General features: G+C 38.1%; 1 long non-coding RNA gene across 1 annotated transcript; it reads right to left on the bottom strand.

The window, feature by feature from the left end:
• Nucleotides 1–20,399: 20,399 nt before the first annotated feature.
• On the bottom strand, nucleotides 20,400–60,929 carry LOC126645146 (uncharacterized). The gene is made up of 2 exons (XR_007630080.1): nucleotides 60,758–60,929; nucleotides 20,400–21,593 (listed from the first exon to the last, which is right to left on the bottom strand). It is a non-coding gene; the product is annotated as an uncharacterized LOC126645146 (long non-coding RNA).
• Nucleotides 60,930–72,089: the final 11,160 nt, after the last annotated feature.

The following is a 72,089-nucleotide window of genomic DNA, read 5'->3' as shown; positions in this document are numbered from 1 at the left end:
GTTGTCTTCATGCCTATGGAGACCATCTATCTTCTTTGGAGGGAAGTGAGTTTTTCAAAATTCTAGTCATAGTTTTTGTAACATTCATGATTTAGCCTCACTTTCCAGGGCTAAAACTTTTTTTATTTTAAGCTTTTTTTTTTTTCCCTATTGCAATTTGTCCAGCTCTGCTTGTACAGCAGCAATTTCATGGATGAAAGCCTTCCACTGGGGGTAACAGAATATATGTAACAATTTATATTGAGTTTCCATCATGTTGTACCAGTTGCCATATAGGAATGAATTTAGGTTTGCAACACCCTTGTGAGGTAGAGACGTAATGATTTTCCTTTATTATAGATTGGAAAACAAAGACTTTATGCAACAAATCCTCATTCAATCACAGAACCAAGAGCAGAACTCAGCTTTCCCCATGCTGGACTTGTGTTGGCTATTGCAAGACTATTTTCCTGTCTTAAAGATGGTGTTAATTTTCAGATTAAAAGAACAACATTGTTAATACCAGAGAGCTCACAAAAAAGTAGGGCTGAATGTACTTGGACATCCTTTTAAATCAGTTTCTTAACCTAATATATGTATTTTAGAGAGAGCAATGGTACTGAAAATTTTGAGTGGAAATTTTGAAATATTTGCCACTGGAGTCTATGACTTGTTTGTTGGTTTTTGATTTGCTGGTTTGTTTGTCTTTTCAAAGTAGCAATTATTTCTGAAGTTTTCCCTTCTGTTCTCATTTTTTCCCCGGAAAGAAAGGCCTGGTGACCCTGAGCTAGAGTTAAGAACATTTTGAGCTGCCCACATCTCACAGAACTGAAGAATGACAAGTTGTTAGTAATGGTAGCATGATTACCTCTTTTTTGGCAGTAAACAGTCTAGTTGTACCTCTAAGGAGCATAAAACTCAAGCCAATTTTAATGGAATTTTAATAAAATGTTTGAAAATTAATTGCAGTCATTGAGATCCTAAAGTTCCAAAGTCATTATATTTTGTCACTTAATAGACCCCTTTATGATTACTTCTTGAAAATTCCCCCTGTAAACATTTTCTAGGAAGTGTTATTAGATATAAGTGAACAGTGAGAAGTATTTCTGTTAATTTCAAAATTCCTTGGGTTTAGTTCTCTTATACAGTTGTTGCTTTAAAAGTTAATTACATCCTGACTAAAAATCTGTAGTTGAAAAAAATATGATTTAGTAATAGGTTTACACAAGCAGTTAGATAAAAGTGTTCTGAAATGCTGCACATATATTGACTATATTTAAACAGTCAGCATTCAAACAAATCCTTGATATTCAAATACTGTATGCAGAATACTGCAAAACCATATTGAATTTGATTTGATCTCTGCATATAAGTCTGGGCTGAACTTCCATATGAAAATATGTTTTTATAATAAACAGGGAAATAGAGACAAAAGTGAGAACAAGAGTTTGCATTTATCCACCAAGGAATTCCTGGTCCTTGTAGCTCTAAGTTCAGTGCTCTGTCTATAAGCAATTTCACCATAGTGACCATCATGATGAGAAAAGCAGTGGAAAACACAAAGCAGAAAATAAGAGGCAGAGGAAAATTAGTCAGATGCACACTGTTTCACTTTTTTTGATTAAGTAAACTAAGAACAGCAGCTTTCTTTTATTAGTACAGCAGAAAAAGATGGTGAAATGAACACTGTAGAATGTTTGAAATACAGATGATTAATTAAATACACCTGTTTTGATTGGGTTTTTATGGAATGGATCTGTGGGCCAACCTGCCATGGTCAAACTGTCATTCAGACAGGACTAGAGTTCTGGGTCGTGGTAGTTAAATATTGTCCTCAGAATATCACAATACTAGGTATGGAACCTTGCAACATATAGAACTGATGCAGGTATGGATATACATACCCAGCCATAGTCTGAAACACAGATGAAATAGTATCCATTTTACATGCATTTTATGCAGAAAATAAAACCACCCAAAATGTAGTAGCAGTTCTACAAGATATGAAGAGTTCCTGTTATGCTAGGAGTTAAATTAATTTAATGGAATCAAATAACATCTCTTATCAAAATTGCCCTGGAAAAATGTCCTGCACAATAAGACTTCTCACTACAGTATATCACTATAGTATGGATGTAGTTGCTGGGCCTGTTGAGAAATTAATGAGAAAACAGGTCACTGAGCTAAGTACTTACTATAAGCACATACTCTTTAACAAGGTGGTGTTTCACAAAATCTCATCTTTTATTTTCATACAACACTACTATGAACAATACCTTCTAAGAACATAATTAAGTTTCCAAAACCAATCTCTCCAAAGAAACAAAGTGTCAGAAATCTACTTCTGCAGCCTTAGAATGACCTTGTCTACACTGCCTCTATTAACAGTCTTCATGGCCATCCTTTGATCTACATGATCAAATAGATGCTTTAGTCTACATCAGAACTTTCCCTTGCCCAGTGCACAGAAGAGTTAATGCTTGATTCTTATCTCAGTATTTTCTTTTGGGGTTGGGTTTTTTGTTTATTTTTAGTGCCTGATCCAATTCCTGACTCAGGTTTTTAATTTCTTTTTGTCTGGGTTATGGTGCTCCCCAATATGCTATGTGCAGTCACTGAGGCCACTTTGCATCACTGTAAGTTGTTGATGGGGGTGGTCAGAGCTGGCTCAGGCTCCCTTTGACTGTAGATCAAATTACCTGGCTCAGTGCTGTCTCACAACATCCTCTCTTTAGGGATCAGTGGAAATTCTTCAAAGGCAATGCTAAGCACTCTAATTTCCTGTCAACAGTGGTATCATCTCCCTTTTTCTGCCTCTCTGCTATCAGCAATGGTTTGTGTCAGTAGATATCATATCTCCTTCAGCAAGGTGGGAAAAGGCATCCCTAAAGTTGCAGGAAGAAGCGGAACCCATGCCACCAGCTTCCAGAACAGCAGTGCTAACTGTCCCAATGCCCTTCCCCTTTCCCAGGAGAGATACTGCATCATGCTCACTCTCCCATGCTCTCCAAACAGTATATTCCTCCTCCTCTGCTTGAGGTCCATCTTTCACTGCCTCTGTATGTACAGGTCTTCATTCAAAACCACAGGGATGGCTGCAAGTATTTACGTGCTTCACTGCTAGAGTAGCAGCTCATTTTAAAAAAGGATGCACACAGTTCAAAATGCAAAGAGTATGTATGGTGAAAAATGGATATTACCATTCCTTACTTTGGAAACTGTATGGTATTCCCCTTTAATGAATTGGCAGTTAGAATTGTGGAGCCTTAAATCTTGGCCCTGAAAAACAGAATCACAGAATCACAGAATATGCTACGTTGGGAGAGACCTACAAGGATTATCAAGTCCAACTCCTGGCCCTGCACAAGACTAAGAGATTTAAGTTTATCTAAACTTTAGTGTAATTCCAGAGTTTAAAAAAAAAATAAGAAAAATGTTTCTGAATCTCTCTTTATAAAGTATATATGTATATCAGGCGATAGATTAGAATTGACATTCTCACCGGGTAAGAATTTGTCACCCAGAAATGCGTATGGGTAAGTGATGTGAAATACACTCTACTAGAGGAATTGAAGACTTATCATTCTTTTCATTTGGGGCTAATCTTTCAGACTGAAAAAATAGTTTTCGAATACAAAAATGGCTAAGTTTTCAGATTTAGGGTTATTTATAAAAAAGACTTTTTAAATTCTGTAGTTTTGCAGTGTTCTGAAGACAGCTGGCAGCACCATAAATTTTGAGGAGATGTCTGAGACACTTCAAAATACATTGCTGTGTGTTTGTTTAATACACTGACTGCTGCATAAAAATATCTCCATGTATATTTATTTTTTTCCTTACTTCATTGCTTTTCACAGTAAGTCTTGTTTTTTGGAGCTAACACCATGTGGTGTGTAAAACATTAATGTATTTCACTGTCTACCTCTCATGTCATATAATCATCCCTATTACATTTATACAATGTTGGACTTCTGTGCAAGATATACATAACATAAAGCTAAAACCATCATTCTAGTCAAATGAATAGCTGTTCTTGCAATAGTCTTTTAGCACTATCAAGTGGCAGTAGATAATCTGCTGCCACTGTACCTTATCTTCAGTAGGAGGAATTATGGATCACAATTTGTCCTTTAGTGTTTACATGCACTTAAAATGTTCATCTACCAGACACATAGCACGGCTTATTTCAGAATGCACATTTCTGAATGGGCTTTTGACTCACAACACATTTGATTGCAAATAAAACGAAATAGGAACCTTTAGCCATTACTCATGTGGGGATAAGTTGTAAATGCATATACACATGCTGGGTAAATGGCATTCATTTCCTAGGAGAGAATGTGACTTGTGGATTTTTGAAATTTTTAGATTCTTAGTTTGGAAAGCACCAATTCATCATCTAGTCAGACACTTGCTCTGTTGCTAGCCCTGCAATTTAATTCAGTTACCCCAGTGCTGAGATCAGTAAGTTGGATTTATGCTGCATTACAAAAAGAGTTTCTGAAACTGCATCCACACTGGACCCACTCAAAAGAGAAGCCATTCTTTCATATGGGCAGTTTAATTCAGTGATTCATCATCTCCATTGCTAAAAACATATGCTTTTCTAAATTCTTAGCTATGTTACTTCATTGTATTCCTCCCTTTCCACCCTAGTGCAAGTGTAATTATTTATGTTTTCTTGTGCTATAGATACACTTGATGACTTTCAATAACAATTGATAACTTCAATATATAGATGGCTAAATTCTAATCTTACTCTAACCAATAAGACTTATGAATGTAAACTTAATACATACTCCTATTTAGTGCATGTATCAATAAGAACTTTGATTAAAAATTACCTTTTTAGATATTGACAAAGATATTTACCCTTATTGTATTTGTCACTACTGGAATGATTTCAGTATTAAAACACTGTGCCTTCTCAGCCATACGAAAACGGATCAGATAGTCCCCAAAAATATCCTGGATTTCCAGAAGAAAAAAACCTTTTGAATTCTAAACTCTAAACTTTCTTCCTTTCTGAGCATCAAAATCTGAGAATATTATGCATGCATCCTGAACTGTAATTGAAGCACTGTTATCAACCACCAGTCTAAGCATTTCTTCTAATCTTTTCTCTTTCACAAAGCTCAGATCCTGAGATGTGCAAGACCGTTTGCAGTGATTCATCCTCTGTCATGGGGGCTTGTGATTCAGCCAGACCTTGGTACTTTAGACAATAAGTACATTTCACTTCTCTTTGGGAAAAGTAAGAAAAAATAACAAAAACCCCACAACCCCAAACAAATAGAGAAGCAGATATAGAAGTTACTTGCTGACTTTAATTTATGCCATGCATTTGGGAAAAATGTGTTCTTCTGAGCTACCCCTGCAGCTATGCAGTCAACAGGGAGTTTTCTTGCTATAATATGTGGGGTTGTACACTTTTCCTGCACCTTCAGATATCCAAATGCAAAATCCAGCATTCAGAGACACGATGTGGATTTTTGACATTCCCAGGGCACTCAGGGTCTGGAAGCTGATAAATGGATTATAATGAGATATAAATATAGTATTTTTAACCCTGGCAGAGTTGAACTAGTGCCAAAAACATTTTTCATTTCATATAAGAGAAAACATTTTACATCCTGATCCACAAAAAGGATAAAACTTTGCAAATATAAGCAGCATTTCTTAGGAATTATTAAACAGTTTTTATTTTCACTTTCACTGGACAATGGGAAAATTAAAAAACACAGTCAGCTTGAGGAAGTTTTTAATGTGTTCTGAAATTTCAGATTGTTAGGTCAAGCAAAATAGGGATAGCTTTTACTGTTTCGGAATACGAACACCCTGTTGGGACATACATAACAATAATGAAATTGCCTTTATAAAATACAGGAATGGGTTGCAGCTCCTTGTGGCCTGTGTCGTCTCTCTTTGTGAACTGAAAGACGTTATACAATGGCTCTTCAAAACCATCATTTTATAGAGGAGGTCATGTACTTCAAACAAAGAGCTGTCATATGGAAGACCTTTCAACACAAAATACTATCATCTTTACAAAATATTATAGTACATTTTAGCTTTGTGCATTACACTACTGGATTACTCATGTACTGCTTGCCTTAACTGTCACAGCAGGATTATTTGGAGGGGTGGCGATGAAACTAAAGCATTTTAATTTGGGTTTTTATCCTCTGGAAGCACATGAGGGCTAAAAAGTTCTCAACTGGACTTCCTAACTGTAACAATACTCACAATTATCATTGCAATTTTGGGGTGGTACCCTATAAAGAATAACAAGAAAGACAGCTGTGAACTGGAAAGCTGCTAAAATATCTCGACAGGCATATATTATGCTATACCATTCAGTGATAACACGAACATCCTTTCTGGCCATACTTATGAGGTCTGAAAGCACACCACCATGAAAACTGGTCTCACTAGATAGAGAGGCAGAGTTATGTTGGGTGTTTGGACAGAGGTGTTCAAAAAAAGCCATTCAGTCTTTTCACCACTGTGATGAGGAAACTTTCCTGGGAAGGAAAAGCTGTAGTAGCTATTTCTGTGCAAAAACTGGAACCAGTTATCTTGTTAACAGATAAGAAAACTATTAGTGAATTCATTCAAAGTTTAACAGATAATCTTTCCATCAGTCCAGCTTCTATAGAAAACAAAGTGTTTCAGACTGAGACATATTTTACAGTCTTCCATTCACGCAACATTTTTAGCGAGCTTATTCTTATGTACACATAAATAGTCTGAGATGCAGTGAGAAAATGATAATTAAAAAATATAAACCAAAGTCTAAGCTGTTTTGCATAACATAAGGGTTCCATAAAAAAAAGTCACAATTAGCATTCAATACCATCAGTGTATAAGAAATAGATGGAGATTTATATTAAGCAGTGAGATTAACTAGTGCAAACTGAGCCATGTGTCAAACCCAAAGCCCATTAGACTTTCTGGATTCTGTATAACCACGTCTGACTCATCATTGAATTTGGGTCATTATGCAGAGTATTTTATGGCACAGAATTTCTCCAGTCCTAAACCCTGAATGTGCAATATATCTAACTTCTAATGACACTAATAACTGAAAATATCATTATTACCCTTATTGTTATTTCACTAGTTCTTGTTCCCGGATGGCTCCATTTTTAGGTTCTGACTCCATTGTGTTAATTTTGCTGTATGAATAGAGACAAGAAGACTTTTCTGTAGAGAAGTGCCTTCAACTTAATTTATAATGTTACAATAAAGTGACTGTTGCAAATACCAGAGAGAAGGGAGAGATAGCAAAAAATTACCTTGCATTTATACTGGCTGGTAGCTGTGCTGCTTCATGCTTCTCCACAAGCTGAATGTGTTTCTAAACTGTTTGTCCACAAATTTCAGTGGCCTTCTACTTATCTATTGTCAACCATGATTGATTTACTGTAAGACATATGGAGTAAGACACAAATACTGATCAGAATCTGATATATCCATGTTTCATTTTGATTTCTCCTTTTGTACACAACAGTGCTTTTCTGATATGAAGTGTTACTTATTATTTTCTGTCTGAAATATATATATGGAATGAAAACAAACTCAAAACAAGGATACTTTAGAGGAATGACTCCTAAGAAAAATCCTGAAATATTAGCTGGCATGTTTATGGTACAGTTGATCACAAACAGGGCAATCAAGAAAATTCAGTTCCAGGATCATCTGTATTTAATTTTTTTAGTTTTCCAGGTGGCAGATCTCTCTGTCTTTCTTTCTCTGTACAAATAAAATGTTGTGAACTAAAACATAAAAAAAAAGACACTGTCTAAATGAAGAATTCATCTGACTATATTTACCAAGCACTAAAATCTATTGGTATCATGCAGAAAATAAATTAATGAATCTATCCCATGATGTTTTGGGGGTTTTTATATTATTGCTAATGATTGTATTTTAATAGCACCCACAGGGCAACTGGTATTTCCCAAGTATAAGGGGACAAATATCATATCAGGAAGAGTGACAGATAAAACTGGGACAAAAAATTTGATACTCTGGTAGGATATTAAGCATGAAGGCTGGAAGAGATCATCTAACTTCTTAGGAGCTCCTTGTCATTTCCCTGGTTTTAACACCCTTTCTTATAAATAAATAAATAAACTCCACTGTAATCAAATGTTATCTCTTCAATTCATGCGTTAATCTCATCTGCAAAGTAAATTTTTCAATTAGAAAAAATACTGCGGAGGACCCACAGACTGAAAAAATCCATGATTTTACAGTCAAGATAAGTGTGAAAAGGAATATTACCTTGTGAAGATGTACTATGGTTCATCCAGACAGGAATATTAGGAAAGCAAGGCTTAGTAAAAACTGGGACAACCACCTGATACACAGCAGGCAACTGGTAAAGGGGGAAACGTAAACATCCAGGTAACTGCTTGGAAAAATGTCATTAAGCAGTCATGTCAGGCTTCCAAGCTGAAGCAAACCTTCTGGGGCTGTTACTGTTCAGAACTTAAATTAATGACCTTGTACAGTGGAGTAGAGAACACAGCTTTTAAAACTTGTAAATCATTCCATATTGGGAAGGGTTGCAAATACTTTGAAGGACAGGACTAAAAGTCAAAACAATTTTGACCAATTGAAGGAGTGGTCTGGAAAAGTAGATGTAATTTAATGAAGATAAATGTAAAGTTTTCTACTATTTAGAAAGAATCATCTTTACAGACAAAGAATGGGAAGCATCTGGCTAGAATCTGAGAGGGAAGCTGATGACAGAGTGAGCACATATAAAATGATTTTGTGGGAAAAAAAAAAAACACACACACACAAAAAAAACCCTAAAAACACAACAAGGCAAAATAGAACCAGCCTATGAATATCACACTAATATGTACATATATCTGCATTTTAAGGTTTGGAATAACCCTCTCATTTTGATCTGATACAAATGCACTGGGAGAAGTTTGTAACACAAGATCCAGCTGGAGAAAAACAGCAAGACAAAGAATGATCAGATGACTAAAGGACATGATTTCTGAAGAAAGTCTAAAGGAGCTGAGTTATCCAGTTTAGAGTAAAAAAGTCATGACAATGGATTTTTTAATACATGGAAGATTAGTTTCCAAGATTATGATGATAAACTGTCTTGTCATATTCACTTTAGCTAGAACAAGAATCAATAGGCTTAATTTGCAAAATTATTAGGGGTTAGGAAATTAATTACAGCAGGCAGAATAGTTAAATAGTAAAACACTCTGTAGAGAAGTTTGTGGGGGATTTTTGTTTGGTTTGGTTGATTGGTTTTGTTTGTGGGTTTGAGGTTTAAATCTGTTTGTTTGCTTGTTTGTTTTCCTCCTTGAAAAATGGCTAGAATAGGTCAGGTGACTTTCTAAGGTCTAGAAACTGGTAGATTGTTCTAGTCTTTCTGTAGGGTAGATAATCTCTTGACCTCTTTTCCAACTCTATTTTCTATTATTCTACCTTCAGTGCATCTACTCATAATTCCTATACTTCTATGTCATACATGACTGTTTGAAAAATGTATTGATAAAAGACTATTTTCCAAACAGAGGAAATATAGGAAATAGAATAGAGGCTGTCTTCCAGGTTGTGAAGTGAACACTTCCCAGTCTGACCAGAGGTGCAAAACCAGATTCCACTCTGATAGTAACTGGAGATCAAGGAAAAGTGAGGAAAAGAGAGGAAAACTGATCAGAAAAGTATGAAAAATGTACAGATGGATTCCATGCATTTAGGAAGGAAACCTGATAAAATCGGGAGTCTTAAATCTCCTTTTATTAAAAAATTACTATTTTCCTATGAATAGAGAGGAGGCATGCAAGCTACAATATGTATCTCTCCTTAGACTAATAGATAATAAAATATGTGTGGTAGTAGGAGGGTGTACATGTGTGTTTGTTTGTTCAGACATAAGATTAAGGAGCAACAAGACATCTCTCTATGGGGGAAGACATGATTACCAATTTGTGTCTTCTTACATGAACAGTTTGCAGGAAATCTACTGAACAAAAAGTTTAATTCTTGTCCTCACCTGACTAATCCATTCCCATCTTTACTCACAAGTTACAGGAGAAGCTTTTCCTATTTAGACTGCCACTTTTTCTCACTGAAAAATTAAAATCCACCAAAAACCAGACTGAAATGATTTTGTGCAAAGTCTGAGATCCAAGATTAGAGTGTTTGGGATTTTTTTTAAAGTCGGAGAGAGACAGAAACAGGAAGGACAATGGGCATGATACTGGTAATTTGAACGTGGTATTTCTGTGACAGATCACTTGATTTAAGTTCTTGCTTTCTGTTCTTTCACAGCGAGCAGCTCTGCCCATGGCACACTCTGATGCTGGTCATTCTTACTCTGTTCTGTTCAGGGGACAGTGGAACAACCATCCCCTTTATCTACACAATGGACCATTGACTAGTGAAAGGCCTTGAGCCTGGTTTACCAAGTGACACTCAGTATCTCACTTCCCAAACTTTCAGAATATCACACTATTAAGAAAAAACAACTCAAACTACCAACAAAAAAGCCACCAAAAAACCCAAACAAAAATCCACTGAAAAGTAAAAAAATAAATGAGATAAAGTTTATGAGACCTTGCCCTTTAGCACTCTGGTCACTGTCTTCATTTATGTTACTGATTGGGAGAAACGGGAATGCCTGAGATTTTTATACTTACTGTTTCATTTCTTTCTGATTAAAGATTTTCACAAGAAAACTATTGGTAGCTCAGTTATGTAATAAATACCTATGTATTATATATCTGTATTTTAAATTCAAAATAAACCCTATGTTTTTCTTTGTTTTTCTTTTTTCTTTTTTAATTTGTGTTAATCCTGTTCTCACAGTTCATGTTTATCTGGGCTCTCTATTTTCGACCTTTCTTTGAATTTTAGTTTAATTCTTTATCTTAAGTTTAACCTCTCTTTCTGTCAAAGCCCCAAATGATCAGAGGTCCATTCCTGTTCTTATTTAAGTACATGGCAGTAGTTATATTAACTTCAGTGATGCAGGATAAAATCTCTTATGGCTCCAGAGGACCAGAGTTACATTTTGATCCATTTCATACTAATAATACATTAATTTTCTTTAGAAAATTTAGAGATAAACCAATGTATATGGATAGCAGTAAGATGTAATTTGAAATTATGTTCTTATATGACACAGCTGAGTGCAATAACAGAGTAAAAAACAAGTTCATTTGCTTCATTGTAGCTGTGAGACTGAAAGGATGTAGAAAAGTGGTGACTATATGATACAAATGCTACATGCATATTCCCACTTCATTCCATTAACTGACCTGAAAAAAAAAAAATCACAGTTTTTCATTCCATCCATAAACTGGGAAAAAGAAATTTAAAGGACTGGAGAAAAAGGCAGATAATCTAAACCATTCATCATGGGACTGACTGTCCATTATTTTATTTTTTCCCTAGCTTTTCAAAAATACAAAGCATTCTACTGTATTTTTAAAACTGTAGTCTGAACAGCTACATTTAGCAGTGAAAGTATATAAGGATATTTGAAAGCACAAACCAGAGGCAGATTTAAACAGATTTGATAGGTATGACTCACTGAGACCCTGCATTCAAAAGGACCTGCTGGGATTGCCATTATGTTATTTACTGAGAAATAGCAGGGATACAGCTCTGTGCATGGTCAATATGCACCTCAGACATGAAAGTCTGGAAGGTAATTGTCCATGATGAAGCTAGTCACCCTGGACTCTTACAAGCATTAGATCCTAATTTCTCTAATAAACATCTAATGCTATGACATATGAAAAAGCACAGAGGAGCTTCTGGCACTATTTATATTCCTTGACTATAAAGTAACTATTAGGTGCCTAAGTGAGATGTGGTAATACTGAGAGCTCAGGTAATTAGCTTTATCTCTCATCTCTTTCCCTGCTTACCCCAGGCCAAAGCAAGGAAGTTGTGTATAGCTATGCCACCTCTACTCTTCTTCTGCCCTTCCTTCCTCTGCAATTCTTCCTCTGGTACCTCTGCATCTGGACACACTAGTCAGGTATCACACATTTTTATATCCATCATAAGACATGTATTTCGGTGCCAGCCTCCTGCTCTTTCACTTTGGAAATTGCCTCCCATGCATTCACAGCATAGTATTTTGGTGTCTTTTCTGCTTTGTGACCAGCAATGTCAGTAGCAACCACAGAGGGCTGCAGAGCAGTATAGAGGCTGCAAAACTTCCAAGACATTAGGAGTCCACTTTTGAGAGGGACTGGTGCTTGGAAATATTTCTCCTAATAGTCACATTAGCACTGAGTGGGCTCTGAGTTGCAATTGCCGTGCCTTATGGCAGATGCATAGACACTGACATGTCTGGTCTTACATGCTTTGAGAGAGGGTTCTATTTAGACGTGTTCAGGACTTTCTGCAACTGCTGCTGAATTGTCTTTTTTAAACACAAGAATGAATTTTGGTGGTCACATTACATACTAAAAGCATACAGACATATCACATTGTAGAGAAAAGTCACTTTTCAGGAACATACTTTAAAATGGTTGATTTACTAGATAATTAGGACAGGACAGAGGCAAGGTATCTCCTGACTACAAAAAAGCCCACAACAACCAAGCCCCTAGATTTCCTTCAGACAGTATATTTGTCACTGTCACAGCTTGTCTATATGCTGAACAATACCAATAAATCTATTTCAGACTTGTGTTTCTGACACAGTAGATCACATTTGTCCCTTTTCTCTGAAGCTTTTTTACTCTGTTTCTTGGGCAGGAACCACATGGCAGATAATATTAATCTGGCCTTTCTCTTGTCCTGGTAGGTAAAGTTTTTTTTTCTCCTTTTGGTATCACTCCTTATATATACAACTACAAGAACTGACGAACAGTAAAACAATTTGTTTGCTTCCCGCTCTTGTGTCAGGCAACACAAAAAAAAGACATCTTACGGTAAGATTTTTTTAAAGGCAAATATTTTATCCAATGTTTGTCAAACAGTGAGTGACACTGCTGTTCATATCATCCTCTTCTATAATGAAACCAAAAAATAAGTAAAGAAGACTCTTCTGAAGTGCAGAAATCAAGTGGTGCTGTCTCAATGCCATACAATAAGTCATGTTCATCCCACGCCTTTCCAACAGGTCTTCTAGAGCCACCCACCTCTCCTTAAAAGCTTAATCTCTTTAGAATACCATGTTCCTCCCATTTCAAAGACTAGTTTTAAAGTACTTTTTATTTTAAAAATGTCATATTTTGCTTCAACAAAACAGAATAACTTCTCCATTTCCTCTCCCTCCCTTCAAAACAAAACAACTTGAATTTTTATTAGTATTACTTAAACTGCATCTTTGTTTTTTAAAGTGCTGAATTGTTTTTTCTCTAATAACTTTATCAGACTTTTAATCTAAGAGTACATACAACAGTTTGCATAGAGTTAATAAGTTATGAACGGATCACTCAATAAATCTTCAATCAGCTGTTTAAAATCCCAGCAGGCTGTTAGGTTACTTACATCTCTAACTTATAATCTTGAAGCAGTGGGCATGTATAGCGATATAGCAAGTATTTGTTCATACTTGTAATTACTTTTAATTACTTATTAACCCTTCATAATTGCAAAGGACTACATGAGGTTTTTTATACCACTCTCAACCTATTGAGTTTCTGGACTAATAAAGTGAGTTGAGTACCTCCTGGCTCCAAGGAACCCATATTTTTGGCAATGCCTTGCAGCAACAGTAGGAATTTTGCCACAAATCTTTTCTTCTGAGAGCTTTGTGTATGATGACTGGGACACAGAAGGGCTCAGAGGAGGTGAAGGGAATCAAAGCAGCTCACAGCTTTGGTTTCTTGTACTTTACTGACAGCCTATTGGCATTTCTAAAATATTCCCCCAGCATAACTTCCTTTCCCACTTCCCACCTCTCACTTGATTCAGAGAGACTAAAAATAAAAGAGAAAGTTACTCAGAGGCTGAGTCCTTCTTCTACAATATTTGTGAATATCAGATTAAAAACGAAGTGGTTGAAAGGATGTTAAACTCCTCAGAGCACAATGTTAGTGCAGCCCCTGGAAAGGCTTCCTGGAATGGGCCATTACACACAGACCTCCTCTTATGCTTTACCAGATCAGTGATGTTGGTAGGATATTTTAAGCAGAATGAACAAATCTTTCCAATTTAAGAAAAATCAAGATGAGAAACAAATACAAAGGAAAATCTCCTCTCCAGCTGGGGCTAGTAAGGTAGGCCCCCCTGTACTTTCCTCAGACTCAGCTGTGGATAATAAATTACTTGCACAATGTGATACAACACTTTTGCTAACTTTTTCTTCTCCATTTATGAATGCAAACACACATGTACTGAATTGCTCTGTAACAGATAGGCTGATGTGGTACAGATCTGCCCAAGATAAACTTAGACAATTTTTAAATTGTGAATATTCATTCTTTTTCCTTCCCATCCAATAATCCAACTCTCCACTCTTCTATGTAAACAATGTCTTGGAAGTGCTTGGAGTGCATCAGAGTCCTTATTATGAAATGGATGCTTGATTGGGAAAGACTGAATGGCTAAATGAGAAGCTGGAACAGAAGAGGAAGAACAAGAGTTGCTTGAAGAGGTTGAGCCGCTTGCCTGCAGTAATAATAAGAATAGAGGGGGAAATGGGGATGAAGGGCTATTGATGCTGGACTACCTGTTACATGGAACTGACCAGGGAGATCAAATACTCCAGCAGCTTGGAAAGATCCCATCTCAAAGGTAAAGCTGTTTTTTCAAAATAAAAGTTAGTCCATCACTATAGAGTTGAAAAGAGGTGGAGAAAAGTCTTACTCGCTGAAAGATCCTTTCCATAATCTATATACATGGAGATGCAAAAGATATGTATGTGTTTTTCTTTTAAGAAGAGACTTTTTTTGTTTCAGTTTTTCCCCATAAGACAAAACTTTTTCTTTTTTTTTTTTTTTTTTAAGATAGCTGCCTTAATTTTGAAGGTATAAATTAAGAAGGGGAGCCTTGGCTGCCATATTACTCTCCTGCAACATACCCAAGTAACACACTCCGTAATGAAGCATACAAAGATTAGAACAACTGGAGGACAAAATTGGCCAGTCTTAGAAGTCCAACAGTCCAACACAACAAAATCTGCCACTATAGGAGCTCCATCATGTATGAATATCTGTGCTCATCTCCATAGCCAGGAGCTAAGAGCAATCCTCTCCTGAACTCAGGGAATTAGAAAGCACATGGTGTTCTGCAGCCGACTCTACTCATGGCCAAACAGCAGTCAGCTGGTGGATGAAACCTGACTCTCCTAACTGAGCTTAATCTACTCATGTTATACTGATGAAACACTGACCTCCTAAAGGTGCTGCTGTAAACGAAGCTTGACTCCACGTCTTTGTTTTAATTTCCACTATGCTTTCTGTATATATTTATAACAAATGTGGATTATAAATAACATAATCACATTGATAAATTAATTCAGATGCTCACAATGAGATTGTTAAACTTTTGCAATTAATTTGTTAAAATTATCATAAAATATTGTCATGTTTAAATAGTCTTGAGTACAGAATAGTCAGGGATGTAGCAAGTTCCCAAATTGACATAAACTGAGAAACAGATTAGTATATCAATGGAATACATGAATTCTAATATGAGTTAAATTTAAATGTAAACAAGCTGAAAGCTATTAATAAGGCACTAGACACACTAGGAAGGAAAACTACGCCAAAGAAATCTTGATCAAGTAGCAGTCTATTAGATTAGTAGTCCAGCATTTTGTAACTTAACACAAAAGAATAAATAAAATAAAACTGCTACTTTCTGGAGTTGAGAATACAATAGATGAGCTAATGTCATGATAGAAAGGTCATGACAACTTCATTCCCATATATTTTGGGGTATAACATTTGATTTCAGAGTTTGACAGCCAAAGCTCCAGTATCCTCAGTTCATGTCTCACATTCATCTCTAATGTCACCTAGCTGACATCTGACACAACTTTGATTTCATAATCTTTATGTCACTTCCATCTGCAAGTCTATCAGCAATGATACCCCAAAGACTACCAGAATTCTCAGTGATTCCTCTGCCAAAACTCTTGTTCACATTCCAACTGCGTTTCAGCTTTATTGCTATGGTTCCTAATCTACCTAATCATAGCTCCTCAGATGAAAACCTCATCATTTACCCCATCCCTTTACATAAATGACTGTTTCTCCTCCAACTTCATTAATTTCATCTATGCTTCTGGATTAATTTTCATGTTTCATGTGAGATATCAAATCTCTGAAGCTTAATCTGCTCCAGCAGAACCATCTGTTAAAATCCCATCGCTAGCCAGCTCCCTCCTTACTGCTGCCTTAGGGTTGTCTGGGGGATTTGCTGCAGATGCTTTGCATGACAGGCAGCCTTCCGTGTTCCTTCAGGCTTGAACCATGAACCAGGCTTGCTACAGGTTCTTGCCCTTACCTTGACTCCCTTATTCCCCTTTCCTGTCACTAGAAAAAAAAAAAAAAAGTTAGTTTGTTCTCATGTCAATGTGGGCATGTGGGCATATACAGGACTTTTGTCAGTGGTGGTTGAAAAAGGTGCTACTCAAACCAGATGTAGTTGTTTGAAGAGATGTGTTTGAAGGCAAGAGGAAGAGGACAATTCCCAGTTTGCGTAACGCAGAAAATAATATTTAACTGAGGTGATTTCCTCCCACCTTTAAAATAAAAATTTTGTCTTCAGAACTTTCTTTGCCTGGATAAAGCATCATTTGTGTATGTTAGTACTCATCATCTCTCTACAGCAAACAGTTTTTGCATGATGTGGTGTTTTCATATGACCTAGGGGCAGCAAGCAGATTTAAGGATCATACATGTAGGGATATTTTATAGTCATTTGGACATTATTTATCAGCTGAGAGCAGCAAATTTTTTAATGTACTTTTCAAAAACGTTCATTCTTGCTGTAAGTACAGGAGAGAATTGGAGGACTCTGTCTAGTCTCTACTTACACTTGTCACGGACAAAATGAAGAACTTAGACATTCTGTACACAAAAAAGTCCTTGACCCTGTGTATGCACCATTCACCAATAGCTAAAATATCCCTGTGTTGTAAAGTAACACTGTTTTGGACACAAATCTCAAACATAGTCCCATACAAGCTACTTTGAAGAAAACTAACTCCCTCCCAGCCATAACCAGTACCCTGATACCAACAGCATTAAGTCTTATGATACTTCTGAAAAAGCCTTCTGAGAAGGCAGCAAACCTCACCTGTGCATGTGCCAGAAGATGACAGGATGAGAAAAAAAACAGGTCCTTTGTCCTGTGATCAGTTACTGCACCAACAACCCTGGAGGGACACCTCTGTACCCTGTTCTGACTTCAAGGTAGGCATAGGTTTTGAGGGATGTAGAACTGGGGTAGTGACAGAGTTTTTATGGTAAGGTCAAAATCCAAGGCTCCTACTTATTTGATTTGGATTTCAAATTTTATACATTACTACTGGTGTGAGTGGATGCAGTGAGGATTATTTTCTGGGCAGAGAAATACTTCATAACTCAACCTCTTCTGAGAAGAGTCGTCTTCCAACTCTATTTGATCTGGTTTGATTTGATCTGATTTCATTTTGTTTCATTATATAAAATATCTGAACATCTGGAAACATGCACTTTAGTTACCAAGTAAAACTCGGTTTCCTCATTCTAACAGGATTGCACTGAGTGATACAGTTTATATGACCACAATAGCAATTTTAGTGTCAGATTGCAGAAGGCTGAGGCAAAACTAAAAGCAGAGAAAAACAGTGCTTAAAAAACAATGATCTGGTTGTAAATCCTTAGGACAATAACATTGGACAACTGAATTGATGACCTGGAATATAAATTCAAATTAAAGAAACATTACACTATAAGAATATTGGAGGCACAGCAACAAAAGAAAAATATGATGCATCATAAAAATGAGGAGACTGAGTAATTCTGAACTCTTTCTAGATGTGCAGCAGTGTGTTGTAATCGTGAGAAACCTAATCAGGTAATGACTTTCCAGTGCTTCCAAAATGTGTGTCTGTTGGACTGAGGCATGATGTTTCTAAACTGCCACATAAATTTGAGTCTAATTGTCAGGGTTCAATACTTTTATTGGGATTGCAGTTTTTTCTCTGTCAATGTCAGAAATGTATGAGAGCATTTATGAACATTAAAAGAGGAATGAAAAATATATGACCTTAGAAGGGGCATTGCTCTATCCTGCCAACCTGGGATTCTATGATGGCAGACTAATGGATGCTGAATTCTTCTGTGTCACATACAAATGTCATTGCATTTCTGGGAAATATAAAGTGTAGGAAGCCAAATGGAAGGACTCTGCTATATACTACATAGTGAACTCTATCCCAGCATTTGCTCAGCTGTGTCATATTGCCATCACTCCAATTTTATTATATCCCCAGCAAAGGACATTGTGTTCTGGCCCACTGGATTCTTGCCCAGTCCAATAGTTTTATACATCTTGCTAGTGCTCTCCTGACTGGCAACTTTTACCGTGTGTTGTTCAACACAATACTTTGAACTTTCTCCTGGTGTTAGTCCCTTCTGTATTTTTTCCTTAACTTTTACCTTTGCTATTTTTCATTACCATGGGAGATGAGCCTCCAAACATCACAGGCATATCTGGATCATAACCATAGTAATTGTAATTGTTGGACAGAAAAAAAAAAAAAAATGGATTTTTCAAAAGGTATTATACTGGGTTCTTTGATTTAAAGATTTACATCTGTTAATGTTGGACACCTACTTGGTTTTCACTTTGAATTAATGCACAGCAACAAAAATCTTTTGTAAGATGAAAAACTCAATAATTCATATTATGGGAAATACTGTCAATATAGATGATTTGCCAACTCATCTATATTTCTCTTTATTTGTTGTGATACTGGGCTTAGATAAGGAATTTTTTTTATAGAGTTGCTGTGATATTCTGGAAATTTTAAAAGCACTGTTTAAAATTTAAAGAGAGTTAGTTATGTTCTGCTGCTGTTTTCTTGCACCCTAAAAATGCAAGTTTCCATCAGAGAATAAACTGTCTCATCATTATTCTAATACATGAAACAGACTATGTGAAAAACCATAGAGAAATTAGTACTGTTTTCTGCATGTTTTTGGTATATATGATTCATTGGGAGAATAAGGTACTGCATTCCTTAGAAGAACAAGGAAATAATGTCATTAGTGCAAAAAAAAAGTTGTTGTTGATATTGTTACAGCTGCAATAATTGTAGCAGTCAGTGATGCAGGTGTGCAATAAAAAACAACTGAAATGACCAAGCTTGCTTTTCATGTTAAGGCTTATATAATGTAAAAGCTGTATAGGAAACAGTGAAAGCCAAAGTGAGGCAGAATACACACATAAAAAACAAGCTTCCTGTATTAAAACTGTTCCTGGATACAGACTTCTGCACAAATCAGGTCCAGTTGGTAGGTTCCCAACACTTACTCTGTTAAATGGCTTTGCTCTGAAGTTCCTGAAATGAATACTAACGATTTTTTTTCACAGTGACAATTTGCAAATACCAGAATGCTGCTGCTACTGCAGTTTGGAGAGATGTTGCTGAGGCAGTCCTCAGCAAGGCTGAACAGCTGGAGTTTGACTCTAAGTGTTCTTTAAAAGGATCTTCTTTCATAATTCTAGGCAATACTGGAGTCACCATGTGCACTAACAGCGTAAAATCAGTGTTCCAGTACCACTTAAATATGAGAAATAATGATATAAACGATGTCAAAAAAAACCCCTAAGAGACCTAAATATGAACTGTTGTAGTGAGTTTCTACATCTTGATTTTAAATTCTAATGCATTTAATTTTCCTCATCACTAATCGAGTGCTGCTTTTAAACTTAATGAAGAAAAAAGAGCAAAACCTTTTTCTTCTGCTTGTTTGTTTGCTTTGGGTTTTGTCTTGGGTTTGGGGTTTGTTTTTTTTCCTTTTTCTATAGTTGTTGCTGTTTTAAAAATAAAAGGGCAATGTGATTTTCCTGCATTGCCTGGCAGTGTGATGCTTAGGAAGCTCTTGCCTAGGTCTTTATTCTGGTCTTATTTAAAGGGAATACATACTTTTCTGCTAGGGAGTAATCTGTGGTGGTTCCATGAAAGAAGCAATTGAAAGAGGCTTGGGAGAGGGGAAAGTGGAAGAAGGAGGAAACTGAGACATCCTTCTTTTTATTTTTTTTTTCAGGGCTGCAGAAGGCAAGCACTGAAGTAGCAAGAGACTTCCTCTTCTCCTGCGTTGAATCTCAAAGAAATCTGCCAGGGTGAATTCTAGACATGCAGGACTTTAGTGCAGATAGCATTGACTATTACAGATTATGTGAGACATGGACACAAATGCTGGCTCATTTCCACCTGTCCCAATTCTACAAAGTTTCAATGAGTGTAGGAGTAAATATTTGCAATTCATAGTTTATTTCCTCACACTCCAGGGAATGATTCACCTGGATGCTCTTAATTTAGTATTATCTGTCCATTTTCTAAAATTGTCCTGTTTTCTCACATACAGGACACTAAAAAAAAAAAAATCACAGAATCATAGAATATGCTCAGTTGGAAGGGACCTACAAGAATCATTGAGTCCAACTCCTAGCACTGCACAGAATCATGCTCAAGAGTCATAACACGTGCCTGAGAGCATTGCCCAAACTCTTCTTGAACTCTGTCCAGCTTGGTGTTGTGACCACTTCCCTGGGAAACCCCTTCCAGTGCTCAGCCACCCTCTGGGTGAAGAACATTTTTCTAATATCCAACCCAAACCTCCCCTAACATAACTTCAGGCCATTCCCTTGGGTCCTGTCACTGGTCACCACAGAGAAGAAACTGGTGTCTGCCCCTCCTCTTCCTTGCACGAGGAAGTTGTAGATGGTGAAGAGGTCTCCCCTCAGTCTTACTGTAAGTCAGAAGGGTCTTGTGCAAAGCTCAGAGGATAATGTTCTGGCATTAAAATAATCTCATTTAGGAGCTGGACACCCCCATGTGCTGAGCTGTGCCTGACTGAAGTTCTGAAGTAATAGAGAAATTCTCCAGTATTCCTAATCCAGTTTCTTGACACAAAGAGAAGACCAGACTTGCTCTCCTTATACATGGCTCTGAAAGCTTCCAAAGGAGTTCACATCAAGAAGTCACAGCGTCTCAGCTTATGATGTCAAATCTTCCCTCCCTCTTTAGCGTTATGATCTTTGTAGACTTTGATTCTCCACTTAATACACCTTAAATCCTTTCTGAAGTGTAAAGTGAAAGTTCTGAATTCTTCTTGCCCTCCTCCCTCTTTCATGCTCACAAACAGAACTGTTTCCGTCAGGCCAAGGTATTCTCCTCATTCATCAGTAATCCCTCTTCTTCTGTGTGCTTCAAACCTGAGCAGGCCAGTAGCCCCAACTACTGATCAGCCCCAGAGCCATGTCCTCAGGCTTACCGTCAACAGCAAGCTTCAGTCCATCCCCAACAGGAGCTAATGTGCTGTTTGGGTGGAGCTGGGATGGCAGGGTGGAATCAGAGCTGTTATAAGGCTAGGTGCAGACTGAGCAGCATTCAGACCATTGTCCACTTGCTTCTGACCCAGACCAGGAAGAAACTCAGACTTCTGAAAGAAACAACAATGGGAAAATGATCAGAAACTAGTACAGGTACTGATGCAGCAGAACTGCTGTCAACAGCAAGAAAAATAAAATGAAAGAAAAGAGATGAATTGGCCACAGGATGCTCAAACTGACTGAGCCTTGCAAGGACCAGAGCTAGTGACTTTAAAGTTAATTGTAGTAAATCCACCCTACCATGCTTGTTTTGTGGGTCTCATCGTTAAAAGTACTGTGGCTTGGTTTTAGTCAAATGCAGTGCACTGAATGCAGAAGGGCTTGTGGACGCAAAATACATGTCTGGTTTTGAAGCTTGTTTCTAATGTGCAATACCTCCTTAAAATATGATTTTTCACCAGAGCATAAAAGACCTACTTTTCTCACACTTGCCGAATATTCCCAAATAATGTGGATTGATCAACAGTTAGAAAAAGCATTTAATCTATATCTAAATTTGAACTTAAATACACTGAGCATATTAAGTTTAGATACATTGTTTAAACACTAAAGACAAAAGCATAGAGTATGATTTAGTTACCTCCACAGCTGAGAAAAGTATCTGAGTTCGTATTTTGGGGTTTACTTCTGTGATTTTGCAAGAAGAAAACCCTTAAAGAAATAAAAGGTTTTCAGGATTATTTTTTTTTTTATCTCTTTCAAGAGGAGCCTTATTATCCAGGCTGAGTTTTGGTATCTGTGTGCAGCTATATTGATAGCAAATAATCAAACTATTAACATTTTGTTTATGATTATTAAGATCACTTAATTTTAATCTTCATCCTTTCCAGCAAATTAAGGCTAACACAGAAATTTGCAGTTCCAGCAAGTTTTGTCTGGAGATGTCAATAGACTCACAAATTGTGACATGTAAATAGATTCACGAATTCGTGTGATGGGTGAGCAACTCACTCATTGGTTAGGCACGAAGGGTTATAGCAAATTGGGTTATGTCTTGCTTGTGACCAGTCACTAGTGCAGTTATACAGGGCTCCATCTCAGGCCCAGCGCTCTTCAACATCTTTATAAACAACTTGGACACAGGACTGGAAGGTATACTAAGGAAGTCTGCCAGTGATACTAAATTGGGAGGAGCTGTTGACTCCCTCAAAGGCAGGGAGGGCCTGCAGAGAGATCTTGACAAATTAGAGGACTGAGCAGTGACCAAGCACACGAATTTTAACAAAGACAAGTACCAGATTCTGCACTCGAGACAGGACAACCCTGGATGTCTGAACAGACTGGGGAATGAGAGGCTGGAGATCAGCCCCCTGGAAAAGGATCTGGGGGTCCTGGTTGATGGCAAGTTGAATGTTGGTCAGCAGTGCCCTGGCAGCCAGGAGGGCCAACCACGTCCTGGGGGTCTCAGGCAAAGCATTGCCAGCAAGTTGAGGGAAGTGACAGTCCTGCTCTGCACTGGGGTGACCTCACCTTTAATATTATGTGCAGTTTCAGGTACCAAAATAAAAAAAAATACATAAAGTTATTAGAGAGCCTCCAAAGGAGGACTAAAAAGACAGTGAAGGAAAGACAGTGAAGAGTCTGGAAGGGAAGCTGTATGAAGAGCACCTGAGGTCATTTGGTCTATTCAGCCTGGAGAAGAGGAGACTGAGGGGAGACTTCACTGCAGTTACAATTTCCTTGGGAGGGGAAGAGGAGGGGCATGCACTGATCTCTTCTTTGTGGTGACAAGTGACAGGACCCAAGTAAAAGGCCTGAAGTTGTGTCAGGTGAGGATTAGGTTAGATATTGGGAAAAGGTTCTTCACCCAGAGGGTGGTTGAGCACTGGAACAGGTTTCTCAGGTAAGTGGTCACAGCACCAAGCCTGATGGAGTTCAGAAAGTGTTTGGACAATGCTCTCAGGCACATGTTGTGATTCTTGGGGCTGTCCTGCGCAGGGCCAGAAGCTGGACTCAATGATCCTAGTGAGTCCCTTCCAAATCAGGATATTCTATGATTCAATGATTCTGTGACTCTGGATTTAGGGTGTTAAAGACAGACACTCTTTAAAAAAGAAACTTAGACTCCTCCAGTTATCATGACTGGTATGGCTATTTAGCTGAAGAAAGAGGTGATATCTGCTGTTATTCAAACCCCTTCTTCTCTAGGACTTCTGAGCCCTATATTATCAGTTGAGAAACATAATTGCAAAGCCTTATCCTAGAAATAATGTTGCCTAAAAATAGTTATTAATTTCTTGTGTGGTATAGAAGGAAGTGTGTGTATTGCAGCTGAGCCCTGATACAATGGCAAATTGAAAAACAGCATATGTCATCCCTTCCTGTACTTTCCTTTGAAAAGCATTTCTGGTGCATTGGCTGAAAGAAGACCAGCATCCCTTAACACTTCCCCTGATTCTCTACCTCCAGAATAAACAGCTTCTGAAGGAAATTATCCTCACAGGCATCCAAGTTCTGTATCCAGCCTGAACTGTTGAGATGTATGTGTTTAGGGAGAACAAGGGCAGGATATTGATCTGAGCATATCAAGTGCCATTTACTCTTAATCCACCTACTGGTTACTTGATCTAACTATAATTTATAATGTATACTCTTATCATACACTGATCTCAGATGTGTGCTTTCCTGGACAAAACACAAACAGGAGATTCAAACTGTTGTCACTAGCACTAAGTGGATTTTGTGGCTATGGTAATATGAATGGAAAGTCAGTGCATTGCGTCTTACTCATATTTCCTCCAGCAAACAGAATCCCTCAGAATTCAGTCGCTTCAGTGAACATAATTTTTTAGATTTTTGAACATGCAGATCTTCTGTTTTGAGTTTTCCCCATAAGCAATATGATACAATTCAAATGTATTAAGCAAAATTTTCTTTGCTTAGCCCAAGCCTTTGTATTTATTATCTGCTCCTTTAACCATCCTGTATGTCTCTTTCTGTAGTTAAATTTGTGTCTCTTTATAAATGATTCTTTAAGAAAAATACATCTGTTCCTCCAGGGTCTTTACCTGCAACGACCAATGACCTGATGACTTTCTGCATCTACTTCCTACATTTGGCATTATTTTGCAACTGAACTTCCAAAAATGGGAAGACCTCACCAAAGGAGTTTCATTTATTCTTACAGATTCTGCCAGTGGAGGTCTTTGCCAGCCCTTATCCCCCTGTTTTCCTTCTCTCCTGTGTCTTTTTAGCTGAAACTTGCATCAAATCGAATATTGAAAAGGTGCAGTGCTTGAAAGGACTTGGGGAGATGCCTGAAACTACAGAAATAGAACAGAAATATATGTGAGAACCACCCACTCCTGCAGACGCAGAAAGCATTCTGCTACTTTCTCTGCAATAACAAGGGAATGGGTGTACCCATCACTTATCAGAAGGTGTCAGTGTTGCCCCTGGCCTTCCCTGTGCAGCAAGGCTGAACAAATGAAAGCCCATGGGTTATTCGTAAAGTTTTCTTTTGCCCTATTAAAATGTATTTAAGCACCTGCACATATGGCTGCAACATTTCAGAAAATATTTCTAGATACCAGTTGGTCTCTGGAAGACGTTTAGTATTGCTGGTAGAACAAAGTGGGGGTGTCAGTGGTGTGGGTGAGAAGGCTAGATGTAACAGGGTTGAATATGCTTTTTATACTGCTAACTTTTGAGCTTGCCAGAGCATAAAAATATTTTAAGTTTAGTTCAGCAATCTTTTATTTGTCAAATAGTAATTGTGCGCATATGCAATTTTTAAATTCCCAGATGCTGAGAGTAAGTCATGGCTTCCCAAAAACAAATTGTCAAAGTGTGCCAAAATGCATTTGAACCCAAAATTTCTGCTCCTTTTGTTCTCATCCAAATCCTTCGACATTGTCACTTGCAGCTAAGGGAAAGGGAAGGAAAGAGATAAATTAGACTGTTCCAAAATCCACAAAGTATACAAAATGCAGAGCAATCCAATCCAGACAACTCCCAGGTGCAACGGAGGTGATATGTAAAGGTCTGGGAGCTCAGAAACACCTCACTGAAGCCTCCCAGCCGTAAAGCAGTTCTGCTATCTGTTGTATTCATACTTTTGTTCTTGCCAGAAACATTAAATTTATGTCTATTGTACTTTGTCAAGTTTACAGCCCTCCCCCCAGCCCAAATACCGTTACTTTTTTCTTTTTTAAAATTATGTTAACAGGGCAAAAGGCATAAAGTTTTTGGATGGTTCAGCCTTAAACTAGTAAAATTTTCAATGTTGGCAGGGATTTTTAATGATTAGATTACACAAATAAATATATTCTCTTGTGCTGAATAATGCTTTTGCACTGAATTAAATGTTTCAGGAAACAAATAAAGGAGGAGGAACTTGTTATATAGACATTTTGAGTTTGGATAACTTCTTCTTTTCCAATACTTGATCAGATTATTTCTAAAACCTGTGAGAATATTCAGTTAATAGCATTTTAAACATTGGGATATTCTTATCGTGGTTTGCATGTTTCCAATTAAAAGCCTTATTCTGTTGCCACTGGAGTAATTGGCAAATTTTCCATCATCTTCAGTGACTGTAAAGTGAAGCCTAAATGTTTCTACTCTGCTAGATTAATACAACCATTTTAACATTTTTGACCTCCTCAGGTAAATAACTACCAAATAAAACTGTGCTGAACCCAACTAGCAAAAACCCCACAAAGTTTAGGCAAATAGTAGTAGATTTTTATTCTCTATCTCTTGAAGCAACTATCATCTGGTGCTTCAAGGACTTAATTAATTGTATTTAGCTGACAGCATTATGCAGCTCATGGACTGAGGCAAAGAACTTTTTCCTTAATTCTTTCAATAATTAGCTTATTCCTTGAAGCAAAAGTTATGATAATATTTAAGTCTAGTTCATGCAACAAAAGTCATGTTTATCTATAATACCATTTAGTACATCTAAAATTAGAGGTTAGAACCCTGGATTCTGGCCTCCTTTAACAGAGAATCTCAGATGACAATTTCAAAGAAAGACTGGTGTCTTTTCTTGATTTTGTTCCAGTCCTGCAAAGGAAACTGCTCTCTCTATTCACTAATAAGACCTTATGCTTAAGTAAGCAGGATGTTAGTAGAGATGGTCATCCTCCCATACCTGGCAGGCAGTTGCCTAAGAGAAGGGAAGAACATTTGGAATACTTTTTTGTCTGTATACTATTCTGCTCAGCTGGAGGAACTTTTATCAAGGGCTCTTTGCAGGAGGTACACTTCAGAGATACCAGGAGAAAAAGAGGAAACTGACTATTTTCATATCATCCCTACATAATCTTGGGTATCCAACAGAAAGCCATCCCTAGGCTGCCTGTATGCTGTCATAGGGTGCATTGGCCATACCTTGCTAGTGACTGCAACTCTTCTGACCAGAATACACTCCAAGCAAAGCAGTTAATGGGGTTTCAGTGACTGTGGTAAAAATGGGCTTTGCTCTCTGTTTCATGGTATCATCTTACCACTATTGTCATTAGGGGGTCTTGGAGGGAAGGCATTAAAGGGACAGAGATATGAGTAAAAGGTTCAGTGTCTCTGGTCCAGGGTCAGCTTTTGATCTGGTACAGCTGAGTATATGTATGCCACTTGCTCTGTGGGTTTTAATACCCCCTCTCACCCCATGGTTCAGCTCAGGTCTAATATGTCCCACCTTCCTAAATTTGGCTTAGGCTGCTGAAGAAATTGTGAAGTGCAGAAGAGAGGTGAAACAGTCTGTAGTGCAGAGGCACGAGATAAGTAAAACTGAAGACACTGGATTGTTGAGACAGGGGTCTTAAAGATTTGAGAGGAAAAACATGATTAAAAAAGCAGAAAATATTACAAAGGGTTGGACTGTGGCAAGTCAACCACACTGAGGATCAACTCAAGACACAGCAAGGGTCAACCCTTGGCCTTGTGAGACCTTTGCCTTGACTCCAGAGTCCTCATGGTAGAGCTCATAAACAATATAACCATAAATAATTGCTTTGTACTTTTAAGTAGTATATACCCTGCTTATCAAGTCTGTTTGTGCAATGCTCAAGGTGCCCAAACAAAGGGCTCAAAGTAGGGATGGTTATAAAGAAAACCATTCTGTTGCAGATACCTGCATGCCACATACTCCATTTTTTCCTCCTAGCATCAGCAGCAGTCAGCTCAGCTTTCCAGGGGGCTGCTGTGGGCAAATCAGAGCACAGGACCATGTGTTGCTATCATCAGCTGTCTGCTGCCCTTGACAGTGTCTGGCTCTCACTATACTTTGCATGAGCTTTGCCTTCAAGCTATCTAGTTTGCATGCTGCTGGCAATGCAGAAGCTGGCTATCACAGGCTAGCAGGGTTCCTTTACATCTGTCACCAGAGCTGTCCACTAGACAATACCAGCATAATTGCATTGCAGAAAATGATGCTCAAGTGCAAATTAACGCATAGCCCCTGTTTCAGGCTTTTTTTTTGTTAGATGAGATTAAATTGATAACACTTGGTGTTAAAGTACAAGGATACCTGGGCAAGAAAATGGGAGTAATAAAGGTCTGTACTGTTCTAGTAACTTGGTGAGGTACATCTCACCTCAGGAAGCTGAGCTGCAAGCTAAAGAAAGCAGGAGCTCCTCTTATTGCTACCTAGATCCTAAACCTGCAGCCCTATTCTTGTTGTGTTATATTGCCTTCCTGTCTCAAATATTTAAGGTACATATTAGGATAACTAAATATGGCAATATTTAGTTATTGGGCAATAGACTTAAAATACTTCAGTTATTTATTTTAGTAGGGTTGCTATCTTATTGTGAACCTAATCATCACATGCAACTGTAAAGAGTGTATTTTTCACTTAACATCTGTGTGAAGGACTGCTTCCCACACTACATGCATGTTAACTGACTAGTTCCACTATATTGGGAACTCTATTACATATTTTCCTCCCTCAGCAGCTGATGGTTCAGGGAATATTAGTTTACTAACTTATAACAGATATTTGCTAATTATTGAAAATCAAGCTGTGCTTCTCCTATGCTAAATGTCTAATAACTTACACTGTCCATTTTGGTGATCTCTTTGCTATTTTCCTGCCAAAATGCTGACACAGATCTCTATAGAAAGGGAGAATTGCTTGCTTCTGCTTAAAGAGCACATAAATCAATTGAGAGTAAACCAAATTTCACACATTCCTCTTATTTGAACTCTACTGGACTACAAAGGTAGAGGACGAGTAGGACAATGCCATTGTCTAGAAATTCAGGTGCCTGCTGTGTTTGGAATTGACTATGTCTCTGCAAATTTAATCAATTTACCTCAGAGGAGATACCATTAGAAAGGATGAATACAGCAACACGTTTGTGCAAGAAAACATTTCCCTTCTACTCACAGATTTGAGCTTTATATCAAAAAAGACCCCAACAAAAATATTGAAGTGTAAAACCAAACCAACACCACGAAAATCCAAGCTAGGAACAGCAGTGAAAACTAAACATCTGAAGAAAGGTAGAATGCAGCTGATTTTGGGTGTTTTTTGGGTTTTGTTTTGGGTTTTTGGGGGGTTTTTGTGTGGTTTTGTTTTGGGTTTTTGTTTGGGTTTTGGGTTTTTGTTTTGTTTTTGTTTGGGGAATTTGTTTATTTGTTTTTGTTTGGTTTTTTTCCTTGGGACGGAAAAATACTTGAAAGAAAACAAATCAGGCCATAGTTTCTTCCCTTGAGTTCCCACACTCTCACTGCTGAGCAGATCTTTAATCGCGCTTTATTGAACTTGTGGTCAGGCTAATCAGGAACAAAAGAGTCCTGAGTGAGACTTTGCCCTTTGAAAACTAGTCTACAAATTGTTTTAGTGCAGCTTTCTAATATAGCAGGGAAGGGGAAATGCAAAGGAGAACTATTTGAAGATAATTTGGTGTTAATATGCATTGACTACGAGCACAAATACTTAAGGGAGGAAATGTTCTCTTTTCTGAAATAGCACTTCTACTTCATCAGCAATGAGAAGCCAAAAGAAAAGGTAAGAGAGAAGATGGGGAAGAATGGAAAATGGAAAAGAAAGAGAACTTCTGGTAATGTTGCTGATACTCTGTGGTTCCCAAAGTTCTGAGGTGTCTAACTAATGATGTAAGTCATGGTGATACTGAAGCCTTCAGGGAGGCCCATTTGAAGTCAAGTAACATTCTGGATATCAAGCAAACCAAAGAGGGATGATGTCAGAATTCGAGAGAGTATATACTAAAGAGCAGTATAGTTGTACAAAGAAGAGCCAGCAGAAATGACACAAAATAGAGAACAAGTGAAGAGAGGATAATGGGAAGTAGAACTTAGAAAATTCTATCGGATAAGTTTTCACGACCCCTGCCACTCAAGTTCTTGCCTCAGTAGTTTCAAAAGTTGAAATTTTAAACTGTAAAAAAATAAAACATTTTAGCTATTAATAATTACTTTTTTAAAAAAAAAGTTAAAATGGAATGGAAAGTTTCGCTCAGACTTTTTAATGACATTTCTACCTTTCTGAATCAGTACAGGTTTCAGTTGGTTTCTTTTTGTCTCCTTGGCACAAGTATTTAGAAATTCTAATGATCTTCTGTCATCTTTCTCCTATGGGAGGGTATAGTACCCTGCTCCTGCTACCGGGCTGTAATGGTAGGAGATTGGCAGCACTGAAGCTTACATACCATTTTTCAGTTCAATAATTTTCTCGAATCCAGTGCTACAGAAATCCAGAGTGGTGCTATAAATGGAGATACAGAGGAACATTTCTGACTGGGTGTTCTGTACAGTGGCCATCTCCTCCACAGTGATTACAGTCGCCATCCCAGAGCTCTTGTTCTGGAAAACAATTCTTACTGTCTGACAAAGGGAGGATTAAGGCACTTCGGTAGGCTGTTTAGACAGCTGTAGGTTTCAGACATACTTACGAGTATATTTTACCTTGCAGTTGTATAATCTAAGTAATTACATTCATTACACATTGATATAAAATCTTTTTAATCTCCTTTTTAGGTACATGGTAAAGCATAATTTCTACTTCGTTATTTTTTCAAAGAACACCCCTTCTCTCCATGGGTTCATGGACAAACATCCTTGTTAGAGCTAGGTTCATTAGAATTTTAATTGTTTTCTAATTGTGTGATATTTCCTCTCATTTTTTCCCTAACTGATGAGTTTCACATTTCCTCTTGACCTGATCTTAAATCCACTATAATTATTTATATAATGGTACACTGTACTGAAGTATCTACAAAGCATACTACAAGAGAACGTGTGTATGTGTATGTGTGTGTGAGATACTCAAAGAGTATCCTTGGTTGTAAGATTTCTTTGTGGAGAACTATTTGAAGCACTATTGAAAATATGTATTTTTGTTCTGGGTAAAATTTTACAGTTGTGAAATAGGCTGCATGTCTTCACATGTACACTCATTCAGCACATCTGCAGGGGAGAATAATCACTTTGCATGCCCAATCACACCACTTCCATCTGCCAGAGAGCATGTATACTCAGTCATTTGAACAACCAACTTTGCCTCTCAAAGGTAGTAAAATATAGCATATTAATTCAAGCTTATGATGTTGTCACATACAGGGCTTTTAAAAAACAAGGGCCGGCATTTTAACCTGTTATTTTTCATTTACCATTCACTGGAAGCTTTTTGTCCTTGGAAAAGACTGTGCACATTTGAAATATATCTTATTTCATAGAATCATAGGATATCCTGAGTTAGAAGGGACCCAGAAGGATCATTGAGTCCAGCTCCTGGCCCCTCACACCCCAACAATCCCACCATGTGCCTGAGAGCATTGTTCAAATGCTCCTTGAGCTCTGGCAGGTTTGGGGCCTTGACCATTTCCCTGAAGAGCCTGTTACAGAAGAGCCTGCACACCAAATCATCTTCAGCCCAGACACATGACAATAATTGCTTTGTCTCTCAGATAATCAGGATTCAGAAATGAAAACATAACACATGCCACAGTGCGGTGACATGACTTATTCATTGTAAAAGCAAAAAAACCTCTGTAATTGTTTATTCTGATTACAACTGCACAAAAGGACACTGACTACATGTGCTGCACTTGCAGTGTTATCTATTTGGATTACTAGAACATATTTACACTGTTAGAAGCCACACTTAAGTCAGGTTCTAAGTTAAAAAATATTGTTTGGTACAGTTAAGCTCTCACCAAGGGGAACTTACCTAAAAGCTGCCAGTAAGGGAGTGTAAATTGAGTCTCCATCATACACATTCAAGAGGTCCCAATTGCACTCTGTGGCAAAGTGACTGAATCAAAGCCTGAGGACTGTGTTTGTCCTTCCTTCAATGAGCCTAATATTAAACATAAATATCCCTATACTTCCCTTGTCGTTTCTTAGGTTTTCTGTTGTTTTGTCCCTGTGAATGCAAAAATACATGCTTCTTTTCCATTAGACTATGTGGCCTGTGTTATTTTAAACTGAAACTACGCAAATCTGTATTTTGCTGCATGAGTGGGTCCCTGATTCCTGCTGCTGTTTATGAAACATATTGCTGCTGGAATTCAGTAATTCTCCTGAAACTAAAATTTCCTTGTCAGGTGAACACTTCTTCCCCAGGATAAGACTTGAAAAGTAGTCTGCTTTTGCAGAGTCTTTAAGGATTTGAATTAATCGTTTTGAAACTCAGCATTGTGTCAATCCCAGATGAATACTGCTCCTGCGGGGAAAAAAAAAAATCCCCATGAATTGTGTGCTACTCTGGAAAGCTGTCAACTCCCATTCAACATCAACCAGGACTCGGGTGACCTTTGATTAGCCTCATGTCACCCTCCAGCTAAATGAGTTAGTAGCTATTAAAGCTGAAACACACAACCTACCTTGCATTACAAAAGAGTATTTAGTATTTATTTAGCTATGGACAGCTTCTAAAACTAGTGTACAAAGGCATTCAACCTGTAATGATTTCCCTACTTATAAAAAGCTTCTTCTTTCTTCTGATTACTTCTGTCAGTGGTAAAAAACCAGCATTTATTTTAATTATAACATTTAAAATAAAGACTCAATTGACCCTACTGCATCTTACAAACTACCTTTCGTTCAGTAATTAAGGCAATGCTTAAAACACTATTAATTTCAGCACACATTGAGGGCATTAGATTCAGTTTGCGTGTATACTGTTTTCTCAGTTTTCAATATGGATTTCTACCTTACATCCTGGTAAGAATTTATACACGTGCAGGTAAACCCAGAGGATGAAACCACAGCTAAGGTACTGATGAGAAGTTTTTTCTGAAGTTGGAACGCTGAATACACTGCTCTGCATCACTGAATGATCATGGAGCTGGTGAAAGAGCACATGCAGGCCTGTGCCCTGCCTTACACATCAAATGCCTGACACATGTGCAAGTGGCTCACTAGGCTGACTTTACAGTTCTAACTTTCTGTCTCTTATCTCCCTTCCCCCCAAGCCTGTGGGAAAGAATGCATTTAAGTTTTTAACAACATTCTGTTATCTTTCTTGAGAGAATTCAATTTCTTTTGACAGAAAACAACCCAAAGGAAACATAGAGTATAAAGATTCCCACACTGATCTTTTCCAGGCTTCCCCAGCTGCAAAAATCTCTTGAGTAAAAAAAACTTATTCTCTTTTCTCCTCGACAATCTTCTGGTTTTAGCCCCTTCCTGCCTACAGTCCTCCATAATGGCTTCTTCCTTTTAACCTGCAAAGGCCCTACAATGAGAAGCAATGTGCAAAGCACTAAGTGGAGGGTACAGAGCAAATATGTAGACCAAGTAATGGAGGAAGGCCAATGTTCTGCTATTCCTAGCTTAGGATAAATCACTGAAAGTACTTTCCTACTGAGAAAAATAACGTGCAGATACAAATGTGTGTAACAACAAAGGTAATGCTGGAATTAAGTTATGGGCATTAGAGTATTGTTACACCCCTGTCCAGAAGCTCCAAGCTTTACCAGGTGTACACTTTAATTTCAAACTTTAAGAGATTTCGCCCACACGAACCCTTGCAAAGCCATTTGTTCTTTGATACCTTGAGCTCACGTCCTGAGAAAAAGCTACACACTTATCTTTAAGAGATTTCATTTGGTGAGAAAATAGGGGTTTTGATAAAAGGGGTTTACAGAAGCAACATATAACCAAGGAAAATATTTTACAAAAGCATTGTACTTGATAGCAAGCTACTAGGCAAACACCAACCCACAACTTGTGGGTGAAATATTACAAGTGAAATATTACAATTTAAGTGAAATACAGAAAACAGGTGTTTAAGTTACCCACAAGAGGAAGAAAAGAGTAAAGGAAGATAGATTAAGGGAAGAAATAATAAAGAGAGGAGATAAAAATATAATTACCACCAAGTGGTCACAGGTTGGCAGTTTCCAGGTGGGCAGGCCAGGGAAACAGGAAGCCTGCGTGCCTCTTTTATCTACTGTGACCATGCCCCGCTGGCAAGACCTCTGGCTCTCTGACCACTCAAGTGTCTTCCTAGCCCAAGTCAGGGTTTAAGTTTAAACAGAAGTTACTCCAAACAATTGAGAAATCAAACTTGCGTACAGTAAAGTCCCATGTGAGAGAATTACTGAGTTATTAGGCTCAGTCCCTATTCTGACAATATTTTGAGAAAAAGAGTTTGAATGGATGACTAACTTTGACAGTGGGTTCATAATTTGAACTTAAGCAGGGCTAAAAATTGGACAGAATTACAAAACTTAGTCTTTGATTCTGAAGTACGAGTTCTATCAGCAATATTGAAGGCAGCTTCTCTTAGGTGCTGCATGGACTTAAGCTGCTGGGTCATGCATGGTAATTATAGTGGTACAAACAGGAATTCAATGGTCCCAGGAGAGGCAGAGGTGGCTTAATTTAGATTTCCCAGGTGATTCCTTTTAGCAAGGCACATCACTTGTTCACCTCCTGAGAAAGAAGGAGGGGCCATCACTCATGTAAGATTCTGACTTGCAATTGTCTATCACTTTTGTCACAGTTTTTGTGTATGTGTTGATGGAACCTCTTTAAAAAGTCATCTTTGAAAGTGCAAGTGAGAATATATTCATTTAAAGAAAAATTCTTGGGATTTTCAGGTATTATATAATATCCTTACGAAAAAGATGTGGCATCTGCTAAGTGTATGACACTGGATAATAAATAGTGGACTTCAATGTGAAAATATAAGGGAGGAAAAGAAGAAAAATCTGGAAAAGGAAATGTATGTTTCAAGGGTAGGCAATGGCACTGACATTTCTTCAAATTCCTGTGTCTGCCAATGACCACTCTTGAAAGTAATCTCTGTTCCCTGTGTTCACTTGCAGTAAGAATTGCTGAGGCTTATTTCAGTGTCAGCTTTTGCAAAAAACATAAGGAAAACCAGGTGAAAAATGGGAACATTTGTCATGAAAATTTCCCCAAAAATGCGTCCCTTCCATCAAACACTTTTTAATTTCAAATTGTATGGCCAGCTCTGACATCAACAGTTAAGTCCTTCTTTGTGTAGAGTGGCTTCCCTTCTGCCTTGTTTCTTTTTCCATTGAAATAAATCTTACACTGAATCATTTGAAGGAATGGAGTTTAACATCATTTGACAATCTGAAGACATCAGGCTCCTTTCTCTAAGAGCTGAAAGTAATGGAGCTTTTGGGCTGACAGACAAAAATTTCGTTATGATATATTAACACAATTAAACAGACAAGAAAAAAATAACTGCCTCTTTGCAAATAACTCCTCCACTGATGAGTGGTGCACGAGCCACATAATTTTCACAGATAGTCTTCCAAACAACTCCCTCTTGGCTAGCTAAATTTGAGTATGTTACAAGTTGAAGATTCACAATAGGTGGGAGCAATAAGACAGAGACACTTGGAACCCTAAAGAAGAGTTGCACCACACGACTTCTGTAGAAAATTGAAAAGATTAAAGCATATAAGGCTCCTTCCCATCTAATGATGAAAAAAAATTTGGGAGTGGAAAACAACTCTTTTCTAGCTATGCTTTAACCTTTTGAAGCATGGAGGGCATTAATCCAACATTTGTACTTTCTTTGTTATTCTTTCCTTTTCAATGATGCTGAATTTCCATAATGCTTCACTGTGACATTTCCTTAGCCTTAGCTTGCTTATAAGCATCTCATCATTCCAGAAAAGAAATCACAGATGAAGTGGAAAACTACCGGCAAGGCTTTATACCAGCAGCTCTGAGTGTAGGAATGAGTTCTGTGGAAAAACACAGCATTTGGCTGTAGAAACACAAAACAGGTGGCTATAGGTCAGTTCACATTCTTGTTGGCCCAAATTACCTTAACAAGCAATTCCACAGTGCTTAGTTTCTCAGCACGTTCCATCTATAATGTCACTAACTGGACTTTGGGCACCAAGTAGTTGAGCTACAGGTTATGTTCATCATCTAGAGTGATCTAGCTGATGCCACCTGGCCAGATTTTAAGCAGCTTACAATTTTCTTTAAAATAGTAGGGCTACTCTGAAATGAAACACAAGCTCTTTCTTCTTCCACAAACTATCACAGGCACTGTTTTCTTCTTCTGTTGATCCAAGTATATTATTGGTATAAAACAAACTAGAACAGTAAACAAGTGTATTATGAGAGCACATTAAGAGACACACCCCTGAATATTACTATTCTTCAGAAGGAATCATAAGCCTACTGGTCTAGAGCATCAAAGAAAACCATTAATACATTTGGATGCTGCAATTTAAAAGTCGGAAATTATAACATCTAAAGCCATTCTCCTACTGTTCTCCCTCATCACCTCCTCAACTGCCCTTACCTGCTGCGAATTGGGATCAATGAGGAAGGTATGATAACAAAGACGATAAATATTACTTTGCTCATTGTGAAAATACATGCAGGATAACCTCTGGCAGCAATGTCATCTTTCAACCTGTTTTACTCTAAGTGCAATCATTAAAGGCCACTTCCATCCATTTAAGTTCAGAGCAAAGAACAGTCTTCATAATTGTTAAGCTCAACTTCTCTCAGATTGTGCTTGTTTTCCTGAATGGAGCACCTGAGCAGGAGAGAAGCCTTTCAGTGCTCTGCAGTAAAAGCCATGTTGTAGTATGGAATATATTTTGGCTTGCTGCTGTGGCATAGTGTCTTTAAAAAAAAATATTGGAACAGTTGACTTCAGATCCTTAAACAGCTACCTAGTCATAGGGTGTCTAACTGCTAATATGCACTTAATGGAAACCAGCGATCTAAGGTGAAGAAATCTTACTCAACATCCTGCTGATTCTTGCCCACCCTTTCACACAGTGGTTTGCCCCCTACCTCTTGCCAGTAGTTTGGGGAAAAGCAGGATGGGATTGGGGAGCTTAGACATTCTTTGCCCACAGCCATCAGAGCTTTCTTGGATTTTATAGAGGGTGAGCTCTTCCTGAGCTGATCTACAAATACAGTTATTTCTGATCTGGTTCTACCAAAATATTCCACTTCTTCCTTTGAACTTGCAAAAAGTAGTCAATTCAGTCTTTCAGGTCTGCCTTGCACATTGGTTCCCTGCCAGTCTACCAGAGAAAGGTAAGGGAAAATGAGGAAAACATAGGTGGAGAGGAAAACCACAGGCTTGCTGAGAGAGACTGGAAGTATTAATGTTCTTAATCTAGAACAAAACTTGTTCTAGTGGTTGTTAATACCATGTTAACCTACTGCTGATCAGCTAATTTTCTGTAGTTTCTCCCACCTTTCTTTCTCTGGCACATAATCCCTTGTTCCATGACTATTTTAATTTCTATTTTCTCATTGTTCCTTTATCTCTTTTAGTTTCTCAGGCTATTTTGTTTTCTTGCTTTTAAAATTTTGAGATCCTGGAGCACAAGCAAGAAGTTCCCTTGGATGCAAAGCATTCAGTGCTGCTGGCACAGCTGAACAACAACAGTGATTAGAACTGGTGAGAACACTTGGAACTGATCATTTTATGTTAGGAAAGCCTTTTTTCTAAAAACAAAGAATGTTCTATGCAGTTGATTTTAACAGCTTTTCCCCTAGATATGTTTCTGAGGATTGGGATAAAGTCTTCAGTAAAAGACTGAGGCAGAAAACTCATCTTTCCAGCCTCAAAATGGACATTTCAACACTACTCCATTTTGTGATTTTTTTTAAAAGACTTTACAAGTAACTTTCTTCACATAAATCTTCGAAGTTTTCATAAAACTTACACTGTCATGTTATATAAAAATAATATATATAAGCAAATTAGCATCTTTGATTGATGTGTAATTTTGATCTGATTTAATATTTTTCTGACTTTTTTACTATTGTCTAATATTCTGCTAATAATTTTCAGACCATGTATTTTTTAAAAATCATGATGAGACCTCTGTGACTAGTTATGTCACATTTTCTCTCACACTGGCTTTCCTCTGTTCTAGAAAAGGTAAGGGGCCTTTTGATTTCTTGGTTGAAATCCTGGGTCCTTTGAACTTAATAGCATGCCTGTGCTCAGTTTCAGTACTGCAACAGCTTCATCCTTCATCTTTCCTCTTAGGAAAATTGTGATCATTCCTACTTATTTACCTGTGTCTATTTACTGCATGATGAAATCTCTTTCCAGAGCTAAAGAAGAAGCCATTCTACACAATCATGCATAGCAGAGATACTCAGTGTACTGTGACAACGAGTCAGCAGTGCCTTGGCAGCCAGGAGGGTCAGCTGTGTCCGGGGGGGTCTCATGCAAAGCATCGCCAGCCAGTCGAGGGAGGGGATTGTCCTGCTCTGCTCTGCACTGGGGCAGCCTCACCTTGAATACTTTGTTCAGTCTCAGGTGCCACAATAGAAGAAAGATATTAAGCTATTGGACAACATGCAAAGAAGGGCAACAAAGATGATGAAGGGTCTGGAGGGGAAGCTGTATGAGAAGTGGCTGAGATCCCTTGTTAAGTTCAGCCTGGAGAAGAGGAGACTGAGGGGAGACTTCATTGCAGTTACAACTTCCTTGGGAGAGGAAGAGGAGGGGCAGGTACTGATCTCTTCTTTGTGGTGACAAGTGACAGGACCCAAGTAAAAGGCCTGAAGTTGTGTCAGGTGAGGATTAGGTTAGATATCGGGAAAAGGTTCTTCACCCAGAGGGTGGTTGAGCACTGGAACAGGTTTCTCAGGTAAGTGGTCACAGCACCAAGCCTGGTGGAGTTCAGGAAGTGTTTGGACAATGCTCTCAGGCACATGTTGTGATTCTTGTCCTGGGATTCTTCTGTCCTGCGCAGGGCCAGGATTGGATTTGGATGATCCCTGTGGGTCCCTTCCTTACAATTCTATGAACATGTATAAGGCAGTGTATAAGGCATGTATTGCCAAGGACCAGGTTTGGCACAGGTTTTACTTGCTTACTTGTGGCCTTTTTTCTTTTTTTTTTCCTTTTTTTTAAAGGAAGCTAATTGAAAGCAATGGTATGCAATCCCATACAGCTTGTTAGAGGGGTCCTCTCTAATAAGCAGATACCTATTCTTATCCCTTTGTGGTTCATTTCCCCTTCGTTTGCATCAGCACAACCACATGGTCACTGTGCTAGGAAATAAATAAATAAGCCATGTTAAGATAACAATTTAGGGAGGGAACAGGTATTAGGACTATTTTAAATCCCAGTAATTTCACCATCCCAGTTTTGCAGTGTACCCTCATTAACAATTGCACAAGTAGCTGAGGACTAGCCTGTGCATTGGCAAGAAAAAAAGCAGAAACTCCTGGGACAGTTTCATCACCAAGCATAAGGACCATAGGAATATAACAGAGTTTTTTAAAGAGAAATACCAGGTCATTTGAGACATGAAAAGTTCATGGATGCTAGCAAAATTGTCCTTTTTGTTTAGGTTTCTATCAACCATATGATGCTATTCCTGATTTCCTACCTTAAAGTACTGTTACAAGTTTTAATTCACAAAATGTTTGCAATGCACTTTGGGATGTTGAAATAGAAGGCAAAATCTGTACTGTTATAAAGAATGAGTGATTATATTAGTTTAAATTAAAAAATTATACATGCAAATTTCTATGAAGCTTTTTAATACAGTACTTAATAGTTTCATTCTTTATGCATGCATGTGAGCTATGTAGCTTGATATGGCATCTTTTATTTCACCTGCATGTGCACTGCTCTAGTCTTTAAGCCCGTGTGCTTAAAATAAACCCGACTTCTCACTGAATCAATGTTCAAACCAGAAAGTTTGAAAACATGTTGATATTTTCAGGTCTTTGAAAAAAGACCAGCAACTGACAAAGAAATAAGCAGGAAGAAAACGTTGTGTGGTTTTCAGAATGATCAGTTTGAAAGAGCTGCTCATTTGCCCTCAGCATTCTATGTAGCCCCATGTTGCCCTCTGGCCAGCAATCAGAGCAAACAGATTCTTCTAACTTCTGCTTCACTGCACCTGTTCCAAGTGCTGCCATGCACAGAAAATTAGTACTCTTGAAATAAAATAAGAAAAAAAAAAAAGAAAAAAGTGGAACAGGTGTTCAGGTCAATAGTTTAATTTTAAATATTGATGCTGAAAGTTTCCTCCTCTCTAGATAATAAAAATTAACCAATGCTTCCCCAGACTAAAAGACTTTCCCTGAGTAACATTTAGATCATTAAATAAACATGCAGAGCTGTATCTCCCTGTTTCCAATTTTTCAAAAGTTTATGAGTGGGGGCTTTTAAAACTTTTTTTGCTTAAATAAATATATTAAAAAGTCATGTTATTTGAAGGTGAATAGAAGAGCTATTTTAATTAGTTCTGACTCAATAGAAGCAAACCTGCACAGACTTGGATATTAAAAATAAACCTACCGTATGTTCATGTTATGCTTAATATTTTGAACAGATACAAACCTAAATTAAGATCAAGCCCACATTATTTAGATGTCCCCCTTAAAACCTGTTTTAAAAAAACTTGCATCTCTGGATATCCAGTGATGGATATCCTTAAACTCCCATGTTGACCACCCTTCCTTCTTGCATAAAGCGGACTCCTCTGGAGGCCTGAGGAAGAAATTCCTTCTTTGGGGGACCTCTTCATCTCCTTTAGCTATTTTGGGAGCACTGTGTCTTTGTAGAGGTCAAAGGCTCTTAAATCAGGAACTTGTCTTCCACCAAGAGCTTACAGGATGAATAGGAAATTGCTGATATGGTCTGCTAAGCCTTTTCTGAAGAAAGCCATTAAACAAAGAGAGTGATGCTGCATTTTCAATGGATTAGAACTCATGGATTAGATGACTTCCAGAATTGGGAATCCCTCTTTCCCAGAGATCAGGGCACCCTCTTGGAGTGGTGAGCAAGCATCTGCCATCACCCAGAAGGCAGGAGCATGTGCTGTCCCTGCAGTTCTCCCCTTCCTAGACAAGCTGGCATTGAAGCCTTAAGAGGCCAGTCAAGCAACACTAACATGGGGTACAAGTGAGTCTCACTCCAGTATGGCAGCTAGGCCACTTGTTTGGGAACAAAGGAAAACTGAGACTCCTGACATATATTCCTAGCACACTGTCATTTTTGTTCTGCAGTCAGCTGTGTACTAAGACAAAATTTATTTGCATTGCAGGGTGCTTTTACTACCTGCTAGTCAACAACCCAGGAAATAACTAGTCAATAACCCAGTCTTAAACCCAGGAAAGTTTTAACTTCAGCAAGGGTGAAACTGTGAGTGTGATGTAGGTCACCTTAATGCTGGATCATAGCAAGGTTTTAGAGTGTGACAAACACATGGCCACTCTAAGCTCCTGTGGCTCAGGCTCACCTTTAGACCTCTGAGATGAGCAGGCAAGCACCCAGTGAATATGGGTGGTGGAGGTTACAGGTATTGGAAAACAGGCATCCTTGACTGCCCTCAAGGGCTTGTTCATTTTAAGACTCCTAAATCCTAAATTCTGTCCAGCTGTAAATCAACCTAGTGACTAAAACATACCAGAAACAACTCACAGGAAATAATTCACTGCTGGGTAGAGGTCTCACAGATGATTTTGACTGATCACATCAAGGCAAGCTTCTTTTTCCCAAAGGCAATGCTGTTGGGTTAGCTTGTTTCATTATGCCTAGTGAAGAATCACTTTGTACAACAATATCACTTTTGGTTGTAGTCTTTGGTTGGACAGATTTAGGGCAAAGCATTTTTACACAATTTCATACTGTGTGGATGAACAAAGACCCTGACTCAAAGAAAAAATAATTTTTAATCTTCACAGTGAATCACCGATTCTAACAATGACAGCTGCTGTGCACACTTTGTCAGACTGAAGTTTCACTGCAAAACCACTGTAATGTTCAATACTGGCTCAGCTTGACACAACCTTGATGTACAGAGTATCTTCTCTGATGGAAGACTGATTTTTGTCCTTGTGCAACTGTTGACAAAACTTCTAAAGCAAGGCCTAGGAAGATACAGAACTGCACCATCTACTGCTGAGCTGCTCTGCTACCCAGATTTATTATCTGAAATCAGGATCCAAATAAAGGGAAGGCACACTACAAAGAGAGTGCAAGAGAGTGCAGAGAGTAAGAATGGGAAAAAAAAGAGCATTAAATCTTTAGTGTTAAATGTAATTGTCTGACACCAGACTGGAGGGAAATGTAGTATATCATGAAAAACTCATTTCTCTAAAACAAAAAGCTTTATCTTTCTGAGACCAGTTTTGTGCCTAAATAACCAATTAGCAAGATTCAGGTTAAAATTCCTATATTCCTTAATTTGAGGAAGGACTTTAAACAGCTGCTTCTCTGTTTTATACAAGTGTCTTAGCTATTAGATTTAGGCATATTCATTTTGTTAAGTAAAATAGTATTTAAATGTAACAACTGCTTAATATTTAAATAAAGAGCTACTGAAATCAAAATAATATAGGAAATAGATATATCTGAATTTTAGCTTTTGTTTCAAGCCAGCCAAGTTAACAAATACATCCATGCATTAAACACTTCTGGTATACAGCTGGGAGTAGAGGGCACATCACGTAGCAACCAGCTACCAGCTTCTGTGTTTTGTAAAAGGCTTGGTCTGGTTGTGCTGGTTTGAAAACTGCTCTGAATATGACTCTACCAGGGCAATGATCAAGAGAATATTGAATCTGAAGATTCAACTGGGTTTACATCACAACTGAGTCACTACAGCCAGAGCTTATGCAATACGATACAAGTGACAAAACCAGAGCTGACATTAGGAAAGGGTCAATATTTAAGTGTCAAAGTGTTTTAATCATGCCCAGGATTATGTAGCAGCCGAATGTATACAATAATGAATACAACCATTTTATTTATTAATTGTTTATCTCATGTATTTATGATCCTTATTCTAGGAAATTTAAGAGAAGCAAATTTCTTAACAAAGCACAGCCTGACTCTGTTATTCTAATAATGCTCAAGATTATGCCAAAATTTGCAGCTGTGGAGGTTCTCTTCTGCCAGTTCCCATTATGGTTTTATCATCAGCCTTGTCTTTTTCCTTACTATGTTACCCTTTGATGATAGCCTTTGTCTTCTCAGATTAATTTCTTTTTGGTGTTAATTACATCTTTTCAGCCTGCCAAATTCATCATTAGGATTGAAAAGAGGCATCAAGATCACCTGCATTCTGAAAATTATGGCCTCAAACAACTGCATACCATCTGTAAATTTACCTGAAAACTACCCTTTGTTCCAGACCTGAATGCTTACTGAGTATTACAGATCTCCTTTCTCTGACATTCAGAAACTTTCTGGTTCTAAACCTATTTTTATTCCTGGGAAGATTATAACTGTCCTTTTCTGTTGAGTCTTAAATATGGATGACTTCACATTTTTTCATCCTGATTTATTCACTACCAATGCAAACTCAACACAGTTAAAAAAAAGAGTTTCTTATTTTCCCCATGCATATTCATTAGCAGGTGGAAAGGATCATACACAATCACAGTGCTTACTGAGGCAATTTGCCTGCATCTGCCCATTATTTATTGTTTCAGGTCACCTGTCCTTTAGAATTATTTCTGTCACTGCTGTAGCACAGAACACCCTTCTTTCCTAAATACCTCCCATACATATGACAAAATAGTGGCTCCTTCAGAACACCAAAGGAAGGAAATAATTTAGCAAAAAGAAACAAAATCCGTGCTAGAGATCAGAGGGAAACGCATGGCAAATGACTGACAGTGTTCTGCCATGCCTGATCTGCTCCACATTGGCAGCACTGGAGGCAGTTCTGCCATCTGTATTTCCAGGTGGGAATAAAGGACATCAGAGAGAAAAATCTATAGTTCTTGAGAGCAGAAAGTGTGTTCTGGTTAAGAATGATAAAAAATTGCTTGGACATCTGGAATGAGCTCTTCCCAGGGAGGGAAGAAGAGAGAGCAATTTTACTGTTTAGCACAGAACAGAACCCATTATGTCAGATTGCTTTGGGCATTTATTTAACATCTGATTTGCCTAAGGCCAGGCATCTCCAGCTCTTTACAAGGAGACATTAAAGACTCTTGTTATTTGGTACATGCACTGTGGGGCCTCTAATCCCTTCTTCCTGTTTATTTTGTTGGGTTTAAGTCCACTGGTTTTAGTGGTACTTCACTGGCACAGAACTGGAATAACACAGGATTTGATGGAGTCAAAAAAGTTATCCACCATGCACTGTACCACGCCAACTTGTGTGTGCACTATTTTGCTACTTTCCTGCTGAATTTTAGTACAAATTTTCTCTAATTATTTTCTGAACTTTGATTGAAATGAGAATCTATCATTCAGGATATGAGTAAGAACTAAAAATAAAGTCACAGAGAAAAAAACACACTCTTTGTTCTTCACTCATTCAGAAGTGATTTTCTACCTTCCTTGTAATGGGGAAAAATGTACTTTCTCAGTTGTAATGGGAACAAATTTACTAGGCTATATACAGCACACCTGTTAACTTGCTGTGCCAAGAAATGTTTTGGAGAAAGGGTTTTTTTCTGAGATCCACATTCTAATTCACTGGTGTTCCTGTCTGGACTTCTGTGCTGTACACTATAGATATTCTTCATAATCACATTTGTAAGCACTTTTTATATGGGTGAGGAGATGTCACCACATTTTTTATTAGACAAAAAACCATTAATATTTGTTAACACACCTAATTTCTTGCTTCAGGAAGACATTAGATTTAATGGAGCAGTAATCCTGACGTTCCTGACTCAGATTAGCAATCGGTATTTTATACTTGGATTAGGAGCATACTCTGGGCTGGTAGATCCTCTGATAATTTGCATATTTATACATACAATGCTTCACTGTGATTTGGATTCTGATTATTTATATTTACAGAGTTGGCTTGAGGTTTCCTAATGAGATATCACCCCAATTTCACTATTTAATATTTATACTAGTCCAATTTTTGTTACTTGTCTCTGTATGTTTAAGAGATAAGCAGAGGGATTTGCACACAGAGTCACTGGACCTGATGGACTTCAGATGCCACCCCCCACGTTCTCTTTGCAGTTGTCAACTAAGCACTTCATGACTTAGAAGATAAACTACTTTGGAATCCTAAGGTTGGTTTTTTGATTCAGAACAAAAAGGTGCCATCTCTCTAGCTAAGCAATACCCTATAGTTCCTTTTCTTAGGCCTTTTCTGAACTTTCTTAATTTTTGTTTTCCGACTGATAGTGATCTGCAGATATTTGGGAACTGCTTTACTTTTCTGAATGTTTTCAAGGGTTCCTTATATCCTGAAGCACTAAGTTCCACAAAGCAACTTTTGGAGAAAATTTTCCTCCCATTTATTTCATGTATTGCACACCTGAGCAGATATTATAGAACACACTGTACTGCATGGTGTACTGGTACTGGTGCACACCATGGTAGCTATCTAAATGCCTTTGCTATTCTTACAAATGACATTTCGAGTTCCTGTAGATTTTTTGAAAATTGTTTTTTTCTTCATATAATTATCTATTTGACACTGACCTATTTCAAAAAAAGTCTCTCCTCATCTTGGGGTGAAAGCACTATTGCAAACCCAATAAGAAAGGATATTTTGAAGTCTATTTTCTTAGCTTAAATAATTTTTTTTTTCTACTGACAAGTGGACCTTTGCAAAGGTTCATTATAGGACTGACTACTTGCAATGGATTCATTAGAATATTAACCACTTGACCTATTTTATATAACCACTCCTCAGGATGGTATAAGGTTGACCTGAAAACACCTAGAAGAATTACAAATGGAGCTGGGGCAGAGGTTTATGCTAAGTGACTCGGAACTTTGCAAAACACTCTGGAATATTAGCTAATGCATTATCCTCATTGTTTTACTAAAAACTAGGATTAGCGGAGACCAGTGACATTTTGCAATTGCAGCAGCCATGAAGGATTTACCACAAAAGGCAGTGTTGCAGCCTCTTCTAATGTGCAGCAGGTCTTGAATAGAACAAGTTCCCAGCACTGATGAAACAAAACAAGAGACAAAGATTGCCCCAATGAGAGTAAAACCAGCAATTTTAATTTTACTTGCTACTTTTTTTTTGGCAAAGTGCAAAGGCCTGAATCTGAACTGAAATGTGTTTATGTTGGAGCTGAATATATGTGGAAAAAGAAAGTTTCTGCCTCAAGAATTTAGCCTTGCAGATTGTTACAGTGACCAGAATTTCCTAGTTGAATTGTTTTATTACTAGCAGGAAATCTACCTCTCTTACACAGCTCTGATAGCTGGTGATTCACTATTGCATAGACTGTTTTTGTTTGAACCCCTGCCCTCCATTCATTGTTTCATTTCTCTGAATGCCTCGTTGGTCTCTATTTATTCAATTTAGGACATAAAATACCTCTGAGACAGTTATTTTAGAGATCTAGTTGCATTTTGATTTAGCTTTGTAAAATACGTGTAATAAGAACATAAAACAATGATACCAAAAGAGATAACATTGCTGTTGGGAATACAGCTTCTTCCAAACTAACAGAGGCCAACTGTTACCACTTCTCATGGAGAGACATTTAACTGAGTGTCTTACAAGATGCAGACCTGGCATGTGAAAAGCCCATCAACAGATTGCTACCTGTGTATGTTGAGTGTAGGTGGCTGTGGAAGGTGCTACCTTAAGGGCTTTAGGAGGGGCTGGATTCCCGTGTGTCATCACTCAGGCAAGGGAGACACAATTCTCTCAATTAAACAGTGTTAAGAACCTGTGGTTTGGATATTAAACCTTTGCGAACTCTGTTCTCTGTTGCTTGTTTGTCCAAATTGCGGTTCAGCTTTGGATAGTCATTACAAACCTAGAGAGAAAAGACTGAAGGTATTATATTTTGACTTTTTTAAGTATGTAATGGTAAGACTCACTGTTTTGTAACCTCTACAGAGAAAGCAGAAGGCTATTTACAAGGTGTATTTGAGGTTAAAGTCTCACTTTAACGATTATTACATAAGTTCATTAATCTATGTATGTTTTGAAGGGAGAATATTACTTTTAAGAGTCTCGGAATGTGCCTTCCACTGCTCCTATGACACATGAGAGTGTGTAAATATAGATTAAATGAGCATTATATGAAAGGAGGGAACTGGATGGGGTATCTACTTCATGGCTTACTGGGAACCGTTTCACTTACTACCGACTCGCCTAAGAGTCAGTTTAGGTTACCACACATCAAAATAAAGTTCTCATGGCAAGGTTAGGTACAATGACATCAGTATGCATTGTGTCAGGTCAAAGTCTCCAGAGCCAAGATTATTCAAACAAGTTTGCCTGGTAGCCATGACCAGACTGACCAGAATTACAGTTCATCACTGGCTGGTAAAGACAGGAATGCTTTCATGAGTGAGTTTCAGCTCTAGCACATCTAGTAGTGATCCCCAGACTAAAATTTGCTCACTATTTTTGCCTGGTATTTTATCTGAAGATAATAAGAACTTTAAGCAAGAAGCAGCACCTTTTATCCCTAATAAAGAGCATAATACTGACTTAGCATTTTCTTAAAAGTCTGTGGTTTCTTTATTAGTGTCTGGTGCAATGTTGTCTCTTCATCACATAGCGTCTTCTCTCCCCATTAACAGCAGCAGCCCAGCCTGTTAATATTTCTAAAGAAAACAAAAAAAATCTGTTGTGGACTAATAGAGTGGTTATCTCTTTGATGTAAATGCTCTGTTTTATTTGAAGTCTATTTATAAAAATGTATATAGCAAACATGAAATTTACATGTGATATTCTGGCTTTCAACTCTGAGACAATGATTTCTAGTTTCCTCCTGAATAAGATACTCTTTTTCTGGTGACTCTTCTTTGTCTTCACCTGAAAATTAGCTTTTATAAAGTGCTATTCTGCATATTTTAATGCCTGATGTAATCAAGAAAATGCATAGAAGTTATAATTGAGCTCATTCAGTTAAGGCTCTGCATGTGGAATTGCCATCTAGATCCCAAGTGCTGTCACAGCAAAAACACTGCATCAGTGACAGTTTTCTCATTTGATCTGTCCACAGTGGGTAATTGTAATTCTGTTCTGGTGGGTTTACTAAAAATGTCTTTGTGAAAGCCTCCTCCTCCATACATTTACAGATAAGAGAATATGCTGTAATCCTCATTCTTCATACAGAGAGGTGCTTGCCACTTTGACAGAGAAAATGAACTCCAAGCTCCCAGCCCATTTTTTTGATTGTTTAGCAGGTCATTGCTCTGGATTCATTTTCTGAACTATCAATATCTTGTCCCTATCATTTTCAGCACTCATCTACTGAAAGTGTTGTATTGTTCATAAAGCAAAGAATTTCTTAAAGGAGTAAAAAATGTTTTTCCTATCTATTCTCTGTGACTTGACAGAAATCCTCTCAGAAGCCTTAAACAGTGTTGGGCTTCCTTTCAATTCAAGATGCTGTTGTGTGTAGAAAAGGTTTAGTGGGCTACATCCAAAATATGATTATTGACCTAAACTGGGGTCTAACTCTGTAAATCCTAAACACTAATCCTGAATATGGGTGTTAAGTGTCTGAAATGCCCTGAGGGAATTTACATTCCCTATGCACATTTTCCCAATATTTAATTTCTCTGATACACCTTTATCTTACCAGGTCAAAAAAGCAACACTAAACCAAATCATTTCCGTCATTTGATCTCAGGGCCTAGGTTTCTTACAGAGATTATCAGCAGAGTAGTGCAAATCTGTGATCTTTACTAAATCAAGTGGGAGCTTCCTCTTCCAAAGATAATAAGAAAATGAGGTATGAGGAACTGCTTAAGACAGCAGCAGAGTGGCTATAACACTTTCTGTTATAGCTATGACACTTTATGTTTTAATTCTGTCACCTGCTGAGGGGATTCAGAGCAGGCACCTTGTCAGTCCCTCTCAAAGGCACCCCAACCACAGAAATGGTGCTGAACCTCTGCTGTGTAGCAGTGCTGATATGCAGTTGTAAAGCTGTGGGTATGATCTGTGTGAAGAAGGTGGAGAACCAGAGGTTGTCACACTTTGAAGAAACACTGGAATAGCTTTTCTCTTGTTGATCAGGATAACTAGCCTTGCAAAACAGGCAGGCTAGTTTCCAGCCCCTGGACACAGGAATACAATCCTCTTTCTTGTCATATCATTAAAAAAAAAAAAAAAAAAGTTCAATAACTGGGATACTCAATCCTGGTGTGGAAAATAATACAGTCTTCTGCTGCTGTGTTTCAGAGGGTAAGACAGATTCTTTCTCCATTTGTGAAAGGAGTTTCAAAAGCAGTTGAAGGCCTTCCTTTGGAGGAAGGTTCAAAGCTAAAAACACCAGGGAGAGTGTGGTGCCTCTAAATTGTTATGAAAGTCTATATTTAGGCCATATGCTTAGTGCTTCTTATTAAAAAACTTTAAACATTGTTTCAGATTTAGGTTTCTCTTTCCTAAACACGTGTGAGTTTTTTTGGAGCTTCCTTCAAGGTGCCTGGAGGTACCTAAGTGTAATAGTGCAAACCAAGAAGCTCAAATAGTTCCAGTTTGAAGCCAGGCATTTTCAATATGGAGATTGCAATCTTTAGCATCAGATAGTCTAAAAACACTCTTCAATTTGGTTTTATTTTAGTTAGCATGTGGTCTGACTCATAGGTCCCTGAGTTGAACTGGTTCTGTATTAAATTTTCAGATTGACAGTGACATTACTGAGACAACATATTCAGTCTCAGAATAGCATATGTGTGGGGAAAACACTGTTTGAGAAAGTTATTTTTTATATTAAAAACTTATTCTTTCAGTCATTTTTGAAACAAAAAATCACTATAAAGTTAAATTTGCATGTTTCATCATGACAGAGAAATATTAATTAATTTATGGTTTTACTTTACCTATTGTTTCTTAGAGAAAAAAAAAATAATATTCAAATGGGGAAAAAAGGTTGCAATCTAATTATTTTCTTACCAGTCATTTTCTTCCACACACAAAATTTTTGTTCCAAAATTCCTTAAATATGATTTCTGCAGACTAAATATTCAAATGATTGATATGTTGGTTAGAATTCTTCTTAATTTTCTGTTTTCATATCTTCTATGTGTTCACAGCATCAGCAAGTCAGATAAAAGAAGTCTGACTGTATCTTAGTTGTTACATTTACTTGAAGAATTCAGGCCCATGATGCAAGAGCTTTCTGCCTTAAAATGGGTTAGATTACCACTGTTCAGAAAAAAAGTCACCTAAGCAGTTTCACTTTGGGAGCAGGGACAGAAGCCCGTTTTGTCAAATCTCCCTAACTGCAATATTCCATCACTGGCAGGTAAAGCCAATTATATTCTTCTCAGGTCTAGTTTCTCTGCTTTCTCAGAGAACAAAGAAAGAGTTCAAGTGCCTGCCTACCTAAAAATGATCACAACAGATCATGAGGGTGACCTGCCAATGAAGGCACTTAACTTTCAGGCCAAATAGGAAAATGCATAGTAAATATAAATCTCTATCAAATCCTGGATGGAAGGTGAATTCAACTGCAGCCTGCATTTAGATGGTATTTAAGAGGATCAGACCCCAGCCAGACTCCTGAAGAAAACTACATATTTGGTCTAGTATGTTTGAAAAGCTCTGACATGTTATTAGACCCTGAGATTAGAATTGATATGAATTACACAGCAAAGGAATAAGAATCTGCAGCAAGGAACAATTTGCAACAAATAGGTAGCAGCTATTCTGTATCACATTTGATGTCCCAAAATAGCAATGAAATATGATCCAGAAGGTGATAAGTGAACAAATACAACTGATTCGTAGAAGAGGAAGAGGGAGATGGGCTGGAACATTGCAATTGTCTTTGTTGTGTTACACCAGGGAACGGAGGCTGAATGAAATATGTTCAGCTTGAATCTGAACTGCCAGTCTCAACCCTTTGATTAAAAATAAAAACTGTTGCATCATGGCATGCAGCATTCTCAATCTACTATTCCCAGTGAAAAGCATTTTTTGTATCTGCACTGCATTGCATTTCAGATATAATAGAGTATGTCTAGTTTTAGACTGTATAAATAGGCCTGGTAAATGACTAGTTGCAGAGGAGCTGACATCTAATATTAGAGAAAAGTAAATAAAAGATAGGAGAAACTATTCCTACAAACATATGGTTTACCTAATAGCAGATATGAAACTTGCTAATGACAAAGCGCTAAATCATTTGTGGGATCTGACATTATTTGTAATTTGTAAGTTCCAGTATTTCCTACTAACCATCAATCACAAAAGTATCTGATTTCTACACTGAAGTACCACAGCACACAGAAAGAAGTTACTTTTTCAATTCATAGGCATAAATTAACTAATTGGTGTAAAACTGTATTTTTAAGAAACTGAGTTTCTGAAAATGACTAAATGCTACCAAATTGCTGTGAGGATGATTTATTTCTATCAGGTAGATAATACATTCAAATTTGTTAGATTTTTACTGAGGATGATATAAATTAACACCTCAGGGTTATGATATTTAATTCAGTGTACATCAATATTAATAACCAGCTGTCATCTACACTTTATCTGGTATAATACCATATACCATATTGCACTGAGAAATGCATGTATACAATTGAAAAGGAAGGAAGGAAAGCAATGGACTTTGAAGAAAATACATTGGAAACATTATCTAATTGCTGATTAGACTCACCAAAAATCCAGTATCTACAATGATTAATGTGCTCTTAACCGTAGAAAGGAATGAGTCATTTTGACACATTTTTGTGTCAAATTTTACTTAACAGTACAATTAATCTTTCCGTTTAAGGGAGAAATTGTTTAGTACATGTTTCCCCTTTCTTCTCTGATTGAGATGAAGCATTCTGAATGTCATTCATATAATAGTTTTTATTCTTATATAATATTGATTAGCGTGGTCTGACGTTTGGGTAATATATTTAACTTCAGTATAAGGGTTCAATTATTTCAAGTGGCTGGAGATCTACCTATCACCATTTTTACTAGGTATTGTGAGAGCAAATTTTAGCAGACCACACTAAACTTTTCAGAACAGAGTCATTTGCTATTACATTTGTAGGAAAGACACTGGAGGAAAGTAATTTGTGAACTTAGGAGCAAGGCTTGATTGAACAACAAAATGATTCAGTCATTAAAGTGGTCACAAAAATTTCTTTTGGATCAAACTTAGCTCTACAAAAAATCAGCACCACTCGAAGCCCTTGTAGTGACACTGTGGTTTGCTTGAACTTCACAGAAGTATTACTGAAAGAGTCTTCACACTGACACAAAATAAATAGGGAAAGTAGAAGAAGGATCAGCAGAGTTATATTTACAGAGAGTGGCCCAAAGACTCTAAACACTTGGTATGGATGGTAGCAGCTGCTGTTCCAGCACAGACTTCCTGCAGCCCAGATACCAGCTCCAACCCTGAGTATGTTGCTAGCTTCTGCAGCCTGACAGACTTCTTTTCTGTACAAACCTACCATCATCCCTGGCAAGTTGGGGATTTCACAATGTGCCTCACAGATTTTCAGAATAAGAGGGATAAAGAGTTATAGCCAAAAGAGGTGCCTAAAGCGAGTTGCAATTGCAAGTGAGATACTCAGGTGCAACTCTGCGAGCACAAAGCTTGATGAGCTCCACAATTTTTACTCAAATGTTCTTCAACCACTCACAGCTGTTTAAGCATACGTGGACAAGTTCTGCAGCTGTCACAGGACAGCTGCTTGACATTGATTTCCTGCCAAAATACGAAATACATTTGAAAACTACTTGTTTTCCTCATTCAAGTGGTCTGTGGACTTGCTAATATAGGTTGTACAAAGTGTAAGTACATTTTCAAGAGCAGTGACTTTCCCAAATGGATATAGTTTACTGAGAGTTTTGGGGGGCAGGGGGGAGTTTGTTAGTTTTTGTCGTTTGGTGGCTTTTTTTTGTGATATGTAACATAAGGCTTTAGCACAACCACAGAAGAGAAAAATACTGCTTATATTACACAATAATTACAGTTTTTGGTAGTAAAAGTACTTAAACCTATTTTTTCTTCCATAACAGTGAAAGCCAGGAGAGTAGACATGGCTTTTCAAAGCAGAACAGACATTATACCTCCTCAAATCAAGTTCAAATCCATTTAAGGAAAGGGCCTCCAGAGAACCACTAATCCAACCCCTTGCTCAGAGTAATAGTCACCTACAACAGGTTTCTTAGGGACATCTCCTATCAGCTTTTGAGTATCTCCAAGGATGGAGACTTCACAACCTCTCTGAGCAATCTGTGCCCTTGCATGGCTATCCTGAAGTTCAAAAAAAAAAAGAAAAAAAAAAAAGTACTTTCTTATGTTGAGAAGAAACCTCCTATGCTACTTTCTTTGCCCATTACCTCCTAATGCATCACTGGGCACCACTGAAAAGACCGTGATTCTGTCTTGGTTCCTTACTCTCATCAGGTATTTGGTTATATGGGTAGGATCCCTGGAGACTTTTCCAGGCCAAAGAGTCACAGCTATCTTGTATCACATGCTCCATGCTTTAATCATGTTTGTAATCCTTCACTGGACCTGTTCCAGCATCTCTATGTCCCTCTTGTACTAAGGACCCTAGGAATAGACTCAGCAATCTACATGTGTCCCACCGGGGCTGAGTAGAAGGAAAGGGTCACCTCCTTTGACCTGTTGGCCACTCTCTTCCTCATACACCCCCCATTGCAGTTTGCCATCTTTGCTGTGAGAATGCATTACTGGCTTGCTGTCTACCAGGTCCGTCACGTCTTTTCTCATAAAGCTCATTTCCAGTCAGTCACGCCCTAGTGTGCACTGGTGCATGAGATTATTCCTCCCTAGGTACAGGGCTTTGTGTTTCCCACTGATGAACTTCATGACGTTCCTGCTGGCCCATTTCTCCAGCCCTTCAAGGTTCCTCAGAATGACAGGCCATCTGGCATATCAGCCACTCCCCCCTGCAATTTTGTATCACCTGCAAACCTGCTGTAGAAATGCTCTGTCCTGGCACCTACGTGACTAATAAAGATGCTACAATGTATTCATTACAGTATTGACCCGCCGGGTACACTAGCAGGGACTGACTTCGAGATGGACTTTGCACTGTTGATCACAAGCTTTTGAGGTCAGCAGTTCTTTTCAGTCGACTTCACTGTCCATTTAGTCTGTACTTCATCAATTTGTCTATAAGGATGCTATAGCAGTGTCCAATGTTAAAATTGTCTCTGAATTCACAATAAACAATATCCGAGGTTCTTCCTTCATTCACTAAGTTAATAATTTCATCACAGAAGGCTATTAGATTGGTTAGTCATTATTTCCCCTTTGTAAATCCACGCTGTCTACTCTCAATCACCTCCTTATTCTTAATATCTTTGGAGATGGTTTTCAGGAGGATTTGCTCCATTACCTTCGCAGCAATTGAAGTGAGGCTGACAAACCTCACCTTAAAGGCTAAGCCAAAATAGCCAACAATGAAACTCTCCTGGTACGTGGCTGATAGATCACTTGTTGAGAGGACACTTGGTTAATGGACCTTCTGCTTGGCCTTTCTGTTGAGAGAAGGATCACAGTGCAGGACTGAGTACCTCTGAGGGTGTATACAGAAGTTCACGTTTCATAGGTACAAGACTATGACTGCTCTTCCAGTCTCTGACAAATGTTGATCCTAGCTTTGGCAGGCCCACTGAGGTAGAGAGGGGGAAAATGATAACACATCTTTGCAAGGATGCAGCAACTTGGATTCAACATGGCTTGTGAGTCTGATATGAATGCAGGATCAGTTTTAACAGTTTTCTCTCCTTGTTTCTGAGGGAAATTGTGAGAAAAATCTCCCTTTTTTCTTCAGAGAAAGAGAGTGAAGACACTGCTGCTCAAATTACTGCAGAAGAGATGAGAGATTGGGTGCTTCCAGGATTTGGTGTGACAGAAGAACCCCACCACTTTTAGCATGGCCTTGAGCACCAGGAGTGCTGGAATAAAATGCAGGACGTGGTGTTCACTGCAGCGATACAACCTAGAATCAATGTGTTAGGTGTTCAAGCCCTGGAAAATTTTACTGTTGGTCCCTGTTTATGCCAGAGCCACCAATTAAGTGACACTATGTTCAGAAGAGGGTGGGAAAGGAATACAAATTGTGCAATAAAGAGAGCATAAAGCACCTCAGTGAATTGAAGAAACACTAAGAAAGGAAAACAGAGAAACATTGAAGGAGAACGAACCTGTCTATCTTCTTTGTGGTTAGTTTGTTGCATGCTGAGTGTATTTGTATGTAATACTCATATTACCAAGAGTAACCACTGCTTTGTAGTGCCATGCTGTGAAACATGCCCTCAAGCAAGTGACTTCCCAGAAAATGATGTTACAGCATCAGTATTGCTCCACGGTGTAGTTTTCAGCAGCCTATGCTTCTGGGAGCAAAACAAGGCACTGGTTTCTTGCCAAAAGTGTTCTTGTAAAAATCTAATAGTATAGTTACAGACTGGCAAATAATTCCCATTCTCAGGTGGATAATTGCCACCTTGCTTCTTCAGGTCTCTTCTCTACCCTGATAGTACATGCAGTTCTCTCGGCAAGCAAACAGATCTCTGTGTTTAAAAGCATGGGTGACATGGTTACATGTAAGCATACACCATGCTTGAATCAACAAACAAGGGTAGATCGACTGCTTCTTGAGGGAGGAATAACATATGTTTACTGTCTGGGTATAGTCACAGTTGATTAAATCATTGGCTGATGCAGAATAGATTGCTCTATATAAGCACTAAGATGCTTAGGGTTGTTTTTGTTTAATCACGCAGAGTACAACATCATCTAATGCATTAAACAATGAGGTCCCTGAAATCCTTTAAGTGTGCTTTCTGCCCCTGATTTTGTGTAGAGAATGATCATTGAAGTAATTTTTTTTCCTAAGGCCAAAACTGAAGTAAAACAAAACAATAACCCAAACTTTGCTTTCTGCAACTTTGAGCCTAGTTTTCAGAAGGGAAACCTGGCCTTTTAAAACTCAACTTTACAGATTTTAATTGTTATATGTATCTAAGATTTAAAGTTTGTTTACATTATATATTTACATTTTACCCAATGATCAGCTTTCAAGTAAAGCAAGAAAATAACTGTGAAACACTTTTAATTTTGCTGTACAGCTCACATTACTGTCAGTCAATTCAAAGTCATTGTTACTGGCCTTACTGAAAGGCTATAAAGAGCTTAAAACCTTGAGAACTTACACAGTACAAGGTGTGTGCTTCAAGGCTCTTTCCTCAAAGATTTGCAATTAAACTAACCCTACCTCATTTAACCAGGTAGGTGACAAAAGTACAGGTCATGCAATTTTGTGCTAATATGTATTCCCAGAATTGACTGAGGAGAGAACAAGGTAGTTTTATCCCAGGGACAGAGTTAGTGAGACATGAAAGAGAAAAGGAGCTTGATGGATGTATCTGGAAAATGTTCTTATGGGTACTGATACTTGATAAAGAATAGAGCAAGTCAACACGCCACTGAAACAGAGGTCAAATAAAACAACTGATGCCAAGGCATTTTGGAAGGTTAGTTGTCATAACAAAACGTGACAAAGAAACCCAAGTCATCCATTCTCGACTAACTGAGGGAATAAATTAGGGCTGCATTAAGGTCCAAAGATACGTCTGTTTTAACAATAACCCTATATCCTGGGATGTGTAGGTTCTCACAACCAGGCTTAATTTGATGCATTTCCCCTTCAGCTCATCCCAGCGTTCCAATTCTAGAGAAGGGTTCCCAGGCCCTTCTTTATGTGGGACAAGCTCTGACTAGAGGGACAGGATGATGTCAGTGTGCCAGAGCTGCTGGCTTGTATCTGACGTGGATCCACCAGACGTTCAATATGACAGACTGCTACTTGCTCCCAGATGCTGAGCTACTCAGGCTGTCATGCGGACATCTCACCACTTCTTGCGCAGTCAATCTGCCAAGTGATTCTGGGCCACTGTGGGCAGCTAAGGTGACCCAATGCTTCCCAATAGCATACTTGTCCTGGTCTACCTGCGAGGGACAGAACACTCTTGGGCAGCTATTCACCGTTCAGCAGCAGCCATTGCTCCCAGATGCCCACTGCAGTTTACAGGGGGCAGTTTACATTAGCAGATGGCACAGGTTGCTGAGTAGAAATTGAACAGTTCTTCCCCTCCCTCTGAGACCCAAGAATCCCCTCAGAGGTAAGGTACTGCTGCTCTAGCTCTGAGTCTGGAGGATTGTGAGTTTTTGGACTCCATTATCCAAATCAGTTGCTTTATGAAATGGATGTCAGGACTGAAGCAATAACAACACATCAGTGCTCCCTAGAAAAGGTCATTGTAAAATGGAGAGGATGGGACAGTGTAAATTCACAAAAATATGGGCATGGAGAAGAGGGTAAAAAATTATTCACTGCACTGTTTTCCAGCTTTTTATGCCTCTTTAAAATAAAAATTAATAGCTCCAGCCAGTTTTCTGGCTACAGATGCAAACATCACAGCTGGAAGTTCATTCAGGATTAAGACACATAAATTAATATTGTGAACTAATTTTCTATGATCCCATTATAGTGTATTGTTTTTGCATGGCAAGGTAGGGGTTTTTAGTGGGGGAGCAGGGTGGGAAGCTTCAAGGGGTGACTTCTGTAAGAAGCTGCCAGAAGTTTCCCCCATATTGGACAAAGACAATACAAGACAGCTCCAAGATGGACCTGCTGCTGACCAAGGCTGAGTCCATCAGTGAAGGTGATAGCACCTCTGGAGTAACAGATTTAAGAAGGGCAGGGGGGAAATTGGCATCTGCAGCTGGGACAAAGGAGTGAGAATACATGAGAGCAACAACTCTCCTGACATCAAGGTAAGTGGAGAAGGAGGATGAGGAGATGCTTCAGGTGCCAAAGCAGCATCCTGCAGCCCATGGTGCAGCCCATGGTGAAGCAGCTCTGCCTCTACAGTCTATGGAGGTCCACAGTGGACCTGTAGCCTGAGAAAGACCCCACACTGGAGTAGTGGAAAGGTGTGAGGAGTCCTCCTGCTGATTGGCTTAGGCAGATCACTCTAGGCGTGAGGGACTCCACTGACTTGATCTCCTTTGCCTATAGTGGGTGCCTGAGGTGCTCATCCATAGGTACGTACTGGTGCGCAACTGAACATGGATATCTTTAGGTGTCTTCCCATGTCTCAAGAACAGAGGAGAGCTGAAGTGGAGGGGTATTGCCATGCAGGTGGTCAAAGTGTTCACATAACAAAAAAATGGGGAGAGGCTCCAAGGCTAATGTGGTGACAAACATCTCCAGACTGTGGTGAGTTGTGCAGAATGTCTTTTTGCAGTCAGTATGCAAACACTCATACACACACATATATATATATATACACATGAATAAATAGTCTCTATGGAGCCATGTGTGCATTCCTATTAAAAGAATGCAACCAGTGCAGATAATAATTTATGAACTATCAAACCCACTTTTGAAAACTGGTCTACAGAATATGGCAAGAATATTTATGACTGAGATTATAGCCCTGTGAAAGCAGACGCTTGTAATACAAACATTGTCAGATGTTTTAACTGTGACTTTGCCAAGTGAACCCCTGGAGGCCTCATCTGAAGCCCATTTAAAGCAATAGAAATCTTACCAAAGACTTCAGTGGGTTTTAGGATCAGGCGTCCAGTGTGACTTGCAATGCCTGTGTGTTAAACATCCATTTATCTCTCTGCTGTTCTAAATCAGTTGAAAGTCTGTAATATCAAATTTGTTTTAACTGCTCGACCTGGGAGACCAAACTACTTTCAGTGTAACACGCAGGGAATGATATGAACAGCTTCCATTAACACTAAGGGACAAATAGTGTCTAATTCTGTATATGTTGCAAAAACTTTCCCTCATAAAATGTACTGCATTATACATAAAAAATGGTCCTGCTATTTTCAGTTTCTAGATATTTATTGGACTTTTCTACCACTAGCCATTTCTATCTGCAGAATGGTCTTCTATCTGTTTTGGGGAATAGTATATTGACACATAAATTGTGTTCGAAATATGCAAGAGCCATATTTTAAACATGAGACCTATTTAAGAGACAGTCCATAGATTTAAATCTTTGACTTTCTTTGTGAAGTGAAACTGAATTGCACTTTTTCCTTTTCATTCTATAATGCAAGTATTTAATTTTTTCAGCAGAAAGAAAAATAAAGGCAACATATTTTATGTAGTTCTTTCCAGAATGAACAAAAGATGACTAAATAGAATTTCAGATGGGAAATTTTAAACATAAATTCACAAACTTTCCCATTTGACATCAAATCTTTTCCCATTTTTTTTATATCATTCCCTGAAATTATGTTTTACTTTTCAGCACAACAAAATGCTGAAGGCTTGTAAGAGAAGAGTAAATAGGAGTTTTATTGAAATACTTACAAACATTTTTTTTTTCAGTATGTGGGGTTGCCAGAGTACCCCACTTCTTGGTTAGAAGTAACTCCATATGTCTGTTACAACTTTTAGTATGTCATAAAATAACCATGATCAATAGGGTATTCCATACTTATAAAAAAAGCAGGATATAAACTGTTAAAATGGAAGTATCTGGTGCATTTGGAGGCAAATACATCTTAAATGCTCTCAGTAGAACCCTATGATGAACAGGGCTGATGTATTTTGATCCTGTTTTACTGCATGACATCCACTAACAAGCAATTGCTCAGCAGGCAAATCTGAACTCTTTCAGACTGAGTAATATCAACCAGGTCATTTATTCATGTTCATCATCTCTGTCAAGGGAAAGAGGATACTTCATTATCTGAGATCTTTTTAATGGTCACTTCTGACATGCCTGCTGTGCCTGGGCAGCATTTTTTACACATCTCTAGCCTCAAGCTGACAGACATTCATAGACAGAGGCTTCTGTCATTCTTTTTTCTCCATAGCAGGGACTGTGAGTTTCACTTCGGTTGGGTTTTGGATTTGTTTGTATTTCTGAACAGCAGATTATTATCTCTTGTTATAGGAGATAGGACTTTATTTTTAAACATAACTGTACAGCTCCTCTGTCCATATTAATGGTGTTTTTACAGGTTCCAGTTGAGCAATTTGTCATAAAATAGATCATCAAAATCAGAAATTCTGCTGGCTTTCTTCATTATTTGAAATTTCTTTCTTATAGAATAAATAGAAAATCCTATTTCTGGTATGACCTTGTCAAATGGGAAGCAAGTAACAGAATTTTGCATGTCCTTCTAAAATGAGTAATCTCTAACAAGCTTTATACTGAAAAACCCTCACCTAAACTTAGTTAGATTCCTGATGTGTTCAGTTTGGTCCAGAAATGAATTATACCAGTAGATCTCATCAACTCCAAGACATTTTATCTGCCCATCCTACACTTTGCTCTGGACTCCATGGTCTGCACTGCCTCACAGGGTTAAACCTTCCCTCTGGATGGATAGATATTTGTGCAGTTTTTTCCTTATGTAGTTCCTTTGATAACATTGAACCTCAGTGCAGTAAGTGTTGGTAATTATAAGGGAGAAAACCTCTGATAATTGGAGGATTAAAATGTCCAGTGCCTACCAGGGGTTAGGATAAAACACACAGCTTATTTTCCAGCTGCATATGTATGAAAATTTCTTATATCTGCTTCTAAAATTCTGGTTCCTTGAAAAAATCTTTAGAATTTTTTATTCAGCCTATGTACTTGTCAAATGTAACCTCTTCCATGAATTGTAGGCCTTTAAGAGGTATTTTCAGTGACTATGGAATTGTCCCTGTCCTGGGAGTGTATTTCTTCAGCCTGAGGGCTAGAATAGGGTGTATGAGAGATAGTAAGTATGAAGCTTGTGGCATCAGCAAGGTACAGATGCAGTAGAAAATAAAAACAATTAAAAAAAAAAAAAAAAAAAAAAGGTCACAGAAGCAAAATGCAAAATGCAGTATTTTTCCAGCAAGAGGATGATGCATTCAAGTGGGACCCACCTTCTGCAGTAACCAGAGGGAGGCAGTCATGTTTGCCAACCCATATATCCTCAAACAAAAGATAGATTAAACAGGCTTCTGTGGGGTATCCAGCATTAGAGCAGCCAGCCCTGGGAAGTGATGGGCACCAAAGCTCACTGTTCCTCAGTGCACCAGCCTCTGTTGCTGGGTGATTGCTTCTGCCACACTGCAGGGAAGACACAAAGCAAAACACAACTTATATTCAGATATGCTCATGAGGACTAAGTGAATATCCAGCAGAATACATCCAGTATGTCCAGTTAAAAGATCTACAAGAGACCTACACTTGGGTAGAGAGCTTGAGAGCTAAATGCCTGAACCATCCTCTTCCTTACACTAAGTTTTTCCCCATCAAAAAATGAAATAAAAGTTGCCTCTGAATTGTTGTGCCTTGCAGTCTCCAGTATGTCCCTCAGGACAGTCCCTGTTTTACACTTTCCACTTTGTCAGTCCCTACTAGAATCTTTCCACCTCTGATGCTTCCTGGAATCCTCTTATCCTGCCTACATGCAAGATCAGCCAAAGAGAAAATACAAAAAGCACTTTAAATGGTATCTTCTTTGGGATTCTGTCTATAACATAGAACCCTCCCTGTTACAATTTATTTCAGACTTACTTTGTTTTTAATTCGCTCTCAAACAAGCTTGGATAACCATTTCCTTGTCTGATATTCACCACAGTCTACTGGGTAGAACCTCAATAAACTGCCAAACAGTCATTGAAGTCCTTACTCTGTCCAGGATCTTGAGGCCCATCACATTAACTGAATTCTTAAGCATATGCTCACATCCTTTTGAATCACAACCTTATTTAAATAACATCTGTAGTATCACTACGTCTTTTCTACTGCATTTAAAAATCCCTGACATTTAAAACAAGGGGGTCAGCCTATCATGACTCCTCTCTAATAGTTGAAACTACCCCAGGGATGAATTTGGGTCAAGGTCTTGTCTTCATACCATTTTCTTTAATAGCTTTATTACTTCTGTATATGCATGATATTAGAAATATCTCAGGATTAATAATTTTTGTGATAACTGTAGTTCTTTCACAGAAGAGATGTCTTGGAACCCTACATTTATCAAGACATTAAGTATAGCTAACTAGACATTTCTTCTAATTGTCTAACAAGTTAATCAAGTAAATTGTTCATTGCTGTGTTTTCCTTAACTGTGTTTTCCTCTTTCCTTATAGAAGATAATGGACAGAAAAATGGAGAAACTGTCTGATTTCATTTAGCTCATAGTTTATCACCTATTCCCATTCTCAGGGCCACCATATTTCTAAAAATTTGGAAAACCACAAATTGCTGATGGAGGTGAAATTCTCCACAGTGCCTTGTATGGACATTTTGCCAAGTGGTGTGAACCAAATAAGCATTTCAAAGATCAGACAAAGTAAATTACAGTCAGGATTTTGAAACGGCCAGAATGCCCTGACCGCAAAGAACAGGGTATTTCCTTTATATGTGGGAAATGAGGAGACACATACATACACTACAGATTTGTTTACACCACACATAGTTCTTCCTAAGTATAATCTTGAGCAATGTCACATGGAACAACTGAATCAACACAGCCTGAGTATTGGATTTAAAATCTGAGCTTGGGAATTGAATAAACTCATAGACCACTTAAGTAATTTAGATGGGAAGAAACATTGTTGAAACGTACGACTAATTAACATTCACGTAGTATCTTGGGCTTTACCACCAGTTATAATGGAGCAGTTTTTTTCCACACAGTAATACAGTTATAAGTATTTTGATGAGGTACTTACAGCAGGAATGACACTTGGACAGGCAGAACCAAGTGCAGGGTTCTCTCTCCTGCAAAGTTCAGTAGGGGATGGCAATCAACTTTGGTCTGCTGTTTCCATTTCTGCTCTTGTTTCATGTTCTACTTGACTTGCAATCACCCTCCAAGGTCCCTGCCTTTATTAAGGCTGAGTAAACCTCCTTTAGTGAATCAACTCCTTGTAGAGCTACTTGCTGTAAATACCTGTTAATTATTCAGGGATTTTGAAACCTTTAGTCTAGCCTAAGAATCAAGAGATTCACTTGCTAAAGTTTATTCCAAAACAAAACTCAGACAAAAAATACTGGTCTCAAACAAGAATTTTGTGAGAAAACCCAAACAAATTAAGACTTAATTTTTTTTCTTTTTACATTTACACATTTGGAAACTGAATCTCTTATCATACAGTCTTTGCTACATAACAGGTTATTTTAAGCTATAGGCAAAAACGTATTGTACTATTATATTTTTCCATCTCACCAAAACTACACATAATATACTGCTTGAATTTACACTACCTGTAGACATGTTAAGTAGAAGATGGCTCTAAAGCTATATCTTTTTACGTGAATGTTGAAGCTTTGTGTTAAAGGCTATTTAATGGTGCAGGTTTCCAAGGTGCACTCATTTTGGTATGTTAAACATAGCAAATCGAAATTAAAAACATTGTACAGATTTGGGGTCACCTCATGGTTATTTAGTTATGACCCAGTAAACTCAAGGAAGTTTGGAGTTATTATTCTTTTGGAATCTGAAATAAAATTTTGGCTTTTTGATTGGTTAATGGTTTTGTGTGTAAGTTTCCTCTTAGTCAATTCATTGAAGTAGAGAATGAACACAACTTTGTCAGTAACAATCCAGTTTGCCATTATACATTTTACCCCGGAAAATGGAAGTACCATACTTGAACTTCTGGTAATATAGCCAGAGATAAAAATAAAATAAAATAAAGTATTCCTGCTTGTATTAGAAATGAGGTGTCTCTTGTGGCTTAATGATAGGGTCTGCTGATGGGAAGAGTATCAGAGAAGAATAAAGATAAAAATGCCCTCAGAAGTTGCCCTGTGGATGATGGTTCAGATTCTTACAAATTTGATGGAATGTGTCATACTGTGGTGTGTTGACCCCAGCTGGACACCAGGTGCCCATCAAAGCTACTTTAATCCTCATCTCCTCAGATAAACAGGGGAGAGAGAATACAATCAAGGGCTCCTGGGTCAAGATAAGGACAGGGAAGAGATCACTCAGCAATATTACCGTCAAAGGCAAAACAGACTTGACTTAGGGAAATTAATTTATTATCAATTAGTTCAGAGTAGGGTAATGAGAAGTAAAACCAAATCTTAGAAGACACCTTGCCCACAACCCTGCCTTCTTCATGGACTCAGCTTCGCTCACAATTTTCTCTACCTCCTTAATGCTCAACAGCGCAGGGCAACAGATAATGTGGTCTGTGGTTAGTTCATCACATGTTTTTTCTGCCCAGATGAGGTGTAGTCCCTGACTGGTTTGGACTTTGATGCAACAAGACAACTGTATTCCTTTAGGTTCAGAGGGATTTTGCAAGCACAACTTACACTCTTACCTCCTCAGGGGGAGGAGTTCTCACACTCTTCCCCTGCTACAGCATGGGGTCCCTCCCATGGGAGACTGTCCTCCACAGACTTCAACCTGAATTTCTCGCATAGGCTGCAGCATGGGTCTCTTCCACAAGGTGCAGTCCTTCAAGAACAGACTGCTCCAGTGTGGGTCCCCCACACTGTCATAATGCTGGCTGGCGTTGACTCTGTTGTCCATGAGGGAATTTTCTAGCAGTTTCTCACAGAAGGCACCTCTGTAGACATCCCCTGCCTAAACCTGGCCACACTGAAGAACACAGATACTGTGGCATAAATAAAAGCAGCAAAAACATATAAACTGGATGTTGTACAAATTTTACTGTGAATATCTTCCAGTTAAGAAGACAGTCTTATTCAAATCAACATTCACCTTAGAAAAATATCTCTTCCAATTATACTCAGGGAAAATACTGATGTAAAGAATTACTTATCTGAAAAACCCAACTATCCAACCAAGCAAAAAAAATGGTGAGTGTAGAGAGCATAAGATTTTCTGTCTGAAATTTCTTTTAAGGAGAAAAACAATCTTTATATCATCAGCTCCACTATAAACATTAGTGCTGTGTTACAGCATTAGCATTTTGTAGTGCTTGAAGCTCTGAGTGGGTGAAGCAGCAACTTCAAACCTTTTTGAAATCCAGAATGAGTTGTGGGAAAGGACTAGAAGAAAGATCATTAACTCCAGAGAAAAATAGTGAACATCCGTTTTGAGGAACATTGTGCAGTAGGAATAAGTTGAAAATAGACGGTTACTTTACATTTTCCAGTCGATATTTCAGCCTAAAATCCGAAGAATCTGAAGACATCAAATGCAGGAGTGTTTGGTGCCCTTTCTTGATGGTGGCAGTCCAAACTGAAATAATTCAGAGCTGTGAAATACCTGATCTTTGGTGAGAGAAGCAGAGAAAGACATAGATTGTGCTGGCACCTAACACAGCAGAAAGAAGCAATCTCACAATAAATGGTGTCAATATCCAATTGATATGAAATGTTCAATTCTTGTGTTACCTGGGGTATTTTGTGGAAACAAAATATGCCTGTATGGAAAAGAGACAAAAGAGAGATTTAAGAGGAAACAAAGTATTTCTGTTAAGGGTAATGAGAAGAGTTTGTGTCCTTTATAGATCTCAACAAAAGATCTCAGAGGCTGCTTTCTAATATAATACTACAAACTAGATCAAGTTCAGAAATAAGTCTCAGTTAGTGAGTATTTCTCCTTTTTCAGTGTTGCAACTGGAAAAGCTTTAGATTCCAGAAGTAGAAAGCTTTAAGAAATTCTAACAGGAATAAATTCAACTTTCTTTCCACTTAACTTCGTAACTGTGTTGATCTTTTATAAGACCTTGCCATTCCTAGTAACAGGCAATAAGCTCTGTACAGAGTTTGCAAGGCCTTGGGACAAATCTGTCAGGTCCACTCTTACTGAGCTTTTCTTAACCTGCCTATAGCTTTGTTTTGCTTGGTTTATCTCCAACACCATTTTTTTTCTACTTGACCAGGTGTCTATTGTGAATTTGTTTTTGTTCTCTTTATCTTTGTATATTGTCACCTCTAACATAAAGAAGTAGCAAGTAATGTGGACATAGCAGAAGCTTCAATATGATAGTAGAAGCTTTGAGAAGTGAGGCCACAGGACATGTGTGGCATAGAGGACTGCAGGAATGGAATGCTAAAAGATGGAGTACAAACTTGATGCAGGAGACCACGGGCTTATAAACAACTCAACAATGGGCAGTTGATGAAATGCATATTTGAAGCAGGACAAAATTGATTTTACAGGCAACAAAAAAACCCCCTTCTATTACATAAAAGTTAACACATATAATAAATACTGGATGCAACATGCAGCTGCAGATGGATGAAGAAAAGGCTGTAAAAGCATGTTGCTGAATGTTTAAAAATGACCCCAAGTGAATCCTGGAGTGAGAGGAAAGAAGAAACTATCAACACCACATGCCTCCTGATGAGACACCAGGGGTTGATATCACCTTTTAATAACACCACCTCCAGCACTATGGAAGTGTTGGGTGGTCTTAAGGATTCCCTTCTTAGTGTTAGAATCAATTAGAAAATATGTTTATTGGGAATGGATCCTGACCTTAGTGCAATAATTTTTAAAGCTTTCTGAATTTTACTACCAACTTATGATTGTAAATGCAGAGACCAAGACTTTTGAACTTGGCTGCCTGAAGTTAGGTCATAACACAGCAGTAATAAGGCACTGTGGTCAATATCCCTAAGACAAAGCATTTCCTGCAGGCACATGTAATAACTCTCTCATGCACTGTTCTGCTGAATTCATCCCTTTGTTTCCATCCTGCCCTCCCATTCTTCTATTTGCTATAGCTCCTCTTATTTACTTATTTACCATGCATATATACCCAAAATGTTTCTGTCCACCAGCTGTCATGTACCAACCCTGTACCATTTCAAACATTTCTACATAAAGTCAATTAAAAGCTTACTCTCTATTTCTGTTGATGTTGGAAGTTGCCATTCCAATTTCCTTTTCATGTTTTATCCTATTGGCAGGACCTTGACCTAAAGGATTATCCCTGAGTCCTGCCTCACCTTTAGGCTCTGACTGCAAAACAGAATTTTCATTTTAAACAGTCACCTCCATTTTATCAAATCTGTTGGGGGGGTTTGGCTTTCCTTTGCCTTCTCCATGATCTTACATCCTTCATTTCTGCACCTGGATGCAGTGTTTCCAGAAAGGGTTGGGACTGTGTCTTGAATTATTCTAGCTGTTTAAACTTCAGTTTCTTTCCGTCCATCTTCTGAATTTCCTTCTTCAAGTAATATCTTTAGAATCACTGATGCACTCCAGGTGATCATAAAACCTTTTGTCAGGTCTCATTTCACAGACTATTTTATTCTGACAGCATGTCCTATGCTTAGACAAACTCCCCCTGTAAACAAGCCCTCTTTTGCCATGGCAATGTAGAAAAGTTGTCTAGATATAAATCCTGTGTTTAACCCTGCATCTCTGAAGCTGGTCAAAACAGGGTCGGGGTTATATTCAGGCAAAATAGTGAGCTGCTGCTTGTTCTAAGAATCCCATATACACATGGGAGATCATCATCAATATCTTTGTTAAAATTACATTTCTCTTCCTTTTTAGTGACCCTCTCCTTCCTTTCTCCAACCTAGCACTAAAAAACCCAAACAAAACCAAACCAAAAACCACCAACCAATAACAAGAATAAAAATCAATTGCACTGTCAGACCCATTTTGTTTGCTGGCCTGGGTATTAGCTTATGCTATCAAAAATAGCATTCACCATAAAAGGTTTGCACAACTCTGTGAAATTCTACTTTATTTCTGAAATATACACATGGTTATTTCTTGATTTGTCTCTTCAGCAGGATCTTGTTCACAATTTCCTGGAGGCTTTTTCACAAAAATCTAAGAATTGTCAGTTCTACAAATGAGAGTCCTTTCCCCTTGAAAGCATACACACATAGCTGTGTCTACAGATATGCACACATAAAGGTTTGGCATGGTTTTGTTTCTATAGCAATAATCAAAAGAGGCATTGTTTGTGCAGTGACCACTGTATTTGTCTGTTTAAGGAACACACACCTTTAAGATGTTATGGTAATAGCTTGGATGGCTCAAAATGAAATAGAGTTCTTGGAAAAGGGAAGACAGTACACTGTCCTTGGAATAACAGTATAAAAACAAAAGAGCTGCTCAAATGCACTACCTTTCAAATTACTCTGACTGGCTTTTTTATCTCAATAAATAAACTTAAATTACTCTGGACCACAGATTCACAACTAGAAGACTAGTTGTTCATGAGACATCTAAAAATTAAAGAAAAACAAACCCTTCTCCTCTGTGGAAAGCTCAGAGGTTTCATGAGTTGGTAAAGGAAAACTACAGAAAGGAATGCCAACAGGTTATGGGAGCAAGCAGATAATCTTCTGGGTTATGCTCCCTAAACTGTGATAATATTTAACTTCTCAGAAGCAGGTGTCATATCTGACACCTCTTTTCACACAAAACCTGACCCTGAGTCACCCACAGGCACATGGTAGTAATAGATTTCAGCAGGTTCTACAGAACAGTATTGTTAAGGATAAAAAAATGAGCTATATTATGCAGCTGATAAAGGTAACACATTTTGGAATGGAAATGGTACTATTTGCAAATAGCTTTTTTTGCTGCCCCTCCCTGCTCTGCAAACTGACATCCCATTATCAAGGATTTAAAAGTTTATGCCAAAGAAAAAGTATTGACCTTCAAGTTAATGCTGTTAAAAATGTAATTTTATTTAAATGGATTTGAAAAGGATCTCTGCATAAAGTGCAATACTGTCTTAATTAACAGTGCATTAATGTGCAGAAGCAGAAGGTCAGACACATTAATGTATTTGCAGAAAAAGACTGCCCAGAAGTTACAAATCTTTAAAATACTAAATGATTTTAAAACTCTGATGTTATACAGAAGTCAGACAATTTATGTACTAATCTGCTTCAGCAAACAGAAGCAATATCCAGCCACCCCACCTAAACGTAAACCATGCAAATTTATCTTTTTTGACTTTTACTACTAGCCATAAATCCTTTTTTCCCTCCTCCCTTTTTATCAGGTTTTGATGGCATAGTCAGCACTATACTGGGTGCAATATTAAGATTAACATTTAATAATAAGCAGAGTTTACTATCCAGATTTCTGTACAAGAGACACCCTAACAATAGAGGGCTTGATTACATAAAATAATTGTTCTGCCCACTTTCTAACTTTGAAAACAAACAAATAATAACTTCTTACCACATAATACTGAACTTGTGCAAAATCCCCTTTAAAGAATACCAGAACAGTACACAGCATTCTATCAAATTTGTGTCTAAGTCACTTCCTTTCACTTGTTTATTTTTTTACATTAGGTTGATTTTATTAAAAAGTACACTGGGCAGTTGTGTAGAGTTATTTGTCCATGAACACATTTAAAATCTAGACAGACTTATTGGAGCAGAATAATTTTTTTTTTCTGAGGACAGGCTGCATTGGTATTTGGCTGTATTAACAATATTTTTTCCTTCAGAGCTCCCAACTTACAAAGTGAAGGAGGAACTGCCACCTGTTGGGTCACAAGATACAGAAACCGATCTTGGAAATCACTTTCCTTCTTCCTGTGAATCTCCTTTTCCAAGGATTCATCATGACCCATAGCTCTGGTTTAAATTTTTAAGTCAACAAAAATGATTAAGGGACTGGAGCATTTATCTTACAAGGAAAGGCTGGCACCTGCTCAGCCTTGAGAAGAGATGACTGAGAGGTAACCTCAACAATGTCTATAAATATCTGAAGGGTGGCTGTCAGGAGGATGGACCCAGGTTCCCTCAGTGGTGCCAAGCAATGGGACAAGAGGCAACAGACGGAAACTGATGCATGCCAGATTCCACCTGAAAATGTGGAAGAACTTCTTTACTGTGCACAAGAACAGATTGCCCAGAGAGGTTGTGGAGTTTACCTCAGTGGAGATATTAGAGAACAATCTGGACACATTCCTGTACAATGTGCTCTGAGAGGTTGGACCAGATGTTCCACTGTGGTCCCTTCTAACCTGACCGATTCTGTGATTCTGTGAATCTGGGCTTTCAGTGTGTCCACAAGCAAGATTGAACCAAGAATGTTACTAGAAAAGGGTTTAGTTTCATGCTTCATCTTTTCTAAGGTAAAAGAGAAGCTAACATCTGGATCAGGAATCCAAACTACTGGCAATTTTGTTCCTATTCTGCTCTGGTAACAGCTGCAATTCTTTGATATTTCATCTTGAGGGCTACAACTGAAGTCTAGATTGTCAGTAAAAACGTCTATTCATAAATGTGCACCTTCACTATTGTTAAAATGCCAGTAGGTGTTTTATATTTCTACTTGGAATTTTATGTGTATTATAGAAATAATACACGAATAGAAGATAAAGGCACTATTGATGCATAGAGCTATAATGATTCTAGTGAAATAAAAATGTGTCTGAGAGCCACGGCTGATAAAGGTTTTTAAAAGGGGAATCACTAAAAATTACAGAAAAAGCTGCAATATTGTGTCACCTATGGTGGTATTTTTCTTTAGAATTGAGAATGTGAAACATAATCTTCTTTAAATCCAAAACCCCTGCTATGCACAATCTTTTTCCTTATTTACTTCTGCATAAAATAAGGGTATACTTTACTCTGCAAACAGTCTGTGATGAGTAGAGTGCTGAGTTAATACCTTTTGTTAGTGTCCAAAATGACAGTCAGCCAAAAGGAAGTATCTATGGGGTAGAGAGGAAGTGAGGGGTGGAGTCAGAATGTGTAACTAATTTATTATTCCAAGGATGCCAGACAGTTTTACAATATTTACCACTAAATCTGAGATTTTTTTAAAGGAAACTTTCCGAGGAATTAAAATGTCCTCTTGTTTCCTGTTAAATGAAGATACTGATTTAGACAGACTTTCCATATTTAATTATAATCTGTGCCCAAAATGTAATGGTTAATGGTTTAAATAATCAGCCATTTGCAAAAGCAGTGAGTGCTTTTCTGATGATGTGCAAGGTAACAGCCCAGCTGCAGAGGGCGTGAGCACCAGAGGATGACCACGACAAATCAACCTTCCTTTAGCAAGAAGCTGTGTTTTGAGCCAGATAAGGGAAGAGGTCGATAAGAAGCAGATCCTGTGAAGTGAGATAGTGCTTTTTATCATACCAGTGTCCTCCTTACTGGCTGTAAAACTCCCCCATGGGTACAGTAACAGGACATTCACATTATCCATGGGGTACAACTGGCTCAGTTGTAAAACTCCCCCTGCCTCTGATGGGAGGGAGAGAGACATTGAACATAGGCCTGAAGGTATTCATCCCTTCTGATAGGGTATAACTGGCTCAACTATGTTGTCTAGAGGCAACTATCAGGTCTTAGAAGGTGTCATAAATGACCAAAGATACCGGAAGCACCCCCAAAATCACTTCTGAGGCCTTCCACCAGAGGACTGTGTATGATCCACAGAGTTGCAACAGAAAGTGTAAAAGTCCCCCACCAAGGGGAGATACCTCAGTGTTCCCACCAAGCCCAAGTGTATATTAACCCATTGAACTTTGTGCTTCATGGGCTTCCCCCACCCCTGACAGATCAAGACTGCAACGGAAATCTAAATTGCAGCAATCAACTCTCACCGCTGGATCCATGTAGGATAACATCTTTCTACTCTCATCCTTTTTTTAGCTCTCTCTTTCTTAATAAATTCTTCCTCTCAAAACATATTCTAAGCCAGACTGAAAAAATTTAAGTCAATGCTTTAGCAAGTCCCTTGTTGTGTCTGGATAAGTTAAAACTGGCTAAGTTCAATTTTTCTAAATTAAAGTTTGTGAAGTGCCTTACTTTGTCTGGATGGGTTAAAGCATGCTAAGTTAAAGTTTATAAAGTGCCTTATTTTGCCTGAATATTGTTTTAAAATTTTCCAAGTACTTTATTCTACCTAAATGCTCCAAAATGTGCAAGTAAAAGTTTGTCACTGAACTTCCTGAGAATTTTGTTGTTTCTCCCACACACCACCCAGAATGAATCAAACAACCTTCTCCTAAACCCACCAAGTGGACTGGAGCGTAACAACTTGTTCCATGTGAGGTTTATCAGACTTTATGACTGTCTAATATTACATGAACAACTGAAGCATTCTACAGAATAGGCTCTGGATGCTTCACATCTGAGGCTTAAAGAACTTACTAAACCTTCATGACAACCATGAGCTTTGACCAACATCAACTTCCCTGATATTGTGGTAGAAAAGTTAAACACCAATTATTTAGATATTTGTAGTTAATTCTGTTAAGTCAAGCTTTGTTTTGACTAAAAAATTCAGAGTTAATATATGTAATTTAATTATTAATGTATAATCAAACT

Source organism: Myiozetetes cayanensis, unplaced genomic scaffold (assembly GCF_022539395.1).
Source record: "Myiozetetes cayanensis isolate MyiCay16 unplaced genomic scaffold, myiCay2020 scf3, whole genome shotgun sequence".
Lineage (NCBI taxonomy): Eukaryota > Metazoa > Chordata > Aves > Passeriformes > Tyrannidae > Myiozetetes > Myiozetetes cayanensis.
Note: the sequence above shows the minus strand (reverse complement) of the source record. Positions and strands in the feature narration are given on the sequence as shown.